Genomic DNA, 60,948 nt, shown 5'->3' with positions numbered 1-60,948 from the left:
AAAAATCCGGTGAAGAAGTCGTCAGCGATTCGCGCACGTTCACATTAGCACATCGTCCGAGGTTCGAGATGTTTCATGCTAAAGTACAAGGAAACGATGTGCGTGTCTTTCTTAAATTTAAAAAATAAAAGTAATTTAAAATCACAAAGACTGTGAAAAAAACTGTATATGATTTCACATGTCGGATATTTGAATTTATTCAAATGTTTCGAGGAAAGCCGAGCAGTTTGTTTCGCGAAAATATGAATAATATGAAAAATATTTTCCTTAAAAACGATCTTTTGTGCCGATTAAGATAATCAGTCAATAAAAAAATATTATATCAATATCACGAAAAACTTCAAACCTGTATATCTGTGACAAATTTACTCCGAATTAATTTTTGATCACTAAAAACTTCGAATTGGTACACCTGTGATAAATTACCCTAAACTGGTACTCTTGTGACAAATTTATCATCTATTAAATTATGTTAATGCCACGAAAAATCATAAATTGATAAACTTGTGACAAACGGAGGAGTAAAACCCTAAATTGATACACCAATAATTGCCACGTGTAATCTAATTTAGCAATTTGAAGTTAAAATTTAACGGAAACAAACTGAGGGTAAATTTGTCACGGATGCACTGGTTTGAGATTTTTTGTGGTCAAAAAATTAATTTAGGATAAATTTATCGCAAGTGCACCATTTCGAAGTTTTTCGTGATATTAACCCGAAATTATTTTTATTGTTGATAACAATTTACGTCTAAATATGTTCGTGGATGATGAAAATATTTATTGCTCATTCATTTTTATGAACGACACAAGCAATTGTTTCTAGAAAAATGTTTTCTAGATCGTTTGTATTTTGCGAAACAAACGGAGCCTAAAAGTAAAAGTCAACTCGGGCCCGATACGATGTACGAGATTTGCAGTAATATGGGTTAATGACTATCGGGAGACATTTATCTAATTATGGGCTTACCATTCTGTCCAAGCCCAATGGGCCTAAAACTGATTGTGGGCTTGCTCGAACAGAAAAAGAAAAAGCCACCGCGTACTCGCGTAGCTCCTTGATTGGAGCCGTGGTGGGCCATCTATGTGGGCCCAAGCAGCGCCAAACTTTTTCAACTTTCAAGCCCACGTGGGCCCACCATAATAAAGAGAGTTTGACTTTTATGGCCCTTGGTAAATGCCACGTGTCAGCTGACGGATCAATGCTTTTTGCTTGCGATTTTCTTTCCTTCCAAAAATATTAAAAAACAAAAGAATAAAGTATTATGAATTAAAACAAAAAATCCGGTGAAGAAGTCGTCAGCGATTCCCGCACGTTCACATTTGCACGTCGTCCGAGGTTTGAGATATTTCGTGCTAAAGTACAAGGAATCAATGTGCGTGTCTTTCCAAAATTTAAAAAATAAAAGTAATTTTAAATCACAAAGACTACGGAAAAAAAACTGTTTCACGATTGTACATATCATCGGTTCTTTGAATATATTAAAAGGTTTCGACGAATGCTAAGACGTTTGTCGTGCGAAAAATATATGATTTAAAAAATATTTTCTTTAAATAAGATAATCGGTCAATAAAAAATTATTAGATTAATATTACGAAATATCTCAAACTGGTATATTTGTGACAAATTTATCCCGAAATAATTTTTTGACGACAAAAAATCTCAAATTATTATGCTTGTGATAAATTTACCCAAAACTAAATCCCAAACTGGTACACTTGTGACAAATTTACCATCCGTTAAATTGGATTAATACCACGAAAATCACAAATTGATAAACCTGTGACTGACAAACAAAGGTAAAACCCAAAATCGGTACACCCATAATTGCCACGTGTCATCAAATTTAGCGATTTGACCGTAAAATTTAACAAAAACAAAAGGAAGATAAATTTCTCACAAACGTATGAGTTCAGAATTTTTGTGGTGAAAAAATTAACTTGACGTAAATTTATTGCAATCGTATCACGTGATATTAACCCAAAATTATTTTTACTGTTGCCAACAATTTACGTTTAAATACGTCTGTAGATGATGAAAACATTTATTGCTCATTCATTTCTGTGTGCGATACCAGTGATTGCTTTTAGAAAAATGTTTTCTTGATCATTCGTATTTCGCGAAATAAACAACCAAACGGAATCTTAAAGTAAGAGTTAGCCCGGACTTGATGCTATATGCGAGTTTTGCAGTAATATGGGCTAATGACTATCAGCAGACACTTATCTAATTATGGGCTTACCATTCTGTCCAAGCCCAATGGGCCTAAAACTAATTGTGGGCTTGCCTCGCTCAAGTTAGGCCCAACCTTTTTAGCCCAGGCCTCAAGAGTCAAGGCCAGCCCGGTGATCACCTCTGCCATAAGCAAATGCAAAATCATAGTTATTGAATCGACCCGACCCTTAGCGACACATGCCTATTGATACGAATCACTAATCTCCTGAATCGCAAGCGAATGAATCGACTTCCTAATGAATCTACGATTTGATAAGTATCTACCGATTGAAGCAATTCAGTTTGTTGTGCGTTACGATTCGATTCGATTCTGGATTCACGATTCACAAATTTAAGATCCCGACTCACAACTATTCACAAATTTAGGCGGGATTTCCAGATCCTAGTAAGAAGTAAAAGCTTCCTACACAATTCCATCTCCAGTAAGAGTCGAAATTCTTCCTCTGTCGTCTTTGTTTTCAGCTCATTCGAGCATTTGTAAATTGAAAATTAATGCTTGGTTACCCGAATTGACGTGGGTCCGGCCTGCCCGGGTCGCCTCCACCTATTCGAGTAGGCCTAAAAACACGCCTTTGTGCAACGGATCCAGACGTTGGGTTGGGGCGACAATCGAAGGCGTGTTATCCTGGGCCTTGCTATGTATCAACTTAATCAAGATATTGTTTTGTGAAATTGTCATCACAAGAAGCCAATTGCACTAGCAATTGAATGTGGAGCAAAGCAACAAATTATATCTCCACAAATTATAGGCAAAACCAGTAACTTCAGAGGATTTTCTTTCTCCAAGATCCACATGCATTTCAAAAGAACATACCATCTACGGTTAGACTGTCAAAATTTTCACCTGAAAGTCTTGTAGAATCAGCGATTCGGCGGTCGACAGCTCGCCCCGGCTCGAGACCTCCTTTGGTATATGCTCTGCAAAACCACCATACAGGCAAGCAGGAGTAGTAATTTGCAACAACTTACTAGGATGGCAAATTCAGTGCATCATCAATCCAAGCAAGCTCCTCCTTGTCTAGATTGATATCGATGTTCGCAAGATCATGCATCTTGTCCCCGCCAAACTCACTCTCCGGAAGATTCTCGTCGGTTCCCACAATTTCATCCTGAAGACCATCGTCAGACTCATCCCGGAGCAGCAAATTCTCGTCCGAGCCGCCCCAATCAAACTCCTCAGTGATTGACATTGATGGCACCGGTTCTAGTAACAACTCTGGGATGCACGAATCATCATATAACTGTGGCTCCGATCCCGCAGCGCCAAATACCCACACCTTGTCCCTGCCACGTTGTTCTGGGGCTAATTCTTCATGGCGCTTACCAGATGAAGAAGAACTAGGAGCATCGAGCACGGATGAAGGGGATGGAACCCAGAAAGAAGGATCAGTTGAGTCTTGGCAACTAGTGTTGTTCTTCTCCGGTATAGAGAGGGCGTCGAATTCAAGCTTCTTTCTTTGGTAAGCTTGCGCAGCCTCTTCCGCAGTATTAAAAGTCCTGAGCCACACTCGAACTTTCCTGATAGGGTCTCGAATCTCGGCCGCAAATTTTCCCCACGGCCTCCTCCTTACTCCTCTATATTCTGAAGGAAGTGGCACGTTTTTCTTTTCTCGGCATGCAGAAACAGCGGAACCAAACTTCTTGCTTATGCTAATATACTTCCGGCCACCGGTATTTGTGCAGGAGCATCTCTCACCAGATGATTTACGTGCACTGACAGGAATGACTATCTCCTTGACGACCTGCTTATTCTGCTTAAACATGCCCCCATCAACAATGCACATGCCCTCGTCATCGCTACTCGAAGAATCAGTCACGTCAGGGTCATTATACATCACACGGATTCTCCTCACATGTTCGAGATTTTTCTCATCACCCGGTCGCTTCTCCTTAACTTTCCTGCAACTCGTGATTGGGTGCCACAATCTCCTATCAATACCAGGCATCTTCACTTACCTGAAAGATCTAACGGGCTATGAACCAATTTTACCTCAGGGAATACAAAAGAGAAAAGCAGAAATATATAAAATCTCGAGTTCTTTCGACTATCCTAGTTTCAACTCCAAACCCAGTGACACCAAGTTCCCAGGATCAAAATCAAACTTCTGCCTGTTTGACAATGAGCCCCAGAACACTCTGATCCAAGGCAAGCCCTGCCCAAATTATTTAGTAGAGATAAGAATCATCAAGAAAACCTAAAACCCATCAAAAACCTCAGTACAGATCACAAGGCAAACACGAAGTTGGACCAACAGAAAAGAAAGGAGCAGACAGAATCATTAACTGATCATTCAGTGCAAACCAATTCATCTTCCAAGAAAACCTAAAACCCATCTAAAACCCCAGTGAAAATCAGAAGACGAAACGCCAAATTCAACGCAAAGACTGAAAGAAACAGAGAGCTCACGAACCGTTTCGACTTCGATCGGACGGAACAAGGTGGGATTACACGGTCCGACGCTCCGACCAAGCGACCGATGTTGCATGCACCAGGCGGAGCACAAGTGGGGCGCGTGCGTGACTGACCCGAGAAGCAGAGCAGAGAAACAGAGCTGCGTCAGAGCTCCAGTGACCAGATCAAAGCCAGACGACATAAATCCCACGTTTCTTGATCTTGGCTCGACTTCTTCCTCCGTTTGACTCGGCAAAACCTGGCACCTTGGGAGGCGAAAGCAGACCGGAAAATGATAAAAAACCCACGCCCAGAAACACAAGATTCAAAATTCCACAAGATTCATTTCAATAACACAACAGAGACGAGGGAGCGGATCGCACTTAAATCGAAAAACGACGAAAAGGGTCGTGCGAAAATGGGAAAAAAAACTTCATTACTTACTCGAAATGGATGCTCGGAGCTTCCCCAATTGCCCTCACTCGCAATTTGAAAAGACAAAATGATTCAAAAGATTCAAACTCCTCGAGCGTTCCTTCGTGGGGGCTCTGCTTCCCTCTGCCCTCTGCCCCTCCTCTGGAATTGAATTGGGTCTGCCTCAGCCTCACCCCAAGACTCTGTATTTTCTTGCCACTTCCCCAAGGCAAACACGAGATGGACTGGAAGATTAATTTAGAGCAAAGCGTTTCTCCTTTCGTCCGTTTGGTTGAAAATGGACGAAAGTTTCGATTTTTAATTGTTTTCTTCCCTTTTTGAAGGGGTCATTTAAGCCAAGCATGCACGAAAAGAGGACCAGCTGTCCACCCAGTCCCGTCTCTAACTCTAAGCTATGGTTAGTCCACGCCAGCGATATGAGTTATTTCGACCGGAGTAGGCTTCAGATCGGGATCCTTGAAACTATCTTCGCCGGAGTTTGTTCCTAATTTTTGAAATCGGAAATCAAATTGGTCGACTCAGGGTTAATTCGAGAACCGGCTTGTTGTTTTTTTTTTCCTGATTTCGTTTTCTATTAAATTGCTCTATCGTATGGAATATTTTTGCAAAAGCTCATAGTAAGGACACTGTGACGACCTGCTTAGGTCGAAATGCTTGATCTTAATGATTTTTGCAAAATTTTTCTATTAAGAGATTGGTTTTTAAGGCCCGTTAAAACTGATTCAAAGTTCAGAACTGAAAACAGAATCGATCAAGGCCGGTTACCAAACTTTTTTTACTCGGGCAACAAACCGGTTCCCATCTGAATTGGCTCAGAACTGACTAAGTAAGACCAGTTAGGAATTGAACCGGCCCAGTTGCTCCGCCTTAACTGAACCGGCCCTATGGCTTAGAACCGACTAAGTAAGACCGGTTAGGGATTGAACCGGCACGGTTTCTCCGCCTTAATTTTTGATCTCTTCCACTTGGACGTTGCATTTCCTCTTTTTTGGTCCTTGCAAATGGTAAATATTTATTTACAATTTGTCATGATAAAAGGGAATTCGTTGCCTCCCCTTGTTTATAGAAACGAATTACAGGGGTTTATTTTAACCCTCATCTGGGAATGAGGTTTCGGTTGGTGGGATCTTCCTTTTGCCTTTTGTTCTCTTATCACAAAGCTAAATAATTAATGCATGGTTAATACTCGAGTGGCCAACTCGAGTGATTGCTTACAAATTAAATAAGAAGGCTGGTTCGATGGAGCTAATGTCCATTTCGCAGAAGTCTACTTAGTGGAGGTCGAAAGCTTGTCGAAAGCAGAAATATCTACATGAACCATCATCAATGTCGTTACTTCTGGATAGAAATCATCAATGTCTATATCATAAAGTTGTTTACAAAAAGAAAGAAAGAGACCCGGTGCATGGGTGTGAACGAGATGAGATGCCGTTGGATATTTCAATAGTTTTGTAACGGCTTTGATGAAAGTTATGAAGGTCATAAAAGTCATTATTTTGTAACGATTTTGGTAACAGTTTCGATCGCCATAAATTATAACGGTTTTTCAAACGGTTAAGACCGCTGTTAATTTTTAATGGTTTTCAATTGGATACAAGAATTGATGTAGGAAAAAACAGCTTTTTCTTTCATTTAGTTGCAAATTATTATTTTATTTTTTTTGGTAATCGAGGTGTCCGGGCCAGCTTGCGCGCACCTCGACTATTTCTCGGGGGAGACTAGCACAGCAACTCACCGCCATGGCCGCCCCACTTAAATCACAAGTGCTCAGCTGGGGAATCGAACCTGGGATCAGTGCGTCTAACCACACAATCCCAAGTACGCCCTAACCAACTGAACTACCCATGGGTGGGTATTTAGTTGCAAATTGTTACTCCGAACATAAACAAAAAATATATACCAAAACAAGAAAATTCTTTTCTCTCTTTCCATTTTCTTTCCTTTCTCTGCTAAGCTTTACATACAAATTTATTGTACCTGTTCCCTCTATTATTCAATGAAGAGTAAAGAGGAAGGTTTGTTATATCCCGAGAGGAAGCCGCTAGAGCCTGTTGCACCAATTTTCAACACCGAGGGACGGAATTATCTTTAAGCACCGTGCTTGCACGCTTTAGGCTTGCACGCTTTAGAAAGTTGATCTTATTTTCATCTTTTCCAACAATCTTAAGAATAATTTTCTAGTGTGCATCACAACGTGAGGCCCGACGTGATTCGGTGATGTCGCAACTCAAGAAGCGATGCGGCGAGTCTGGACATGTGTTTGTGTGAGGTGGAGGTGAGCCTAAGCAACAGTGTGTGGGCGACAGATTCTAAGGGCTTGCTAAATGGAGTTCGAGGCGGCCACTTCGATTCTCCGGGCAGCACAGGAGTTATTGATCCTGCTCAGAAGATAGTTCAATGACATGTCTGATAGAAGAACGAGTGATGTTGTCTCTTGGAATTCGATAATGCTCAGCGAGGATTGTAGGAATCATCTCGTTCAGAGGATTCCGCCACAAACGAATAAGCTAAGTCCAACATTTCGTTCTTTTGATATTCAGTAACCTTACGTGTGAATATTTCAAGTTTACACATGTTGTACGTTGTTATTTGCGGAGGTGTTAGGCCGTTGAGATCAATATGAAGCACCATACATCGTCCCCATAATAGGTCTCTGCTTGTGGTCTTTCGCTGATTGAGTCGTGCCATTGCCACCAATCTTAACAATTTTTCCTTTGTCCTTGTTTTCCCCCCTTATGACGTTGATTGATTTTGGTGTTTTTTTTCCTTATATGACTTCAGAATTGTTTAATGTTATAACTGAGGTGATTTATTTTAGAGTTCTAGTTATTATAACTGAAGCATTGCAATTGTTATCTTCTGAAAGAGGTCATTTTGATGCAACTGGAATTTATTTTCCCATGCTTTCTAATAAGAGTTAAAAGAAAAAGAGATCTTTATGATTTTTTGTGCAATTGAAGAAAAATTATCTTTGGGCAAAATTACAGAAAAAGCTTGATGTCTTTGGATTATTGTGCAAGGTGACTTGAATGATATATTTTGTTTTCTCTTAGCAGTTTCTAATCATCAATTTTGGATGATGTCTACATCTAGTGATAACAAAAGCACCACGGATCACTTCTCCATTCATCTAAGTTTATGAACTCGTGGCACATTCCTTCTAATTGCTTTCCACATATTTAAGTGAAACAGATTCACATGATGAAGGAAGAGAAAGTGAGTTTTTTTTTTACATTGGTACGTACTGGTCTACACATCGCATGTTGTGGCTTCTGTTGTGTCATTTTGGCATTTTATAGGGAATTTCCTGCTGTATTAGAATGATATAGTAATGTTAACTGGATCTCAGATTCAGGTGATATAAAATCCACTCGTGAATAAGTGTTCACCCTTAGAGGAGGTGCTGTAACTTGGAAATCAACCAAACATAAATTGTGGGGGAAATGACAATCCTGCTAAACCAAATGTCATCTTGATTGAAGCAGATGACTCTGATGACGTAATTGTTGTGGTCATTCCCCAAGCTAATATTGTTGCCAATGTGAAAGACTGGGTGGTAGACTCAAGTGCTACCATTCATATATTTGCGAACGAAAATGCCTTTTCCTCCTGTACTCTAGTAGGGGAAGGAGGAGATTATTTATCCTGGTGATTCAAAGGGACATTTATTTTCAAACTCATATCTGGCAAGATTTTGTCTCTTGATAATGTACTACACGTCCTTAATATAAGGGCGAACTTGATTTCGAGTCGGAGTTTGTAGCTCTAGAATTGACTAGCAATAAGGCTCAGTGGCTATAAGTTCTTAACAAATATTCCTTTGAGAATCGGCTATGCATTGTGATTGACAAGCGGCAATAGCTATAAAAAAATTAAACTTTAATTAGTAAAAATAGATACATCCAATTGAGATGTGATGTGGCAAAACTACTTAAAATGGAATTATGTCTATTGTTTATGCAAAGTCATAAGTGAATTTGATCGATCCTCTGGCTATACATCGAGGGAAATGAGATGTAAACCAGTTGAGAAAATTAATAATGATGGTAACCTAACCTATGTGATTGGAGATCCCATAAATTAGATTCATATGGGTAATAACAATTCACTTGTTGACATAGTGATAACCTATTAAAAATTATTGTCCATCCTAAGGTGAGAATAGTGCAGGATTGTAATGAAAGAGGCTCTTAATGTTTTCCATAACTATTAGGAGTGAGCAACGGTCTAGGGTTGATTCTGGACCGACCTTGGACCGGCTCAACTCAGTCGGTCTAGGTCCGGTTCCCAGGGGGATTGGGTCGGTCCTTGGTCCTGGGATCCTTAGATCCTACATTGTACGGGTTGGTCCTCGGTCCTAGGAGTTTAGGGTTGGTCCAACCCAAACCAACCCTATATATATTTATTTGTTTTCCAAAGAATCTAAGGCCCCTCCCTCATCTTCTTCTGGCGTTAAAAATAGAAACCCTATTGACTATTGACCATCGCCTCTCTTCTTCCCTTGCTTCTTTATGGCTGTTCGCTAGATCTGTTTCTCCTCGCTCGCCTCACGAACCAGCTTGCCTCTCTTGGCCTGCCTCGGCGCCTCACGAACGGCGAACGCATGTTGCCTCACTTGGCCCTCCACGGCATCTCACGAACAAGATATGAAGTTGTTTGTTTTGTTTTCAGGTGTTCAGAAAATTGAAGCAATCTTTTGAGAATGGACAAGATATGACATTGTATAATCCTTGGTTTATGTTATGTATTTTGACCATTTTATTTTTTAATTTTACTTCACGTGTTCATATACTATTAAGTGGAGATTTTTGTTGTTGCCTTATCTTAGATTTTTATTTGATTTTTACTGGGGTCCATAGTTTGGTTACTCAATATTGCATTGTTGATGGATATGTATTTTCAAAGTGTATCGTTTGTCCTTTCAACGAATAAAAAAAATGAAACATAAAAAAAATCGGTCGGTCCTGGGTTGACCCTGGAACTGGACCGACCCCATAGGGTCGGTCCAGTTCTCGGTCCCAAGCTCAATAAGGTCGATCCTCTATCCCAAAAATTGGGGATCAACACTGTGTGAGTTGGTCCCAAGGTTAGGTGTTGGACCGGCCCAATCCAGACCATGCTCACTTTTAATAACTATTATTGGTGGTGTATTAAATTGCAATATATACTTTATAGAATCACATATATAAGTGTGGAGTGGGGTTGCTCCTATGAAAATTTTGGCAAAACCTCTAGAGCACTTAAAAATGAACAAGGCACGCACATGGCTTATTAGCGCAAAACCGCATTGAACAACAAAATTTGTGTGGGAAGGGGTGTCATGTGATTGGTGAAAATTATAATTTACAAAAGAAATTCTATTTGTGTGGGAGGGGGTGTAATGTGATTGGTGAAAATTATAATTTACAAAAATAATTCTTGGTTAATAGAATTTTCAAACTTCATCAATGATTTTGTGAATTATACTTTATTCTTTTGTGGTCCTGTTCCTAGTCCAAAAGGCACCAGTTTCGATGTATAACATTCAATTGAGTTTAACCCAGCATTTATCTTTCCTTTCTTTTTAAAACCTTTTGAAACATTTGGGAGGTTTGGATGTTTCAACAGTTTTGTAACTACTTTGATAAAAGTCTTTGTAACGGTTTTGATTGAATGGTTCATCAACGAAAAACAACGCAGCAGAATATAGAACCCTAGACAGGATCCATGTGTATATTGAAATCGAGACAGAAGTTCGATACATACCTTTTGCAAATCGAACGTAAATTGACAATTGATTGTGTCTGGATTAGCGCCCCAAGTGTTGCGTCTCTACCGGTATCCACACGCACGAACAGAAGTCTCCAACGATCCAAGTGCTAGCTAAAGATCTTGAAGTTCCTTTTTCTTGAACGCCTTTTGATTTTCGATACTCTGTCGAAAAAACCCTAGACAGAGAACGATTCTCTATCTATTTATACAGCCTCATTATTCAGCGGAATTAAAAGAAGTGGGCCGGGCGATTTGGGCCTGCCAAACCGTTCACCTTTAATTGTACGTTTAATCGTTATCTCATAACGTGCACGACCGCATAGATAATTTAAATAAGAGAATAAAGGCGCACAAAAAATATTAAGTTCGTTCGCTATTGTGTGCGATCTTGTAGGTTCACTAAACATTAGCAGTGTGCTCAAAACTCTTTTTGGCCCACAAGTCATAAGCGGTCTCTAGCAAGACATTATGACTACCTAAGTATAGTGAATGTCGATTTTCCGACACAACCTAATCCACAACTAATATTAGAGTATCAACCTTGATTGATTCCTAGGGCAGACCATTAACAATCTCCCACTTGCACTAGAACCAATCATATAAACTAAGTCCCTTTGTTACTTGATTTCCGAGTTAAGCATAAAGCAGGACAAGTGTCATCCTTATATAGCTCAAACTCATTTTCTCGATACCGCAGCTAGACTGTCAAGGCAAGTAGTTGACTCTTCAACTCACTTGAGCATGGCCATGTATTTCACAGTCTCAATTCTACAGGAGGCCAGGATATCATACCCCAGTTATATGAGAGGGACAAATCCCATCTTGTCTACTCACATCACTCAGCACGATTCATGACATGCCCAGCCATTACCTTTATAATCACCTGTTACGGCTGACGTTTGGCAATGTTAAAGCATGCCAATCCACGTCTAGGAAACCATGGCAGACTCAGGTCAAAGGACTATACTCTATAGTTGTGATGAGAGATACTGATGACATTATATAACAATCCTACAGTATTCTCATAGTGGGTCTGTCCAATACAATGTTCTCCAACATGTATTCCATGTGATCAACTTTATATCTCTATATTCATGACCCGTGAAACTTGGTCATCAGTTGACTCACATGCTAGTCTCAAACACCATTGGCGTCCCAATGCACAATGGCAATTGACTAGGGACATTTAGAATATTAATATCCACTCTATTAATAGAGTTTCACGATCAAATCACGTATTTGATTATCTATTAAGGATATTCAATATTCAGGGGATAAAGATTTCGCATTCAATTATATACTCAAATTAAATCGAAATCAAATATAATATATATTTTATTAATGAACAATGAAAATGTATATCACATATACTCCCACTCACATCAAGACCAATCACTAATGTGTCTAAGGCCTAAAGCGTTACAATGACGCTCATGCTTAGGTTGTGGAAGAGCCTTCGTCAACAGATCAGCTGTATTCAACTCCGTTGCAACTTTGCACATCTTGACATCACCTCTTTCAATGAATTCTCGAATGAGATGATACTTCCTGAGTATATGTTTGGTCTTCTGATGAGACCTAGGTTCTTTACCCAAAGCTATGGCCCCATTGCTGTCATAATAGAGGTCCACTGGAATTGAACTAGTGGGACTGATTCCCAGTTCTTCTATGAACTTTCGAATCCAAACAACTTCCTTTGATGCTTCTGAAGCAGCAATATACTCAGCTTCTGTCGTAGAATCTGCAAGAGTGTCCTGCTTGGAACTCTTCCAGCACACCGCTCCACCATTCACGCAAAAAACAAAACCTGACTGCGATCGAAGGTCGTCTTTGTTAGTTTGGAAACTAGCATCAGTGTAACCACTTACAGTGATATGTTCCTCACCTCCATAGACTAAGAATAAATCCTTAGTTCTTCTCAAGTACTTAAGGATATTTTTTGACAGCAATCCAGTGAGGTTCCCCTGGATCTGACTGGTATCTACTTGTCATGCTCAATGCATAAGAAACATCGGGACGAGTGCACAACATAGCATACATGATGGATCCCACAGCTGATGCATAAGGAATCCTACTCATGCGGTCTCGCTCATCTTGTGTTGAAGGACACTGAGTCTTGCTAAGACTTATACCATGTGTCATCGGGAGAAAACCTTTCTTGGAGTCTTGCATATTAAACCTATTGATGACTTTGTCAACATATGTACTTTGACTCAGTCCAATAAGTCTCTTAGATCTATCTCTATAGATCCTGATCCCCAAGATATAGTTTGCCTCTCCCATGTCCTTCATGGAGAAAATTTTTCCTAGCGATGTCTTAACTGACTAAAGCATAAGAATGTCGTTTCCAATGAGTAGTATGTCATCTACATACAACACTAGAAACACAATTGCACTCCCACTAGACTTCTTGTATACACAAGCTTCTTCTTTGTTTCTGATGAAGCCAAACTCTTTGACAGTTTCATCGAAACGAATATTCCAGCTCTGTGATGCCTGCTTCAATCCATAAATAGAACGTTGAAGCTTGCATATCTTCCCAGTATTATCTGGTGATGTAAAGCCTTCAGGTTGTGTCATATACACATCCTCCTCTAGTTTTCCGTTAAGGAAAGCTGTCTTTACATCCATTTGCCATATCTCATAGTCATAATATGCAGCAAACGCTAGGATAATCCGAATGGACTTAAGCATGGCCACTGGCGAAAAGGTCTCGTCATAGTCAATATCATGAGTTTGTTTGAAACCTTTAGCTACTAGCCGTGCTTTATAGATGTGAACATTTTCATCCATATCAGTTTTCTTCTTGAAAACCCACTTGCACCTTATAGGTTTGACACCTTCAGGTGGATCAATCAAAGTCTAAACTTTGTTTTGATACATCGAGTCCATTTCGGATTGGCCTGAAGCCATTTATTGGAGTCTGGGCCCATCATAGCTTCTGTATAGGTCGTAGGTTCGTCACTTTCTATTAACAATAGATGACGATGTTCTGTCACGTGAAAACCATATCTCATAGGCTCACGATGTGTTCTTTCAGACCTACGAACTATAGGTGCCACTGGAGTAGACTCTACAACTCTTTGTAGATCTAATTGAGGTTCCTCATGAACTGGAACACCCTCTTGTGGCACAATAACTTCTTCGAGGTTTACCTTACTCCCACTGGTTCCTTTAGTAAGAAACTCTTTCTCTAAAAAGACACCATTTCGAGCAACAAACACTTTGTTCTCTGATGTATTGTAAAAGTAATATCCTTTCGTTTCTTTAGGATATCCCACAAAGAAGCATTTATCAGATTTGGGTCCAAGCTTATCAGAAAGTAAACGTTTTACATAAGCTTCACAACCCCAAATCTTTAGAAAAGACATACTAGGAACTTTTCCTGTCCACATCTCATATGGTGTCTTCTCTACAGCTTTTGATGGACTTCTATTTAGTGTAAACGCAGCTGTCTCGAGTACATATCCCCAGAAAGATAATGAAAGATCTGAATGACTCATCATTGATTGAACCATGTCTAACAAAGTTCGATTTCTCCTCCCAGAGACACCATTCCACTGTGGTGTTCCAGGAGGAGAGAGCTGTGAAACAATTCCACACTCTTTGAGATGGTCATTGAACTCTTGGCTTAAATATTCTCCTCCTCGATCAGATCGAAGAGCCTTGATATTCTTGCCAAGTTGATTCTGTACTTTATTCTGAAATTCCTTGAACTTTTCAAAGGAGTCGGATTTATGTTTCATCAAGTAAACATATCCATATCTATTGAAATCATCAGTAAATGTAATGAAGTACTGATAACCTCCTCTGGCTATAGAACTTAGTGGTCCACACACATCAGTATGTATAAGGGCTAATAATTCTTTTGTCCTCTCACTTTGATTAGTAAAAGGAGCTTTTGTCATTTTTTCAACTAAACAAGATTCACATGTATCAAATGATTCAAAATCAAATGAATTTAATAGTCCATCGCTATGAAGCTTGTGAATTCGTTTTTCATTTATGTGGCCTAATCGACAATGCCATAGGTAGGTTGGATTCAAATCATTAGATTTAAACCTTTTTGTATTTATATTATAGATTGGCACATCAAAATTTAGAACATATATCCCATCCACAATATGGGCGCTACCATAAAACAATCCATTAATATAAAATGAACAACTATTGTTCTTTATATCAAAATAGAAACCTTCCTTGTCCAAACAAGAAACAGAAATAATATTCCTGCGTATAGCAGGTACATAGTAGCAATTATTCAGTTCTAAAATCATGCCAGAAGGTAAAGCTACATCATATGTTTCTACGGCTAATGCAACAACTCTTGCTCCATTTCCAACTCGTAGTTCCACTTCACCTTTTGCAAGTGTTCTACTTCGTTTTAGTCCCTGCACATCCATACAAATGTGAGTACCACAACCGGTATCCAATACCCATGAAGTAGAACTAGTAGTAACATTTACTTCTATAACATAAATACTTGAATCGGAAGTCTCACTTCCCTTTTTCTTCAGATCCTCAAAATATTTCTTGCAATTCCTCTTCCAATGTCCATTCTCACCACAATGGAAGCATACAGCATCAGCAGTCGGACCTGGTTTGGTCTTGGATTTGGGTTTGGGCTTAGTACCCTTGCCCTTACCCTTGACCTTACCTGGCTTCTTAAAGCCTTTCCCCTTTTGAACCATGAGAACATTAGGGGTAGGGTCCTTCTTGATATTCTGCTCAGCAGTTTTGAGCATCCTATGCAGTTCAGTCAAAGACTTATTTAGATTATACATGTTATAGTTCATAATAAACGTGTCATAATCTTGAGGCAATGACTGAAGAATAATGTCAGTAGCCAACTCTTGGCTAATGAGAGAGCCCAGCCGCTCCAGGTTTTCAATATAACCTATCATCTTTATGACATGTGGGCTAACTGAGCTCCCACTTGCTAGTTTGCACTCAATTAAGGTCTTTACCATTTGGTATCTTTCAGTGCGTGCCTGCTCCTGAAACAAAATTTTTAGGTTCATGATCATATCATAGGCATCCACGTTCTCAAACTGCTTCTGAAGGTCTGAGTTCATGGTAGCTAACATTAGACATGATGCATCAAATGCATCATCTTTATGCTTCTGATAAGCATTCCTTTCAGCATGGGGAGCGTTGGAAGGAGGTGCCTTCTGAGGGAGTGGTTTCTCGAGGACATAATCCTTTTTCTCCTGCTTGAGAACAATTCTCAAGCTTCTATACCAGTCCAAAAAGTTTGAACCATTCAATTTGTCCTTCTCAAGGACAGATCGCAGTGAAAAGTGTGATGCAGAGCTATTTGCCATTATCTACAACAAATATGCAAAGTGAATTGTTCATTAATATTATTTATAATAAACTCCCACTATACTTTTATAACATGTGTCCCAATAAGTATAGTGGACCAAGATCCATATTTTACCAAGACTCGAGTAAACTTTGGCTTACTGCTCAAGACTAAGTTATTTAGGTAGACAACTCTTTGTCAATTGTATCGAATACAACTCTTGGTTGTTGGGGTTGACATCTCATATCTTATCCCCAAACACTATGCCTCAATGCCCAAAACTATTTTGATAGCCTCGTTAAGTAAACCAATCTTGACTTATGGATAACCATTATCCATCCTATTTTACTCAAATAGTTAAAGACACCCTGCTTTGGCAGGCCCATCTATTGAGGATTCAAGTCTTAATAGGTGTATGATTGGAAAGGCATCATATTATTACTTAATTTTATTAGGGACTCTTAATGTTTATTTAGCGATGAATATATACATGTTATAAACATAAACGAAACATCACTTATAATAATAAAGGTACATTAATCATACGGGAACGACCAATTCCATGCAGGGGTCAAGGGGCAGCGCCCCTCGCGGGGTCAAGGGGCAGAGCCCCTTGCGGTGGTCTCGCTGACCGGTCAGCGAGCGGGGTTCGAAGGGGCAGCGCCCCCGAAACTTAGACAGAATTCTCAATTCAGTTTTCTGAGGAGAGCCCCCGAAAACTAGACAGAATTCTCAATTCTGTGTTCTTGGGAGACTATCTGTCGCTGCCGCCTCCCGCGCCCTCACCGTACGCATCTGGCCGAACGCCTCGAGTCCTCAACGCGCCGGATGACCAGGCGCGCTGCCGTCTCCGCCTCGGGCAACAGACCCAGACGCGCTGCCGTCTCCGCCTAGGGCAACAGGCCCAGATGCGTCGCCGTCTCCGCCCGCCATCTCCGCCTCGGGCAACAGCCCAGACGCGACGCTGTATCCGCCTCGGGCAACAGCCCAGGCGCGAGCAGAACAGGATCGACCCATCCCTGCTTCGTTCCTTCTCAATTGATCATATCAATTCGTATTTCAAATTCATCTAACCCTAATTTAGACTCTACAGGCATACATCATATGTATCAACAATTAGGGTTTCTGATTCAACTTTAATATATCACAAGTAGCTCTGATACCACTGAAGGGTTCATCAACGAAAAACAACGCAACGGAATATAGAACCCTAGACATGATCCGTGTGTATATTGAAATCGAGACAGAAGTTCGATACATACCTTTTGCAAATCGAACGTAAATTGACAATTGATTGTGTGTGGATTAGCGCCCCAAGTGTTGCGCCTCTACCGGTATCCACACACACGAACAAAAGTCTCCAACGATCCAAGTGCTAGCTAAAGATCTTGAAGTTCCTTTTTCTTGAACGCCTTTTGATTTTCGATACTCTGTCGAAAAAACCCTAGACAGAGAACAATTCTCTATCTATTTATACAGCCTCATTATCCAGCGGAATTAAAAGAAGTGGGCCGGACGATTTGGGCCCGCCAAACCGTCCACCTTTAATCGTACGTTTAATCGTTATCTCATAACGCGCACGACCGCATAGATAATTTAAATAAGAGAATAAAGGCGCACAGAAAATATTAAGTTCGTTCGCTATTGTGTACGACCCTGTAGGTTCACTAAATATTAGCAGTGTGCTCAAAACTCTTTTTGGCCCATAAGTCATAAGCGGTCTCTAGCATGACATTATGACTACCTAAGTATAGTGAATGTCGATTTTCCGACACAACCTAATCCACAACTAATATTAGAGTATCAACCTTGATTGATTCCTAGGGCAGACCACTAACCATCAATCTGTAACGATTTTCAATTTGATGCAAGAAATGATGAAGAAAAATCGGCTCTCTCTTTCATTTACCTACAAATTATTACTCTAAACATAATCCAACAATATATATACCCAAACAAGGAAGAAATTCTTTTCTCTCCTTCCATTTTCTTTCCTTTCTCTGCTAGGCTTTAAATACAAATTTTTTTGTTCATGTTCTCTATATTATTTAGTGCAGAGTAAAGAAGAAGGTCCGTTGTATCTTGGGAGGATAGCCGTTCAAGCCTGTTGCACCGAGCTTTCTACTTCAAGAGACGGAATTATCCTTAAGGACAGTATTTGCACGATTCAGACAATTGATCTTATTTTAATCTTTTCCAACAAATGGTAAGTGCCCAATCACAGTTTTGGTTCCGTGTGAGACAAAGTAATGCTTTTCATTGATTATGGTTTGCAGTTAATTTTGGACAGGAGGGACATTGGCAAACTCTAACGAACCTAAAATTCAAGACTATTAACGAGCATATGACTGCCGATAAATAAGATATTCTATCTTAACTTAATCGCCAATCAATAATTTGATTAACTCAGGTTCTATAAATTGGTATGACCGATTGAGATCTTAAGTCTTTATAAAAGGCACATGTTAAGACTCTCGGATCTCATTCCTACAGGAAGCACTTCTTAGGACTGAACACGAGGAAGTAATGGTTCCGACCACTAAGTTCGATTTGGTCGATTGAGTCATACACCTTTAATATAGATATAATGTGATTTCGCCGAAGGCGATATTTAGTTGTCTAGAAAATTGCGCTGTTTTAATTTTTCATGAAATGGAAGGTGATTTCAACCATGATCACATCGAATTTGTTGATTATTGAACGAAGAACTTGAATAGAGAGCTAATAGGGAAAAGGAAACCCAAACTTTATGAGAATTGAAGGGAAATTAGAATTGTAAAATTCAAAGTTTCCCCTTCATCCACAGATTTCATTTTTCAATTGATTCATATTCCTGATTTTACTCAATACCACGATCCCAATCCCCCGACCTTAGTGGACATTTCAATCCATTGCCTCGTATCCGAGGGAGAGGAGGGGGCGGGGATTCGAGCAAAGACAAAACTTTAGCACCAACTTTCGGTAATCCAAAGTAAATGCATGGAAGAAATTAAACTATTAGGTGTTAATATCGTCTCGATTTTCCAAATTGTAACAGCAATTTGAAGGACCTACTTTTGATCCCAATGCACGGAAAAAATTAAACTAATAGGTGTCCAATTTAGGCAGATTCTTGATCATTCGCAGAAGAATGTTCAGTTTGAGGTCGCAGATTTTATCTGCACATCGCTGCCGACTGTGCAATCTTGTTTGCCCCTCAGGCCCGTGTTTTAGGAATTAGCTAAAATTTCTTAGAGATTGATAATCGATTGGAGAATCGAATTTGTGACCTTAGATTTGCAAATCAAGTCCCGGACCGCTCGACCAACCATCATGGTGGTTATCATCCACGGTAGTTGATGTGGGATAAAAAGTAATACTATCCTTGTTGGTGCTCTCTTAAAACTAGCAGAAGTCCCTTTGACAGACAACGCATGTCAACCGGCGAATTTAGATACGAATATTAAAAAGGGAAGATCCCATGTGAGAATTTAAGATTTGTCTACGAGGAAACTTTTGATTCCAAAAAATGACCAACCTTTAGTTATGATCGATCGGTGACAAAGTTAGTCTATAATAGTAGAGTTTGGTGAATAAAAGAAGTCGTTGATGAAAACAAAGTCAATAACTTGAAAAGCATCGACAATTCACCAAGAATGTTATCGACATCAAACATTAATTATCGATGAGAACCTTCACATGTAACTGCCGAGAAGCAATATTGTCGTATATGTAACTTTTTTTAGATAAGTATTACTAGATAATATATAACTGCTAGGTGGTTACGTTTAGTGCCGTTATTTTAGGATTTTTGTAACTTCTTTAACCGCAGATAAGATTAGGAAGTTATTTGTTTTGAAGATTGAATTAGGAAGTTATCTTTTTAAATTCAACTACCGATTGCAACCGTCAATTGTAGGCTTTAAATAATCACACATCACACCGTACTCTTTCTAAACCCCCGATTAATGACAGTCTTTGCAAATTTATCTTTATCTTTACTTTTCCGCAATTTAAATGGCTGGCCACAATTGCTTCTAGTCTTCGTGTCTTTATATTCATTGTCATTTACTTTCCTGTCCAAAATCAACAAAGAACCCTTTACAACCTTTGTCGATTCATACATCAATCCATATATATATTCGAAAGGTATTTTATTGTCGATTCAATTCCGGTGAAACATCCTTTTGGATATATCAAATGGTATTTCGTCGTCGATTCAATTCTAGCCGGACAGAAACTTAGCATATATGGGAGTCAAAAAACTTACATACGAGCAAGAGAAACTAAACGGGCAGAAGACATGAGGGCAACTTCTTTGCAGATCATCTGGTGATTCAACTTGTTTGTAGAGTTCTTGTTAATCAAGTTAAGGACCTTCCTTTTGTTCTTTTGGCTAGTTCTTTTTCTATTTATGAGACTAATCCTAATTTACTAATACTACTATCCCGATCCCCCTTGTTGCCGGACCTCTCAACCCGTCTAGTCGAAGTGGAACTTAATAGGAAGATCTTGATATTTGACGGAGGGGACTTGAGCATAGACAACTTTAGCACCGACTTTAGGGAACCGAAAGCAAATGCACAGAAGAAATTAAACTCATAGGCTACACTTGGTAGACAGGATAAAAGTTGAGATAGGATAAAATTTTATCTTATCCTGTATTTGGTTCCTACCCAAGACAGGATCAAGTCAGATATAAGGGGATACAGCATGGATAAAAATATCCCATGAAGTGGATGGGATAAAGATGGATATTAATTTTTATATTCATGATGTAAAGTTTATTTTTTCGAATAACAAATTTCTTAAATTAATAAAATTAAAATAATAATAAAATATAAATAATATTTCAATTCTAATATAAAAAATAAAAAATAAACAATAAATTTTTTTTGGTAAGTAAAAAAAAAATAATTTTCATTTATATTTATTCCTATTTTTATTTAAATATTTGAATATCTTTCTACTGTATAATATATATTGTGTGTGTGTATACACACACACACACACACATAGTATCTATATTTATTGCATATTTGAGGTATAATATCTTTCTTACAATACATATATATATATATATATATATATATATATATATATATATATATATATATATATATTATATACATACCTACATATAGTATCTATATTTATTTTATATTTGAGGTATATTAGTATAGTTTATTATTTAATAATTTTTTTTTATTAAGGAATGGTAGAAGGGAATAAAAAAGAAAGAAAAAAAGAGATAGAAAAATAATAAAAAAATAAGTAATTAAAATGAAGTAGAAGAATCCAAATTTTAAATGAACCAATTCAATCTTGAAAAGTATCTTTCTAATTCTCAAAGAATGAGGAGTAATGAGAATTCTGAATAAAAAAACCTATGCTCTCCATCTGCTTCTCCTTTGTATGTTGTAACTTCATGACTCATCCTTGTTTCTTTTGTTCACATTAAAGGTTCACGAAAACGGCGAGAGAGTCGAAGCTTCTTCTCTACTGTAACTCTCTAGTTCACGTCAAAAGTCAACAAAAGCGGTAAGAGAGCCAAAACTTGCTATGTAATTCTGAGGTTCAAGTTAAAGTTTCACGAAAGGGACAAGAGAGTCGAAGACCTAAACTTTTCAAAATCGCCAGGGTGAATGATCACGTTTTTTCTCTCTTAATAGATATGGCGTTCGTTGGCTAATATGTCCCGTTGATGTTGGTGTAACCCATTTACATGTCATAGTCAAACTTGTGGCTCTGAAATGCTTCAATAAGCTCCTTTGCTGCTTAAAATTTAGATCTTACAATAGTCATAAGTTGAATGATGGAGGTTATCTCCATTTATGCATTTGCAATTTCTTTAATAGTGAATTCTTACAATCTCCGTTTGTAAATTTTCGGGTTCATAGACATCGATTTGTCGTTTATTCCAAACAATTGACAATATAAGATATGAAAATATCCGGTTTTATTACTGTGATTCACAAAACAGTGGATAGGATATAGCAAAATCCCTTCATATCCTTTTTTATCCAGTCTTATCTAAGTTAGAAATCCAGACGACCAAAGGTAACCATAGATGTTTATACCATCTTAAACTCTCCAAAATGTAGTAATTCAAAGGAGCTACTCTTATTCTATTTAATCTAGAATAATACTGGAGATACTAAGATTCGGATGCTGATTGACTCCAAGTTCGAGACTTTGTTCACGAAAGACTCATGACCGGTATACTAATTAGTTGGTAAGAGCAGTCTAATCTCTGTTGTGTTGTTATAACCTAATCTTACTCGTTCTTAAAGTGGCCTAGGATGAGTTCATTCAAGGAAGGATCCCTAAGTCGCGTGGCAATACCCGCAAATAAGAAAGTTGCACCTCACCAGGGAATATCCTTTCTGGGTGGGAACTCTTCGCTACTGGTCGAACGATTCTATCAAGATCAGCAAGAAAAGGCCCCTGACTATAGTACTAGAAGCTTACTCACCGGGGAATTGCTCTAAAAGCTTAGTCTAGATGTGTCATTCTCACTAAAGTGCTCATCCATGGAGAATGTTTGGTCTTTGGAAGTTTCCTGATTGGTTTGAGAACCTGATTGAAGAAGACCAGAATACTGTCCAGTTTGCTGCAGAAAGCCACACTGAGCACGTACAAGATTACCTTCATATTTCACATAAGAAAGAGAATTAAGTGATTAGAGTAATCAGACCAAGTGATTAGAGTACATACACAATGGTCTTCCCGCATGTACAAATCGACAAACTCACCTAGGTTTTCCTTATTGCAGCAACCCTAATAATTAGTGCATGTTTAAGCTCGACTCGAGCAGCAAGCAGAGCTAGAGGCTGCTGGACTATACAAACCTAAGCGCTTTTATTCCGTTAACGTGACACCATAGGCCATAATACAAAGCCTGAATAACGCTGCTCGCCAATTTTTTTGCCTAACCCTTGCAAAAAATCGAACTTGGCAGCTTACATTTCCTAGGTTACATATTTTCCCTTGTAATCTTACCCATTGCGCCGTCGATGTGCAGGAATTCGAAGGAATTCCCTACGACGTATGTTATTTATTCATTCCCAATTAGATGAAGGACATCCGCTTGACAAAGCGGCCTTTCATCCGAGGTCTCTTCTCGGCATTGAGCTTCCTCACTTGGTACCTTATTTTCTTGGAGAACATCCGGGTCCTTCTCTTCTCTCTATACCTTGACACTCTGGCTTCTCTCCCTCCATCATCGCCCCCAATGTGTGCCCCAAGCCCCATTGCTTCTGTGAACGGGCGATAATACTTCGAGGATTGGCTCGTGGTACCCTAAAATCAAAAGCAACACCGAGTGCATAAGCGTCGGAGTTAAGCCATTTCCAAAAAATCAGGAAGAGGGTACTATGAAAATCTGATGGTGATAAGAGTATGAATGAAGACTCGCATGCCTACACCACTATACTCAATGTGTTGATAATTATCTTATGCAAGCAAACAGTCATAAGATAAAATCAGAAAGTCCTGACGATCCAAGTCATCACCAATTCATTCATTAAACCAATATGCCAAAGAGATCTAACAGGAAGATTCATTGAATTTTCCTGCAGGTTCGAACAAGAAGAAGGTTGAACTTTCAGACACTTCTAATTCTTGTCGAGTTATTGGTTACCGTTTTCCCTTTCGTCACTCGAACTATACTAGCTATTACTAATGACATGCAATTGGCTGCTCAAACCTTACGTCTGACCTTATTATATATTTGTATATGACTCCCATCTGGAGGAATTATTACCAAGGAGATAGGATACAAGATCTGCTCTTCTTTCAATTCTGGAAAGATTGTATATATATATAGAGAGAGCAATACCATATTGGAGCTAGGCCATCCCTCATCGGGGTTGAAATCGGGTCGATCTCCGGTTGTCCATGGAGAGGCTTGACTGGCCCAAGCGTCCAGCACACCCTCATAATTTAGCCTCAACAACATCTTCCTCTTCTTCTTCATTGTCGCCTTTTCTTTGACATCACCACTTATCACCATCCTCATCTTCTTCTCGTCCTCTTCCTTTTCTTCAATCCCTAGTGACTGACCGTGATTGTCATTATAGCAATCAAAGTCCCAGTCCACATCATCGCCACCACCCGTCGCATCAAACCCTATCTCCATGTGGAAGTCCAGGGCTCCTCCTCCCACCAATCCCTCCACTTTTACCACTCCTTGATCTCTCCTTTCAAAGCAAACCCCAATCACTCCATCTTCTTCATGATGGCCTTCCTCTTTGCACTCCAACAACAGTCCCAGGTCTTTCACATCACTTGCGAAATCTTCCTCAGTCCCTCCTTCGTTGTCGTTGCTCAACAAGTTCTCCACGTCGGCTGCAAACTCTGCGAGGTCCATGTCCGAGGGCAGGTCGAACGACCCATCTTGGAGAACATCATCGCCCACGCGTACTAAATCCGCCATCTCATCCTCGATCACTTCGGATGCGAAAGGGTCAAAAACTGGCACCCGACAAAGAAACTGTTCTTCGTCTTCTTCATTATAATTCTCATTTGGTGACTCTCCTAAGTCGTTGCCGATCTCGGGAACTAGGTCATGATCAATGAAATTGTCGTCAAGAGCGAGGTTCAGTTTCGAAACTTTGCCGTCCTCACAATGGTTATTCCTCGCCTGCGACTGAAGCAGGATCTTCTTGCTGATGCGGGGCGTCCGGGCCTTGCGGGTGAACCCGCCGTGCCACGCCGGTGCTGCTGAATTGTCGACAAATTGGGGTGGGGTTGATGACGGCAATTTGGTGCCACGAATCCTGGAAGATGACGATGAGGCCGTCCCGAGGCGGACCCTCTCGTGCCGCTGCGCCAGCTGGTTCGCGGAGTGCACGGAGGAGTCGCAGCCCTGGCAGAGGAAGGCATCATCCGCTGCGCAGTACCATCGGGCTCGCCGCCGCAAGCAGCTGTCGCAGGCGCGAGCGGTCTTCGCCCCAAAGGCATTGGCGGCCTTCCTCTCTGTAATCATGACAGGTTCGCGACGGCGCGGAGGATTTCAAGAAACTGAAGAACGAGAGAGTCAGTGCGCTGAGGGGAGTGAGAGTGCGGGAGTGCAGAATGAGTTGGCAAAGAGAATGTCGAGTCGGTTTCAAGTATTTATGTGCAGGCCCCAACTGGTGCAATTATTGATTCTCTCCATTAATTCATTTGAATTTTCTTTCTGTATGCGGAAGAGCGATTCTGGCATGGATTGGCTCATGGCTCTTAAGGAAAGACCTTACCCTACCCTACAGCGAGGGTGCTTTTTGCTCATTGCCATGGGTCGCTCCGGTATTGCCGCATCTTGCCCATGAGCTTTTGACCGTATCTTTGCACAGTGTCTCTGTCCCTGTTATTTTCGTGCTGTTTGTGGGCATTCTCGGGGGCCCCCGCACATTGGTCTTATCTCAGTGGTGATTGGTTGGAGATTTCAAGTTCATCCGAATCCCCGCCTTCCTATTGGCTGGACGTCGCCGAGGAGGATTCCTCGCGGGTCCAGCGCCTTGGATCTTCTTTCGATTTCTCGTTCCCATGCAAAGTGACGGCCCCACTTCACGCTCTCTCTGTCCCTCTAGCGAGCCACGACCCTCTTGTTGTTTTGTCTTTACGTGTCAATTATTCCCGTTACATCTTTATTACCCTTGTTCGTAAGTCCAGAAGGTTGCTCTCAACCTCTCCCTCTCTCTCTGCTATGTCTCTGTCTGTCTCTCTCTCTATGCGAGATGCATTTAGGTCCATCGGATGCAAGGCTGAACGTGAAGGACCGTCGATCATGCCTCATGTTCACAGGCGAGAGAGTTCAGCTTTAGAGGTCGTTAATTTGGTTGGCTCGACGATGAATCTGCGCCACACGCACATGAGCATATATTAAGGAGAGAGAGAAATTCTGGGGATTCGATGTAGTTTCTTTTCAATTTTGGCTGGTCGAGGTCCAAAGTCGGGTACTCGCTCGTTACCGCAATCTTGAACCATGGCCGGTCACACCATGTTGAGGCTGAAAACTTTTCATTCTGATTAACAAGAGGAGAGACCACAAACCCTCCCCCCAAGTCTGTTACTTGATGTATCCTTAAGGTTTCTTGGTGTTGACATGTCTTGCTTTATGCAATTTCAATGAAACAGAATGATAGGAAAGTTTGAAAAATTCAATTTATTGGAGAGAAAGAACAGGTTATTAGCGTCGTGTCGAAGTTTTATTTATAACAGACTCCATGGGTTAAAGGCGAGTAATAAAATGATTGAGATCTTGCGCCTTAAGAAGCGTGAGGTCTTGAGTTTGATCCCTATATCTGATGCATCCAATTAGAGTCGTGTTACAAGGAAGTGGTTCCTTTTGAATTCATTAGTCTTGACATATGTGGCATGTCTTTGACCATACCCGTAATGAAAAACGAGTCTAGTGTGCGAAAATCAGCGGCCTAGAATACCGCCTGATCGGCTACGCAAAGAGTTCTTAATAGTGCTCTAGTTGATATTTATCTCCTGATTCTGTAATAATCGTTGGTTCTCACGCATCATTTAGTTAGATGTAGCTAAATTCCATATCCGAATTCTTTAACAGAAAAATGGATGCACACGCCAAGAGTTAGCATCAAAAGCTATGACTCCTATGCAACGACGGCCAAGATATAACACAGTTCATCTTTCAACATTTAGTTTTGTCAATAGTTGTGTCTCGAGTTGTCAAGGTTGATAGAAACCTTAACAATATTGCTGACAAACTTGACAGGGATGATCTCTCTGATATATGTACCCACATTTTTTAGATATATTATGGTTCTCTTATTGCCAAAAAGAAACACGATTTATTAATAACATAAGTGGAAAAACAAAAGCACTTAATCAATAATCAGTGACTTGATAGGAGTCATGCCACAGAAATGGCTAAAACGATATTAAATTCTGTGAGATTCCCAAAGTCGTTGACATCGACCACGAGACTAGATGCGAATATGCGATGCAGTTGTCATTCATTGATGGAAGATAGGAGCCCCCAATTACGATTGAGCTGGTCATCCTTTCATGCTTTTGCGGTGGTTTTTTTTCTTTGGATTAGGTTCTGTCGCTGCCGGGCAGCAACCTTAAGGCTGCCGTCCAGACACGTGTCGTCCTACGTGGCCGGCGGGCTAGGGAGTGGAGGGCTGAGGGAGGAGCTTGACCGTGTTGGTTGTGGCGCGGTGGCCACGATCACTTGGACGGTGTCGATGATGGTCCAGCAGTGCCATCGATTCTGGCGGCGGTGGAGGGGGGGGGGTCGGCGCAATCCGGCGGCAACAAAAGAGAAGGGAGAGAGAAAGATGGACTAGGTTTGGGTTAACATGATGAGATCGTGTGCGATGTGTTAGGAGCACATATTGGCGACTAAACACTGAATAAATGACTGATCCAATAATAGATGAATCCCATCATAGCTAATCTCTGAATTATAAGACGAACTCACCACTCAAAAGCGACCAGATCAGATGTTTTTGAGACGGAGATTATAACAGTATAACTCATAGGTGGCAACTTATTGTCTAAATTAAGCCTACCAACGATATGCGAGTCGAGTTTTTCCTACGCTTTGCAAAAAAGATGCCTCGGAGCAGATGCCGCGAGCATTCGGTAAAAATAAATAAATAAAAAGCCCATCTCGCCAGGCATCCGACATAGGGGTGAAGCGTCGACAACATGAGAACTGGGCGTATGGCGACTCAATCCAAGATTTTAGTTGAGGCTGTTAGGATTCCTGATTTATCCCGGTTCAAACAGAGAGTCAAGGCGAGGAAGAAAAATCTAGAAACAAGATTTATCCGGATTCACCCTTAAATTAGGGTTACATTCAGCACATGATTCAACTATAATTAGCACATTCCACTTACAAAACTTAATTACAAGAGAAATATATTATATATATAGACGGCACAATAGCTATTTATGGGCCCAAACTTAAATTACCAATAAAATGGGAGCCCAAACTATAAAAGCCCTTTGGCGACTAGGGGGTGCTGCCCTGTCGATCCCCGGACCCTGCTCGCTCACCGAGAAGCGGGACCCTTGTGCCTTCCTGCCGATGGAGAGTATGAATCACCCCAAAAGAGGCGACACGAGCAGGGCCATCGGTCCGCTGTCAACCCGGTGTAACCATGGGGCTCATGAGTGCCTGAAAAAGGTTTGACCCGGCCCATGGTCCCAAGGCTCAACACTGCCAACATTATACGTTCCACATGCATATTGGGCCTGAGCCAAGAAGAAGAGATTTCAAACGAGACTCATATTCAATGCAAGAACTTGGTCGCCGATGTTGCATCTAACAAACCAGCAGCTCAATACAAATGGTACCTTCTCGGACCAAAAAAAGAAAAAAAACAATGGTACCATCTAACGACCAATCCATGGTCCAACGCTGTTATGGACCATGGTCGAGTTCAAGGGTTTGTTTCTTCCTTTAACATGTTCATGCTGGCCAGTGCTCATGGAAGAATGTCCTGTTGGGGAGAGAGTATTTTATATATTTCGATTACACGGGCTGACGTTGTGCAACCCATCAATTACATTGCTCGCACGATATGCATGGCAACCAAACCTTCAGGGAAAAATAACCAAAAAATAACCTAAATCTATTGCACTTGTTTTACTTCGATCGTAAGTTTTTCAATTTGGCAAATATAATTCTAAACCGTTTGATAATTTGCCAATATAATTCATCCGACCAATTTTGGCCGGAAATTGATGATGTGGACATTGATTGTCCTACATGGCAACGCTGATGTTGACGTGAATTTTTTTTTGAATTTTTTTCTTTCTTTATTGTAAAGGGCCGGGGGCCACAGGCTGAGTCCTGGTGACCCCCTGTGGCCCCCGCCAGCCACTGGGCGAGGGCTTGCGAGCCGTCGCTGGCCGTTGGTGAGGGTTGCAACCCTTGCCCAACGGCCAGGGCGGTGAGTCCTTGCCCAGCTTTGAGCGAGGGCTACAACCATCGCCAAAGGTTAGCGAGAACTTCACGACCCTTGCCCAGTGGCTATCGAGGGTTGACGGGCCTCGTTCGATGGCTGGCGGCCCCCTGCTAGCACTTAACAATAAAAAAGAAAAGAAAAGAAAAAATTAATAAACAAAATTCAAAAATTCAAAAAATTTCCACGGTAATGTCGACCGTGCCACGTAGGATGGCTAATGTCCACGTCATCAATTTCTAGCCAAATTGGCCGGATGGACTATATTGGCAAATTGTCAAAATATTTATGACTATATTGACCAAATTAAAAAGCTTATGACCGAATTAATACAAGTGCAATAAGTTTAGGTTATTTTTTGGTATTTTTCCCCCAAACTTCAAGTTCAACTCTTGAAAACTCTCACCCACGATTATCTTATTTCCCCGCTTATTATTGCATGGGCCGACGCACAAAGTACCTTCTTTCCGTCCGTGATACTGAGTAAGCCAAAGGATTTTGCAGATCAATGTATAACTGGAGAGAGCTAAAACTACGTAAACCTTAATCTACTACTTTGCTTGACATTGACTTCTCTAGATTATCATTGAAAAGGGTGATTGATTAAGCAATCACTTTCATCTCTCCGATGAGTCTGAAGCCACATAAACTTCTCAATTTTTTCCTTCATCACTTTCTTGCTATGTATCTGCAGCATCTTTGCTAGCAAGTTCATTGACCCATTCCATGATTGTAGGTCGAGGACATATAATAAACTAAATGGGTTTTATTTATTTATTTATCGAAATTGGCATATAATGTAACTTACGTTTATATACATCGGCAAGATCTGTTTATTGAGGATTTTGTACATCTCTTTTGTGTTCGTCGTATCATGTGTCATGAACATGCGCAGAAGCACGTCAATCAAGGCTTTAATCTTTTCATTGAGAGGACAAGTTAGTGATTTTCTCCCCGTTGCATTATTGATAAGGGCCCGTTTGGCAACGTGCCAAACAGTGAAAATTTCTGTTCTTTTGTTCCCAGAAATAGTTTGGGAACAGAAATGCGTTTGGTAAACTTTTTGTTCCCGGGCACATTTTTGCAAAAATTTGTGCCGAGAAACAAGAAGTAAAAAAAAGTTGCTTCTTGTTTCTCGGCACAATTTTAAGAATCAGTTTTTTTTCTTCTTTTTCTTTTTTTTCTTTTCTTATTTTTGTGTTGTTCTTCCCTGGGCAATGCCGGCGGTCGGCGACCAGCCACAGCCCAGGGCCGGCGAGGGCGTCATGGCCCTCGCCGGCCGCCGGCGGAGGCGAGGGTTGCCCTCGCCGGCCTTGGGCTGTGGCTGGTCGCCGGCCGTTGGTTGCCGGCGACCGGCCATGGCCAAAGAAGAAAATGGGTAAAAAGAAAAAAAAATTTAAACAATTCAAAATATTATTAAAATATTATTTGGGAACAGAAATTTTGTATAGTTACCAAACGCATTTCTGTTCTTTTCTACTCTAGGAATAGAAATTTTGGTCAGTTTATCAAACGCCTTCAAATACTCAAAAATTGTTTCCGGGAACAGAATAAAAAAAAATCATTTTTGTTCAGAAATAGTTTCCGGACACAGAATGGTATTCATACGCACCCTAAGCGATAGGCTTTGCTATCTACGTCGAGTTCAAATATACAACAGATAGTTTTCTTCTGGCACTCATGAATTGTTTCTCGATCTACTTGATGTTGATGCTATCTTTATCCTTTCATATTCGGAAACATTTTGCCTTCGAGGTCATCTCATTGCTTTTTATATTGTGATGTTGACCACAATTCGTCGTCGTTTTCTAGCTTTGATCAAGTTATATTGTGCTGTTCATGTCAATTACGGATAGAGACTCTTCTAATCATGAGGGTTATTAAATTCACCTTAACGTTTTTTTTTTTTGTAATCGAGGTGTCCGGGTCAGCTTGCGCGCACTTTGATTATTCCTCGGGGGAGACTAGCACAACAACCCACCACCATGGCCCCCCACTTAAATCACAAGTGCTCAGCTGAGGAATCGAACTTGGGACCAGTGCGCCTAACCACACAATCTCAAGTACTTCATTTTGATGTCACTGTTTTGCAACAATAGTTATTAAAATGACGGTGAAAAGGATAAAGACTATTAATAAGAGCAAATAGTTTAATAAACTACGAATCAATCTATATATTTTCGCATGTTTTATCTTCCGATGACTATTTTAGAAAACACCTTTTCAGTAGTAAAAAAGGGATGGAAAGAGGCGACCAGCATCGATAATCCTCTTGGACGTTACCATGAGAGTTCAACACCGCGATGGAGTATGTAGTTTCGAGCTATAACTACTTCATTTTGAGAAAGCCCATCCCCACCGCCCCACCGTGGTACTAGTGGAAATAGAGCCGGAGTTATTTTACGCCTTGACCTAGTCTAGCTTACGCCGCATATGATAATCAACGCTCCCTGAGGCCGGGGAGCGACAGGGAGTATCGAGCCTGTGACTAGGGGAGCCCCAAAGCACTTGAAACTAATCCTTATACCACTAGGCCAATCATTGTGGTGGTGACTACTCGAATATCTTGGGTACTTCTCTAGATGACAAAAAGTGATTATATACGAGGGTTCAGTTTGTTTTGCGAAAAATGAATGATCTAGAAACATTTTCCTAAAAATGATCATTTATATCGCTTATCAAAATGAATAAACAAAAAATGTTTCCATTGTTCATGAAAATATTTAAACATAAATTATTATCGATAGTAAAAATACTTTTCATTGACTAATTATTTTAAACGGTACGAGCGATCAATTTTTGAAAAATGATTTTCAAATTATTTATTTTTTGCTAAACAAACGGAATCTAAATATTTATAGTCGAATCTCATATCGAATGTCAATACACCTCTTTCTTCGGCTCAACTTTGAGCCACACATGGCAGGGGCCTCTTCTTGTTTTGTATCATGTTAGACAGTTGGACCCTCAAAGGTGAAATAAGAAAAGAAAAGAAAAGGCAGCGAATTGACCTTTATATCCGTCGAGAGGTCGGCCCGCCGCTTTGGAGAGAGACTCAATGATGGCGATCAATTGAATACTCCATTCATTTCGTGGAAAAATCAACAATTTTCCGCCGTTTGTGTCCGTGGATTGAAATTCAAAATGGTGGTACGATGCTGTTGGAAGAAACCATCTCAAGATTACAAGGATTTGTCAATTATCTTATTATATCTCTACTTTGTTTGAAGCTTACTTAGGGGTTATAACTTGCAATCCATAAATCTTCGTATTACCATAAGACCCGTCAAATGGATAGGGTTGGATCGAAAATGGTTCGACCCAAATTGATTCAGTTAATCGGTTTTGACCAATTCCCATATAATTCAAATTTAGAGACTCATAACCGATCCGACTCATACCTAATCCATACTCAACCCGTATTATTAAAACACTTCTATATTTTACATAATCTAAGAATAACTTATACCTAAATTGATATTAGAGTGTGGAGTAAGTGAGCGAGCGCAAGATCGAATGAGAGCGAGAGAGAATGAAGAGAGAATCGTAGAGGTAGATTGGGTTGTAAACCCATTTTGACCCATTTAACAGACATTTGATACACATATTATATTTAAATCAATTTATTGAATATAATCAACTCCTATAATTAGGGGTGATCGATTCTCGGGCGGTCTGGCTCCTGGTTCTCCCGTTCTTGCGTGGGAACCGGACCGGTGAGATCGGTTCCCCGTTCTTTGGAAGCGAGAACCGAATCAAATAGGTGGCTTCCCCCACTGTTGCTGAGCACCTCTCATGCTTCCAAGCCAAGCCACTCCTTCCAGCGTCGCTCATGGTAATCCTACTCATTGCCTATCCAGATTTGGCCACGTCCGTGGCTCGTGAGGCGGCTTGTACACAGATCTGGCAAGCCTGGACGATGGAAGAGTGGCTCAGCTTGAATGAGTTGCTGGTCTAACTTTAGAGTTGTGCCTCCTAATCGGGCCTGCGAACTTCCAGATGGTGGGTCATCCATGGAGCGACGACGGAGCGGGCTCGGCTTGGACGACTGAACTAACGACTCCACTGGTCTAGATGTGGAGCCTACGAACTTCTAGATCTTGAGCTAGCGACGACGGCTCCTCCATGGCTGCAAGCGACGATGGAGAGGACACAAGGTGTATCTCGGCTTGGATGAGCGACGCTACGATGACCATGGACAAACAGATTTATTTGGGCAACAAAGCGAAGAAGCTAGCTCTCTGGACAAGGAGGCATAATGGGAGTAGCGCATAAGGTATTTTCAGATTTGTAAGAAATTAAAAAAATAATCTGTCCAGTCCGGATGGTCCAAGTGTGCGGTTCCACCCTTGGAACCGGGAAGCGGACAACCCGAACTAAAATTCATTGGTTCCAATTTTATGGAATTGGGAATTAGATCGTTGATCTTGAGAGCCGCTCAGAACTAGTCGGTTCGGTCCGATCCGGGCAGTTCCTTTTTCTCACCCATATGTATAACAATTTAGTTCATTATATATAGTTTAAAAAATTGATTTATGACTTATTTTGACTTATCTAATTACTATTTTGTATTTTCCAAATATGTAAAAAGATTTTGTAAAAAGCACAGTGCTCTCGGATTGCAATCCACGCAATGTCTCGTCAAGATGAGAATCGATATCTACGTCAAGATTACAACACGATCGTACCCAACACTCGTAAACTGAACGAGCCATGTGACCTTAAAAGAGTCGATGCAAACATCTGCAACGAGGGGGAAGACATGGATTTCTGCAAACCTCCAAAGCCACGACAGGTGTCTCCCCAAGTTTCCAAAAGGGTCATTCAAAATATTCGTGAATTGCAGAGAAATCGCAGGGAAGAGATGGGGACAAAAGAACGAGTCCTCGGGCCTGGGATCACGACCGTCCGTTCGTTTGTACCTTGTTTTGGAATGACCATCGGACGACTAGGGTTCGGAGTTCCGTGCATCTTTGTCGGTTTCTTATGGCTGTCCTCTTGACCGAAAACCTTGGACGAACGTTTTGATAGTGGGAACATTTGTACGGCTGAATCTGCTCCCAAAGATTTGGTGGACAGGAGCCTTCCTGTGCAATTAGAAGCAAACCCCATGTTTTGATCTACAGATGACAGTGATATAATAAACATCATTGAAGCTGTTCAATTCAATTAAATGGTTTATATCGTCGTGCATAACTGATTCAGTGATGTCGTGTTTGCCGTATTTCAAATGTCAGAAGTTTGAGCCATATTTTAACGGATCTTTGGCCTACTTGGGCCTTTGAGTCTTGGGGCACTGCGGTCTCGAGTGAAGAGAATTACCCATTATTGACACAATTGACACACTTGACACGATGAGTTTATATTAGGGATTATATGGATAATTATGGTTTCGATCGAAGATTCAACGTTGAGTATGAGACTCTTAAGACAACAAGAGTCATCATAGCCTGTCCTTTAGCACACTTTTCACCAATCGAAAGAGTATGTAGTATATTAACAGTAAAATCCAACAATGCACCGAATGTCAAAACTTTCAAGCAATGAATTGAGGAACTAATCACCAAAGCCCACTAATGCTAAAATCTCACACTAGGTAAGCTACATGACTTGTGAAACAGCACGACAAGCTTTCTTAATTGTAAATCAGATGCACGTCACGAGAAGAAGCATTAAAACGAGGTTATTTCAAAGATAAACTGATAAAAGAAGATTAATCATAAAGTATATCTCAACAGTAAACTCCATCAAAAAAGGTGACGGATCAGTAGCGTCTTGAACAGCTGTGGGAGCAAAAGCAATCACGGGGCGTGCATCAACAGTGCACAGGATGCCATTGATTGCATTGCTTTAAACAGAGGTACACCCCCAATGAGAATGAGGACAAAAACCACCAAATGCTCATCTGATTATCTTATGAACCCATTTGGAAGATTCCCATGAATGAATCGTGGTGTCTCTTCATGCTGCGATGCCTTTTTTTGACCTGTTATGTCATCTCACTTCAGCCCCTGCATAAGGTGGTGACGAGCTAGTATATAAAGGAAGCAGCAGAGGAAGGCGAAACAGCACACCTCTGTGGTATCATCTCTCATCCTCCTCTCCAGGAAATCTTATACTAAGTACTTTAATTTCATAAGCTTCTCTGGTGTGTGGAAGGCCATACATAGTGAGCTCCCTTCAGTCCAATACAGAGGGTCGAGAGGCGGACCGAGCTGCCATCTCATGCACCAGGCTATGCTCAATCGTTTCGACGCTAGTTGGAGGGATCGATTGGGTCGGGTAATCAGTCAATCAAAGGTTGAGCCTAGCTAGGTGCATGGTGTGGGAGCAACTCCTTCCGTTGTGCTCTGCTCATTGATTGGACTGAAGGGAGCTCCCATAGCATCTCTCCATGTGGTTTCAGCATTAATCATCTTGTTCTTGGCTTGCATATGCATTGATATTGCTCTTCCTATATGTTGCTTGTTCCACTAATCTCTCCTTTTTCCTCGGATTTATTAGTCAAGAAACAAGTCCAAAGAGAAGAGGAAGCATTTCGATGCAGGGGAACGAGACACGACGCGGTCGAATCCAGCCAAACCATGCACACAGTGATGTAGACGACGCTTGATCTTTATCATCCAAGCCTGCCTAAGTGAGAGTGATTTCAGCCTCTGCTATGAGACTGCAACACAATGTTTTCCCTTCTACTTGTACCCTTTTTTGATGAGATTATCATGGTTGGTTTGTTAAGCCAGCCGAGTCTTTGTTCTTTGGCTCAGTACCTATCGCGGGGCAGACGCAGCAGCGAGCGCGCGAGTCTCGCCTTCAGTGACCCATGAAAGTGAAAACGATGGCCTGCTTTGGAGCACAAACTCAACCAGTGTAGAGATGGTGAAGAGGCGCATAACACAAGCAAGCTCATTGCACACTGACATTTCATGACTGAAAGTGATGAACTGAAGAAGCAGGACTAATAAGAAAGATCTCCCAGTGGGTTTCTGAGATCACAAAGCCTTGTAACAATGGTTCAATGCACTTGATTGGATGTAAATCGACTCCCGAGTCACCTCATCAGCAAGTTCAGTAAAGCTAGGGTTTCTTGTTTTGGATCATATGTTGGAATCGAAATCTCCAAGTAAATCCAAGATTGACGGCCAAAACAACTAAGTTCGAATCCTAGGATTTAATGAGACCTGAAGCAACTCGAGATTTTTATATTGAGTATGACCAATCCTGTGGGAAAGCTTGGGAACTGTAGGATGATAGGATCAACATCAAGTCTATTTGATCATCGTTATATATATACTATGCTTTCTCAAAGGAATATTACCTTGATATCGTATGACCAAAAAAATAACAAAAAGTTTTTTAAAGGGTTCACTTTGCCTAAAGATCTCTCATTCATTTTATAAAAAATAAGGGATTGAAATCCGTTGGAAACAATAGAATTCGACTCCTAAATAAGAATATGGGTAGCAAATTCGTCGGAAACAATAGAATTTGACTCCTAAATAAGAATGTCGGTAACGCGTAATTTCGCATTCGTATTGCATCTAGATACTAGAAATATTTATTTATTTTTTGTTTAGGATTGGCATGTCCTCATCGAATGAAACATAGGTACGGTCGTAAATTGCATTCGAATTGGGCCAAGGTGCGAAACGAGCTTGAATTTAGAGGTAATGGACTTCAAATTCATTTTAATCTTTTAAGACCAAGACCACATGAGCCCGGCCTCTATGTGAAACTGGGCCACTCCCATTCGTATTCTTGCATGGCAGAATGGTGTGGTTTTGAATTAGGGAAGAAGCTAATACAAAGATAAGAATAGGAAACATGGGAAAAATGAACCCTGAATTTTGGTTCAATATGCAATGTGATCCCTAAACTTTTAATTTACTCAATGTAGTCCATGAACTTTTGTTACATATTCAATTTAGTCTTTAAACTATATGAATATTGTTAATGGTGTCCCTGATCTTGAATTAATGAAAGGACTACATTAAACATATCCAAAAAGTCTATGAACTAGATTGAACAGATAAAAGTTCAAGGATCATATTGAACTTTAAACTAAAGTTCAGGGACCACATTGAACTAATTAAAATTTCAGGGACCACACTGCACACGGGGCCAAAGTTAATGGACCGTTTGTGTCATTATCCAATAAGAATATTCAGCCGGTACAAGATAGGAAATGTGAACTTGACCAAAATAGATTGGAAATAAAATAAAAAAAGGTGAGGAAATATAAAAAGAAAAATTAATTCCGTCTTTTGAAGATACAATTCAACCATATATTCACATATTCTCAAAAGGGAAATATATAATCTAATGGGAGAATTATCGGTAGAAAGCAAGCAAGTTGGTGTGGCCGAATAAGGAGCTTAGCAAAGAAAGAAAGAGCAAACTGAGGCATCCGGCGTTCCTCGTGTTCTCACTAGGTGAAAAAAATCTGAAATTCTTTGTCTCTAACCTTTCGATTAGTTCAATTACGTGGGTCTACTAGTGTTCTACTTTGATTTTGTCTGAGTATTTATTCCCGAGTGCAATCATAACCCGAATTAACAAAAAAAATGTGGAGCGACTGGACTCGGATATGGCTCATTTCGAACCAATTCCTTTTGCGTTCGATTTTGGTTTGAGTTTTATTTCGATGAGGATCCGGCACCCGAAAGTGCCGGTCTGATTTCCGATTATTAAAAGTGGAACTGGTGTCCGGGCGGTCCGGTTCCTGATTCTAAGGGGGGAATTGGACTCAACCGGACCGCCCATACCGATTGTTTTTTATTTATTTATTTATTTTAAATGTCTCACGCACGCTTCCTCTCCTCTTTCGATCTTTCCCTTTCGCCTCATGACGCTCACGCCTACTGTCTTTCCCTCTCCTCTCTCCTCGGCAAATCCTAATTGAAACCCTCGGATTGAAAAATTAAATTTATGTTACGCATGTACTTCGATTTGATCTTAAAGTTTCGCCTTTTCGAAAACTAAATTCTGAAATAGCTATTTTTACTTGGATATCACTTTGAAAGATATTTAGAAATCTTAAAGCCAGCTTCTCAAAACCTTCTCACACTCATCAATTTGACAAAAAGGGGAAACAAGAACCAAAGAATTAATCATTATATTGCAATCGAATCTTTATCTTCCTAGATTGCATTTGCAATAAACCCATAACGGACCGCTTAATAAAAAATTATAAGGATATTAAAAAGTTATAAAATAATTCCAATTTTAATATAGTAACCGTAGAATTATCCCATTCATTTCAAATTTTCCACGTGAATATTTTCATGGCAACGAGCACGTTCGAACCTTGCAGCGACCGACGAAGGTCGCCCGGAAGAAGGCGGGCCGTCGCCATCGTTTTGGTCCGGACACGTGGCGAACACCCACGACGACTTCGATGAAGAGAGAGGGAAAGTGTGCAGAAAAAACTCCGACTTTCATGGGCTCTCTCCGCCTTCTTTCCCCTGAAGCGCAGAGGCTTTGAGCGATGGCGCAGAGTGCACGGAAGACCAATCAAACACACCGCCTCACTCGAAAAACCGTATTAAAAAAAGGAAATTGATGTCTAAGAATAAAGTGGGAATTTCCAAATCTGTCTCTTCTTGGCTCTCATGCAACTTGATCGACGTGCTCCCAGCTTCACGTCAGGTTTTGGTTCCTTCCTGCGTTGTGCTGTTCGCATTCTTTATTTTCTTTTTGTCCCGGGTCGTCGAGTTCGCAATGTCAAGGTCGTGTCTTTCGCTCTTGTTGCCCGTTTAGCAATCTGCATTGTTGTGGTTGTTGCATGTTGATCATGGTGGTCCTGATGGGCTCCTGTGAGGGGGATCATAAAGAGTTAGATTAAACAGTATCTGGGTGATTATAGTTTTTCCCTTTTGGATCAATTCGGATGGGAAAAGAAGAAAAATCTGCTTTATGGAGGCGCATTACCAATTTCACCATCAATGTCCTTCTCCTCTGCTTTTAGGTCTTTCTTTCTGGTAGCGTTTTTTGTTAGCCGCGGCGATGAGACCTTTGGATGTTTTATCTTCTTTCCAGTTTCACTGCTGGTATAATTTGCAAAAAACCTGTTTTTTGTAATTGTTCTTGCAGTTTCTTGAACGGCCGGATTTGAAGTCTTTCGGAATCGGGCTTCATAGCGCAAGCTCAATATAGTGGAATATTGTCTCTTGGAGGTTGAGCATCCACTGGGGACATTCAAGCATCTGTCACCTGCAGGTCAGGCTTCTTTCACATGGTTTTTCATATGATAGGTTTCCAGTTTTTATGGATTGCACTCTTCGGTCGCGTCAAATTGGGCCTCCTAAGGTTCAAAATTAGCTAATGAGGAACTAAATAAGGAAGAACGGTATCGTTTTATGAGTTTGCCTTTTGCGGATGGAGGAAAAAGATCGGACTAGAGTGGACAGTTAAATAGACTGGATATTCACGTAGGGATCCTGAAGTCTATGCAAGAAGCATATTCTTGCTAAGGTTTTTGTTTCATGAATCGTGTGTAATTGATTTTTAGCATATCAACATCATATGGAATAGCAAACAAAATCAGCGGTCCTGTGGCTACTGTTCTTTCAGTTAAGAGGTCATGGGACGCTTGATAATGACTGTTATTCGCCCAGTTCGTTGTTGCTTCTTTGTCAAGTTACCTTTGTCATGCTGTTTCATGGCGCCTTCCTGTTCTTGGAGCTACTTAACCATAATTACTTAAGACAGATAGTGGAGCCATTTTCTCTGATTTGCTTGCTTCATGATGCCCCTAGTCTAAAAAGTGTTGCCTGCATTAGCTACATTGCATGGCTTGCTGATCTGTTTGTTGTTCACCATATGACACTAACATGGATGATTCATCTGTATCAATTACCAAACTATTCTGCTTCTGTTCCTTTTTTTCAACTTCACCCGAGCCATCATTTTTCCTTGTAAAGCCTTACAAAGATAGGGAAAGATGATTTATGGAATGTCTGTAAGGATGCAGTGAGAGGTGAAAGGGTGAGAACAGAGGCTAGTTTTTTTTGGCTGGTGATCTTAGAGCTTCCTGTCTCAAATGGTGATTAGAGTGTGCTTAGATCTTTCGGATGGAAATCAAGCTCTTCTTTGGGAATGCTTTTGCGAGTTCCTTTGAGTACATAATGCAATTCGTGCCAAATCAGCCCTACCTTCTTTTTCACCCTGTAGAACCGCACTCTAGCAAATTTCATGTTCCAGAGAACCTTTCATTGCATATGATCATATTAGGCAATGGTTGACATCAACTTTTCTCTTATATTAGGCACCAAGAGCTTTGCAGTTAGCTTGATTTTTCTCCTAAAGTTGACTTCTTCTCTATGTTGGCAACAGGAATTAGCAGTCAGACACTGAATTTGATGATTTAGTAATGGAACCTTTAGCAGCAAAGTCCATGAAAGAGAATGGGAAACCCGACAGATCCTATCAGACTGTGAACAATGACAATGTTCCCACCGAGAATAACAACAGTGAGGTCGAAGGTAATAAAATCTAATTTCCCTATCCATGTCTACTGTCATCTCTTTTTCTCACTAGCCTGTAATGTTATCTCCCTCCAGCAAAACAAAGAGTGCTCCTCATTGAATGGTTGAGCAGCATGTGTCCTGATTTAACCTTACCTCTACAAGCATCGGACGAGGAGTTGAGATCAAGCTTGCTTGACGGGTCCACCCTGTGTCAGATCTTGAAAAGGTTGAGACCTAGTCACATCAACGAGGTAAATGAGATGTCTTGTTTTTTTTTTAAAGATACTACAGTTGGAGGATGAGGTTTTTTTTTTAAACATGCTTAGATTTATAGGGAGGTTATTTCGATCACTCTTCAGCCCTTCATAGAGATCAGATCAAAAGGTTCCTTGCCGCAATGGATGAGATGGGGATTCCCAGGTTTGAGATCGCAGACCTAGAGGAGGTATCACCTTTTGTATGCATTTTCATACATTATGCACGTATAAGAACTTTCCGACTGTCTATCTTTTGAACTGCATAAGTCTACAAAGGGCAAAATAAAAAGGAGAAATATCTAGCTTGTCAATTCATAAAAGAGGGGACTGATCCTTTTAATACCGATACGAATGACCTTGTTATGCATGTAGTTTCTAGGGTCACACAAAGATTGATATATGCCATTTGAAGAAATTCTCTGCCAAATGCCTACTAGTCAAATCTTTGGCAACCCTTCATTTGATGCTTTCACAAACTTCTTCAGTTATTTCTTTTTCCACTATAATGTTCTCATTTTGAATTTTCTAATAATGAAGGGATCTATGAAGCCCGTAATAGAGTGCCTTTTGTCGATGAAAGCTCAGCTCATGCCAAATGGTAATGCAGGTACTTTCCACAATATTTGTTCAGCTTAATCTGTATCTTGAAAATGGTTGATGTTCTCCTAGCTAATTTGACAAGATGATCTTCTCACGTTTTATGACAAGAGAGGTGCAAAGTTTTGACAGAATCAAAATTCCAACGTGCTTTGCGAAGTCCTGTCATGTCAGGTCTCTCTCTCTTCTCTCTCTCTCTCTCTCTCTCTCTCTCTCTCTCTCTCTCTCTCTCTCTCTCTCTCTCAGTCTTACAGGAAGTTCTATCTTTCATTTGCACACCTTTCGTTGAAGCATGGAATATTTTATTTTACTTTCATTACAGAGCCATCAGCTACGCTAATGCATCATGTTGGGCTTAAGTTCCATGAGGTATTTCAACTGAGGCAAGGTCGATATGCGGACCTTCCGGCAGCAAAGATCTCGGAGATGATGAAGTCAAATAGTTTGGACGTAAGCTTTTGTGTTTTGATTTATGAAGATATTTCATGAGCTTATCTTAAATTGCTCTGAAAATTATTAACCTAATTTGCCATTAATCCTTCCTGCAGAATGCCCCCACCCAATCACTTTTAAGTGTGGTTAATGGAATTCTCGATGAAAGCATCGAAAGGAAAAACGGCGAAATACCTCATGTATGCTGAACAATTTGCAATCAAAGTGGACATGTTCATACACGAAGGTTTATATTTACAATGAACTGTTACTTACAATTTTTAGTGCTTTTCTTACTCAGCGCGTCGCATGCCTCTTGAGAAAAGTTGTGCAGGAGATAGAGCGGCGTATATCAACTCAGGCAGAACATTTAAGAACTGTAAGATGCATCTATTCTTAGCATTCTATTGATTATATTAGATGATTGCTTAATAAATGTGCCGTGCATTCAGCAAAATAATCTCTTCAAGGCTCGTGAGGAGAAGTATCAATCTAGGATTAAGGTACTTGAAGCCCTGGCAACTGGACCTTGTGAGGAGACAGAGGTCAGTGAAATGATCAACTTGGTGCAAATAGGTCATATTCAGTTTTATAGTTACGTCAGATATGGAATTCATAGTGTACTTTTGATTATGCACAGATTTCTATGGATCGGCTTCAGCGACTTCAGGTGAAGTGCCAGTTTTTTATTATGTGTGCATATTTTCTGTCAGAATAATGAATCCATGAGAACGTCTTGAGGACACTTGTGATGTGGTTCAGTGGTGCTCTCATCATGCAGACCGAGAAGATCAAAATGGAAGAGAAGATCGAAGAGAAGAGGAAGCTTGAAGAGGAGGACTTAGCTAGATTGACTAAAGAGAAGGAAAGTCATAACTTGGTAATTTCGGCACTGAAGCAAGAGCTGGAAGTGGCAAAGAAGACATATGAGCTCCGTCACTTGCAAATGGAAACAGAATCCAAGGCAGCTGAAATGGCACTCGAAGAGAGGACAAGAAAACTTGAGCAGGACTTGGCAGGATACAGAAATAAGGTTCAGGAGCTGGAAGCGGCAAAGAAGACATACCAGCTTCGTCACTTGCAAATTGAGACAGAAGCTAACGCGGCTAAAATGATGCTTGAAGAGAGGATAAGGAAACTCGAGCAGGACTTGGCAGGCTCAAAAAATAAGGTGAAACAACTTGAGGCGTACTCAGAATCCAAAAACCAGAAGTGGAACAAGAAAGAGCACAGCTTCCATAGATTTATGGATTTTCAATTTGGGGCTCTATGTGTAAGCTGCATCTTCTCTGTCTCTGGAATTGATTTCATGCTGTTGTGCATACACACGTGCCTCTAAATGACTAAAGCTTCCAGGAACTAAGGGATTCTTTCAAGTCCATCAAGCATGAACTTCTGGTCACCCAAAGAAGCTATTCAGAGGAATTCAACAGCGTTGGTTGGTTTACCAGAATTTTTCTTTCCGTCAATGCAAAGTTTTTAAATTTATGGAACGATTTCAAAAGTCCGCTCAATTTTTCGACAGGACAACAGGTTGAAGCATTAGCTAACGCAGCAGAGAACTACCACCAAGTTCTTGCAGAAAATAGGAGGCTATTTAATGAGGTTCAAGATCTAAAAGGTGCGTGAACTTCGACTCGCACTTCCAATACGTGTGGCATTTGTGAGGGTCGCAGCTTTTGATTTTTGTAGCTTGTGTATTGCACAGGTAATATCAGAGTGTATTGTAGGATTAGGCCCCCACTTCCTGGACAGAGTGGAAAACAGTCGATTGTTGAACGTACTGGTGATGATGGACAGTTGGTTGTTGCTAATCCCTCCAAACAGGGCAAAGATGGCCATCGCATGTTCAAGTTCAATAAGGCGTATGGTCCGGCTGCTTCTCAAGGTTTCTCTCTATACGTTTCTAATCACATGCATTTAAATAGTCTCTGGGTATATACGTGTCGCAATTAGTCATGTATGACTCGTAGATTTTTGTTTCTCTTAAGCTTATTTTATCTAAGTTTCTGATTTTGTGATTATTTTAATTAAGAATGTCTTGCTTCTTGCTTGATTGTTGGCAGAGATGGTATATTCCGACATCCAACCCTACATTCGTTCTGTTCTTGATGGATATAATGTGTGCATATTTGCTTACGGCCAGACTGGTTCGGGAAAAACTTACACGATGGTACAAGTCCTCTCTGCATTTGTATTTAGCTTGATAAATGGTTTGTTATCCTTACAAACTTAGTCATTGTTATGCGATGGCCATGCCAGAGCGGTCCTAGTGCAGCAACTAAGGAGAGCTGGGGTGTTAACTATCGAGCTCTCAATGACCTTTTCATTATCACTGAGAGCAGAAGAAGAGCCATCGTGTATGAAATCTTGGTTCAAATGGTTGAGATCTACAATGAACAAGTGCGCGATCTACTATCCAGCAGCGGCTCTCAGAAGAAATATCCTTTTGCAGCATTATAATTACTTACAGTTAAATCAAATATGATAAGATTCATTCGTTTTCACCGCGGAAGTTCCAAACTTAAATAGGAAGAATTGATTCCATGCTCTGCTACTTGGTTTTCATTAACATGCTTACACTAGGGATTTCATCAATCCCTCAAGCAAATGGTCTAGCTGTTCCAGATGCTAGCATGCATCCTGTCACAGCGAGCTCAGATGTTATGGAACTAATGGACATAGGGCTTAAGAATAGAGCCGTCGGCGCCACCGCATTGAATGAAAGAAGTAGCCGCTCGCACAGGTTCTTGATCTGATATTCTGTTTGTCTCTTGATGTTCTAAACCCTAATGCATCTCTGTGGTTCTGAGCTGTAATTTTCTCTGAAATTTCGTGGTGACAGTATTGTGACTGTGCATGTTCGTGGAACGGATGTGAAGACTGGAAGTATGTCACATGGTAATCTTCACTTGGTAGATCTAGCGGGAAGCGAAAGAGTCGACCGCTCAGAAGTAACTGGTGACAGACTAAAAGAGGCACAGCATATAAACAAGTCGCTCTCCGCCCTCGGAGACGTCATTTTCGCTCTTTCGCAGAAGAGCCCTCACGTGCCTTACCGTAATAGCAAGCTCACTCAAGTCCTACAGAGTTCTTTGGGTAATCCTCCTAAAAGTGCCTTGAAGCTGCTTATCTTTTCTCTATAAGATTGCAGAATAGTCCAAGTACTTGAGAGTGGAAAATTGACAGGAACCTCGAACGTGTGATTTCCAATTCTCGATGTAGGTGGTCAAGCAAAAACACTGATGTTCGTGCAGCTCAATCCCGATGTGGTATCGTATTCAGAAAGTATGAGTACCTTAAAATTTGCCGAGAGAGTCTCTGGGGTTGAGCTCGGGGCAGCGAGGAGCAGTAAAGACGGCAGGGATGTTCGGGAGCTGATGCAGCAGGTAATATCTCTCTCGCATTGCAATTCCTTGGCAATAATCCATGGACACAAGCAATGTAAATTTTGTAGTCTTGTACTTAATTATGTGCTTCATATGAAGGTGGCATCTCTAAGAGACACCATCGCCAAGAAAGACGAGGAGATTGAGCGGTTGCAGTTGCTTAAGGATCTCAAAAACGTGTATCCCGCAGTAGATAAGCGTGGCATGGCCTCACCATACGATCCTTCCTCTCCAAGCCAAATTCCCTCCAAAGGTGTAGGACTTAATGATCCTGAGAATGCTTCGGTGTCCAGCGATAAACATTATGAATCCGATTCGACTGTTCCTGGGGATGAGAGGTACGGGGACGAAGACTATGAGGAGAGAACAAGTGATGTTTCTGATTACTCTGCTGAAAATAGTTTGTCGTCTGACGCGACTGAACGGCCCGATAGCTTAGAGAAGTAACTCTCTCTCTCTCTCGCTCTCCTCCCTTGCTCTCCTCTAACACAAGGAAAAAAAACCAGAAGATGTAATGTCAGAATAATCTTAACTTTGTCATCATCAGAAAATTTGCTTCCTGTAGTTTCATGTAGAAGCATTCGAGATTCAGTTCGAATCGATGTGTCATTCCACTAACCTGCTCTCTTTTTATCAGGCCGAAGTCTGGACTTAAAGGTCCTCCGCCCTTGCGAAAGTTGGCCTCTCGGGAATCATTGAAGGCTTCAACAAGTAAAACTCCCATCTCTTAGACATGTTGTGCTCTCTTTGAAACCGAACATTGATTGAACGTGTCTCAGGTGCCAGGAAAACCGTGACCACTCCTACCGGATCCTCTACTTTACTCAAACCGCCCCGACGGTGGCAGTGAAACAAGAAGTCGGGTTCGAATGCTGCCACTGTTTTCCAGACCCGCTCTACCGGTCTGTGAATATAACCCAGTCACTTTACTCGGCCACAGCTCTTCTGTTAATGCATTCATATTTCCTTTTCTGCTCATTCCAGTTCGAGCTCAGATAGATAACATCATGTAAATAGGCGTTAGACATTCTACCTTTCTTTTTCTTTTTCTCTTTTCTCTTTTTGCTTATCTGAGAGATTGTAAAATCAATTTTGTTGCTCACTCGTCGATGCAGCTACCAGATACCAATTGTAAATTAGGCACCATCTCAATCGTTCATGTCATCGATGTAGATTTTGACATAAATTTGGTTAATTTTTTTGTTAATTTTCTTTTTTACTTTTCATATAAGAATATTTAAGAGTGAAAAGATACGTTTTTTTGATAATTGACTTCCACATTAGGTATAACTTTTTTTTGAGCACTCATTAGATATATCTTAAAGTGGTGAAAAATACACATGAATTCATTGTGTCACAATCATTTATGAAGTCTTGATGCTGCGATATGTATCGTCTTACCCAATTAAGAAAACTATTGATTGGAAGGCTCATAGCGAAATGAATTTCAATAATGGGTCCATTTGAGCTTATGTGCAAACTAGCCCAACAAGCGTGGACGATATTGAGAGGCAAAGAAAATATTGAAAGCTATGGTAAAATTGGTAGGACATCCACTGAAATTTCAAGTATACAAAATATAGTCAAATTACATAGCTACCATCTTTGACATAAAGTAAGACTGCTCCAGCACTTGGTAAATGAATCTCCTTTTTATTAGTCAGTGAATCCTAGCTAGTGGGACACCTCATGATGACCCAACTCCAGGATTTTCTTTTTCTTTTTGCACTTTTTTCCATGACTCATGAAATGTCAGCCTATCTATAGCCATCTTTATTGTTGATTTATAGCCTTTTATTTTCCATTTCCCCAAATCAAGTGGGGTCTTCCTGCAATCCACACAGCTTTGATTTGTCTCCTTTTTTTTTAAGCTTCCCATGTGATGGCCCCCCAACACTTTCTATTCAATTCCCCACTCCAAATCTTGCAGCTTTGCTTGTACATCTCCTCTTTGCTTTCTAGTTCACCCTCCAAAAGATAAAATTCCCATGTGGATAATACCCTAATTTGAAAAGCTAAAGCCACCCTTGTCTCTATCTTCATGTTCCTTGCTTTGCCTTTGGTCTTTCATTTTCGATATTCATAAGATACCATCACCAAATCAGCTTTAATCACACTTCCCTTCAAAGCTTCCACATCTCCAGAATTCCTTGTCACCCACGTGTAATCACTTTGATTTTGCAGGTCCCACACCAATTGCGATCTACTCTTTATATCTTTTTCGTTTCTTTTCCTTACTTTGCAAGTATTTACAAAAGGGTGTCTAGGGATATTCATTTTCATGCACACTCATGCATCCTCACCACCCAGTCATCAAAGCAAAATATGTGTTAGAAAAATTAATGGTGGGGTCAATGTGCTGGGAAGAAAAGTGGTGAGGAATCTCTTTGCAGCTTCCCTTGCCAAACCCTAACTTTGCTCATCTTCTCTTCACACCAATGAAGCTGCTCTTCACCCAGGTCACTCGTCCTCAAAACCCTAGACACCACCTTCAGGTCTATCAGGCCCATCAGTATCTCCATCTCCTCATCCACGTTGAGCTTCCTCTTCCTTATGCATTTCCGCGTCCGGCGAAGATCTTTGAGCTTCATCTTCTTCTGCTCAATTCATTACATAACGTCAAGAAGCAAAAAGAGATGGATGACCCTTGATCATGAATAAACTATATATGAATAGGAAAGAGATAAGATAACATTATTAATATGTGTTAATGCCAAATCACCAATGAAAGACCTAGAGTAGAGACTTACTTTGTTATTGACTTTCTTCATGAGGGTAAGAAGTGCAGGATCAACGGAGCTTCTTTTGTGCCTCTTGAAGAAGGCTGCTATTACCTGGCAGGGTCTTGCCTGATCGGCCTTGAGAAAATTCATGAACGTTTGGATACAGTCTTCCATTATCATGAGGAATGCCGCCGACGAAATCCTTGACTGGAAACCCTCCTCCTTAATTTGATCATCTTCAGAATCTTTCATAAGATAAGCCAAGAACAAACAAAAAGAGATGCTTCATTTTTCTTGAAAACATAGCAACACATATATTATGGTGTTTCATGCTTCACTGAATATGCGAGGACTTCACTATACAAAAATGAAAAACAATGAAGTAGAGAGTGTTTGTTCTGTTTTGAACTATTACCTCGGTATTCTGGCACTTGAAGAAGTTTTGGTGCCAAAAGCCTCATCCGAGCATAGACTTCGGGTCGCCGGCCTTGCTCGTAAGGCTCGTTCTCTATGTACCGTTGCAAGAGAACTTGGAATTGCTGAAATTGTTGCGCAATATGAGCAGGACATCCAAAATCAAAGTCCCGGCAAGCGGCCCGCTTGCTCTGGAAGTTCTTGTAGTTCCAATTTAGAGCTTCCCATGTCAAGCAAATCTGAGCCACATACGCTGCCTCCAGTTCTCGATATGGGTTGTGACGGACATCCGGCGGCTTCTTGTTCATGGTTGCAATTTTATGGACAATCCTCTCTGATATCGATCTAGGACACGCTTTGATTGATCTCAATGACTCTGAAAAAAATTAATTTGACTAAGCTTTTCTAAGAGGTGATCATCTTATTGTACAAGGTAGATTGTTTAAGTACTAAATAATTTGAGATTACCAGTTTCATGTAGCTTTTGCGCAGTGATTCTGTCTAGGAACATCATCTCTTCATCGTATTTCTGAAAGACGGTGTAGGATTCCCATTTCGGACAACTTCGCCGCGACGAGGAAGAGAACGGGTCTTCAGTCCCCGAATCTCTGCAGTTTATGGAGCTCCTCCATTCAGAGGAGCTCTTCGAAGTAGACCCGATGGTGCATGAGTCGCCGAAGATCTCCTCATCCTTGTCCTTGTCCATTATGAGTTGAGACTTCTTGTTCTCCAATATCAACTGTGGTTGCCCAAAAGCGCTCAGGCTCCCATTATTTCCTGAGAAATGATCAGTCCTCTCTTCCTTCTTCCAATGTTCTTGGTCGTAGCAATCTTGTGCACAACATCAGTAAAGTTAAATAATCAGAACCAGCACAAGATCATTATTACACAAATATCGAGATAGACATGATTCTAACATTGTACCTTTGTGTTTTCCAACATCATGTGCCATGTCATTCTTGCACCGGTCCGCGTCTGTTCGTGACATCAGTCCAACGTCGTCAGTTGGACCTGAATCCTGAATAGAATCGGAGGTCGGAAGCTCCTCTTCAACACCATCTTCCTCCACTTCACTTTCCCAATCATGATGGCCAAGGGATGAGTCCTGAGCAGAGACCAGCTCATTGGTGGTGTTGCAATCTTCAGTCTCTTCACGAACTAAATGCTCCTCGGGATCAATCTCTTCTTCTCCTCCTCCACCTCCTCCTCCTCCTCCTCCTCCTCCTTCTTCCATGAGAAGAGTCTGATGTCTTTTTGGGCTATTGACGCTATTATGGTAGAATAGCAGAGCCTCTCCACCATGAATAATGTCAGCCACCAAGTCATTTTCCCTGGTGCCCACTTGGTAATACCTGCTCTGCTCATAGGGTTCTTGAATCTCTTCTTCTTCTTCTTCTTCATCTTCTTCTTCTTCTTCAACATCCTCCTCGGAGAAGCAATCCTCATGCTCCGCTTGATTCCTGCAAAACATAGAATCAAGCACAGAGCATTAGCAAACGTCATAAAGTTTTAACACAATCAAGAAAAATTCGACATCGAGGTAGATTTTTATGCGGTACCGTTGAAACAAGGATATGTTTGCAAACAAGTGGTAAAGCTTGGAGAGCAAAGTTGAAGAGACGAGGTAGAAGAGGAAGAGGAGCTGGAAGGAGCTGGAGATGTTATAGAAGAGCGCCTGAAGAGCTTCTTCTTTGGAACATGGCATTTTCTTTCTTGATGATCTCTTAATCTCTCCAATGAGTGTGAGTCTCCTCCAGCATAAAAAGACACAAAGCACTCCTAGATGAGAAATAAAGAAAAGGAAAAGCACTAACTTTGGTTTGGTTTGGTTTGCTTTGCTCATGGTCCATGAAATTCTTTTTTGTGTGCCTAATTTACCCCTCTTTCTTTTCCCATGTCATGTGGCAGTGATTAGAATTGTACGGCAAGGGCGATTTCGTCACCGAAACGGTCTATTACACCCAAATAGTTTCGTTTTTGAAGTACCCATGTGGATTTCGACTCACGCCTTATCTGATTTGTAACGTTAGTGGGTAGTTCATGAACCCATAATTTTTCTACCAAGATAAAAAGAGATAATTTCTTGTTACCCAAAGTGTAAGTACCGCATATATCATGTCCTAATGCTTTATAGATGTTTGGAAGCTTTAGATAAGCCTTAATTCCCTAAAAATCGATCCCTCCATTTTAGGTCTAATTACAATTTTGCTCCGAACTTTTTTTTTTGTCTAAAAAAAATCACAAACTTTCACGTTGGTCCCAAATCTACCTCCGGTCCAAAATTTGTCACTATTTTTTAAAAAAAATTATCAACATTGGGGCTAGTTAGAGATTCATTATCAGAATCTGTGTTTTCATCAACACTCTTACATTTTTATGGAACAACAACGGTCTTCTAATGTAGATAATTTTGAAGAAACTAGTGATGCTTTTTTAACATGGGGTAGATTTGAAATTATAGTGTAAGTTGAATATTTTTTTAGACAAAAAATATGACATAATTGATATTTAACTTAAAGTTTGAGGTTCCCAAGGAAATTGACCTGCCAGATAAATCATGGAATTGTTCTAGAGAAGCATCTAATAATTCTGCATGGTTAGGTGCATGTTTAGATTAGACCCAAGAAAAAATTGCAGATTTTTCTTTACCATATAGAAGTGGAGAACATAAATAAATACATGTTTGGCTCCAAAATGGAAGTGAAAAAGATGTGTTGATGTTTTGATTGGTGTAGTGAGATACGACCCAAGTAGACTTACTGGTCAACTTTGATGAACTAAGAAGAAATTTCCACGTAATGCTCTTTGCATTAAAGTGACAAAAACTCTTCACTTATAATAACAAAAACAAGAGCGACAAAAACCCTTTGTTTTTCTTTTTCTTTTCCTTCTTTTGAGAAATGCATGTAAAAACAAAAGTTCAAAAGCAGAGACCAAAACCTAGCTTCACGCATCCAAAGTGTTGCTTCAACTTTTGCAAAAGAATTATCACTAGAAATATTTAAATAATCCGAAAAAGGTTTAAAAATTTGAATTAAATATAGAATCTAGAAAGAGTTAAGAGAATGTATTGGGCCTGTTCTCTAGAGTCGGCTTGGTCGAGAGGCTTCGGAGTATTCTTTGCCTCCCAAATGCATAAAGAGGCCTTTTGGAAAAGTTGGATATGTTGCTGTTCAAACGATCTGATTTAGATTTCTCTCTTTCAATTCAGCCCTCTCTTCTCCCTCTTAATTAACTTGTTAATTAAGGTTTCTTAGCAGCCGCTTTCTAGTCGATTAGTGTAGACGCGCCCTTTTTCACTTTGTCCATGACGAACTTAGGGACGAGTAATCAAATGTCGCATTAAAAAAGCAGTGCCCCTTTTTTCTTCTTTGCGGAAATACGACACACGGCTTGAAAAAAGCTCGAATTATGCATTGAATAGCGCAATCGACTGGAAAAAAGAGGCTAGGTTATCTGATGATGGGTATGGACGAGATCATATGATCTAGAGGCTAATCAAGTTGTCAATGTTGGCTTGTCACTGTCTTTCTTGCATGTATCATATGGAAAGTCCTCGTCAATAAAAAGAAGAAAAAAAGAGAACATGGGAAGTTTTCTTTTGCAATGTTGCTAATTAATAAGCATATTTTGATTTCTTTTCTTGCCAAAAGTAAAGTATACACTACACAGAACGATATATGTACTCGTTCATGTGTTGAAACTAGAAGAATTGGGTTAATCCATTATAGTTTCTCCAAATGAAAATTCGTATTTGATTATTATATTGAGCTGGGGTAGAAGCTCTGTATACTTTCCCCGGTTCCTTTGCTACCGCGGGCTTTACGTAATTGATCAGATCATATAGATATCCCTTCAACACAACATAGGTAATCAAAAGGATCTCGGAGACCCACCAAAGCACGAAAGCTAGGGTCTTTTAGAAAATGGATTCGTATTTGAAGAGTACATAACTGCATGGATAAACTCACACTAACTTGTCAATTTGGAATCCAATTCAGGAATTTCCTTGGGAGGTAACTTATTGAGTTTTGAGCAACTCCATCTCTTAAATAATTACTTGATGAGGATCTCGTTTTCCACTGACACTCTTAAATGTGTACCTTAACAGTAAAGTCTCATGAAGATGTCGATTAGAGTCTTTAACATTTGGTAACGAGAGGATAACAAGAAATAATCAGTAGGTGTGTGTAAGAAAGGAATAAGTACAGTGATATTCACATAAACATGTTTTTTCCTACCACATAATCTGTTAGGCTGCGTTTGATCGTCTGGATTTCTAGTCAGGAGAGGATTGAATAGGATATGATATGAAATCCAAGGGATGTGCTATAACCTATCTACTGTTTGGTGAATCGTAGTAATAAAGCCGGATATTTTTACATATTACCATGTCTATTATTTATTATGAATGTCATATCAGTGTAAATGAGCCTAAAAATTACACAATCTGACACGATAAAAATTTCTCACCACACTCTTACCTACTTTATTTTTATTTGCTCATTTTTTAAAATTATTTTTCCCTCTTTTTTATAATTCTTTTCTTTGTTTTTTCTTTTTTCCCATTCCATCATTCTCTAATAAAATTTTATTAAATGGTAAACTATACTAATATAACTAAAATATGTAGTAAATATAAATACTAAAGATACAAATTTTTTTTAATAAATAAATAAAAATAAGAATAAATAAAAACGAAATTGTTGTTATTTTTTTGTTATTTTGAATTTTTATATTAAAATTCAAATATTATTGATATTCGTATATTATTTTAATTTTATTAGTTTAACAAGTTTATTATTCAAGAAAAATAACTTTTATGTGAATATTAGAAATCCTATCCACCTTTACCTCACCTCTCCCATGGATAATTTTATCAGGGCCATATTCTTTCTATATCCGACTTTATCCTGCCTTGGGCAGGCACCAAACATGGGATGGGATAAAATTTATCCTATCCTGAATTTTATCTCGACTACCAAATATAGCCTTAACAGACATTGGTGGTCAAGACTTATACCATTGATTTCGACAAATCCTAGGATCATGCTATGTTGTAAGCTGCACAAAGAGGAGGAAGACACCATCGTGGGACAAGATAACGCACATGATGTTTTCGAATCTTCCCTTTGGAACGCATTGGTGGTCACGATCGTGGATACATGAAAGATTGGGATATCAAGATAATAACCTAAGTTGACCCTATTGGGTCGAAATATATTGCAAGATGGAGATACTTCAGGCCCGGCCTAACATTGAGAGTTGCCTAAAAAAAGAAAAGGATATTGAATATTTTAATAGGGGAAATCTAGGAGCAAGAGGGTGCTCGAGTTCAGGATAAAATTTAATTTTAAATTTCTTTATGATTATTTTATGAAGGGTGATTTTGGAATGGAAAGAGGAGAGTCAACCAACAAGACTTTTGACTTAACCTAGATATTTTGATTAAAGTAATTCTAATGAGCAGCTAATTCATCCTCGTGCGATTATTCATCCTGGTGCGATTAGAACTTTGCACAAAATCACAAACTAGCTAGCATGAATGTAGTATGGAATATGAATATCACCTAGCATTATTCATGAACACTCGAGTAAATCCTTGTGGATATATGTCCGAACACGAAAGAGTGTCTCTCTCTTGTCAATAGATGCAAACCCCTTTCTTTCCATAGGGTAAATATAAGATTATGATCATTTTTTGTGACTAGTTTTTATGCATCATCGATCCATTGGAATCAATATTGACTGAGTCGTCACCAACCTAAGGTAATAATTGGTTTCTGATATTCGAATATCATCTAATGACCGTGATGATATCTATTCGGTGGACCCCGTATGTGAGAGTGAGAGAGAGAGAGAGAGAGAGAGAGAGAGAGAGAGAGAGAGAGAGAGAGAGAGAGAGAGAGAGAGAGAGAGAGGATATTTCTAGAAGGCCTTGGTTTGGAACTGGTAAACGTGAGGCTCGGTACATAAAAAAATCCATGGTAGGCTTGAAACTTTGAGGAGGGTTTTGAAGACGAAAAGGAGTGATGTACTCACGAACACATCGCATGGACAAAAAATGGAGATCCAACGAAGAAGCTTCGGTTCTTGGCAGAGTCTTCTGGTTTGGTAACCACATTAACCACTCATTCAGAACTTCATTTGCCCTTTGTCCAACCCCACTCTCTTTCTCTTATTTATTTTATTCTGGTCATGTCTTTGAGAAGCCGGGACAAAATAGAAACATCTCGGACCATTCGACATCTATATTTATATATCTAAATCGTTAGATTGTGCCCTATGCTAGTGGCTATCTGTTCATCTCCCATAATTTCCAATCATATGTCATGGTGCATTCGAGTTAAGATTTGTCTATATGTGTCGGCAAATGCTTGTCTAGACCCAACTTAGAGTAATTAACGGGTATGTTTGCATCTAGTTCATGGACCATGGTCGATATATGCGTATCCCGTATATGCCACAGCGTAACTCTTATGGTGTGAAAATTCATTAGAAAAAGATTACAACTCTTTATGAAGCAAGATCGTTTCCATGATTTAGCAAACAACGCTCGGCTTTTTTCTTGTTATCAACACGATTCCACCCAGAAAATTCAAAAACATAATGCCCCTCTTTCATGAGATTTAAGTTGGCATCCATGTTTTTCTTCACTCTTGATCAACTCATCAATATAAATTGGTATACAAATGCCTTTCTTCATCTTTTGGAGATGATCAAGGCAAGTTTGCGGGTTAATGCTTCATTGTGTCTTGTTTTATTCTCGTCTACAGCCGCCTAGACCTTTACATGGTTTCAGACAACATAGCAAGAGGATCACCATCTTCTTTAATTAATGTACATTATCTGCATGCGCAAGTGCACATACTAAAGATACAGCATCACTGAAAACAATAACTCACAAACACAACTAAGTACAAAAAACAATACAGCAGACAATTACATGAAATGATTGCTTAAATTCATCCAACTAGATTATGAGTGAATCGCGTATAAAGAAATAGCAAGACTCGCATTAAAACAAAAATTTCTCTGTACTCCCACGTTTTATTTATAATTCAATGAACCCCGTCATTTGCAAATGGTATTAGAGTATATACACACACAAATATATATGTATGTATATTTTAAGAGAGAGAGAGAGAGAGAGAGAGAGAGAGAGAGAGAGAGAGAGAGAGAGAGAGAGAGAGAGAGAGAGAGAGAGAGAGAGAGAGAGAGAGAGAGAGAGAGAGAGAGAGAGAGAGAGAGAGAGAGAGAGAGAGAGATTGGTTATGACGAATACAAATAACAAGTGTACATAGAATAAGACGGGGAATAGTAGGAAAGACATGTTCCCATTGGACATGCTTGAGGTATTCTTGGGGATGGGTGGGTAGAAATGGTTGGAGGTGGTTGGACATCTAAGATCACGCCCTAAAGAACAATAGCTATCAAGCTATCAATATCTTATCATATACATCAAATATTAAGGCCCAGATCTTTGGTGTAACTGAGACTCAACCCCGTGCACAAATGATTAATCCCTCGTTCACCGCCAAGAAAAACAAGAAAGGAAAAAGCTGACCATAAAATATTATACTCGCCAAAATTCAACTCTACTTGTTTGAATTTTGCTACTAACATCCACGACACGTGTTCTGTGGCTTATGACCTTCTCTCGTGCATTATCCAAAGAGCCCTTCTTCCTTCCTCTTGAGCTAATGAGCTCTCTTCCATACAGAGCATATCGGCTGGTCAAACCCAACGGGGCATTATCGTGAAATCCAGGGATCTGAGCACTTTCGTCACCTGCATGGACCATCATTGTCAACATGTTAGCTGTAATTGGCGCAATAGAATAAGACTAATGCAAAGATATGGGGGAGTCTCTGTGAAAGCTTCTTCTTGAAGGAGGATCGCGGTTTTGGGAACATATAGCGTGAGGATGAGGCTTTGTTATTTATAGGTATGAACCGTACTTGAGTCCTGGATTGCGCGCTTCGGGGCTTCGCGGAGGAAGAGGAAGACAAAAAAGTGTTGGGGCACATCATCTGTCTGAATCTGAAGCAACAGAAAGAAAAAAAATGGAGGAAAGCCTTCCTCCTGGATTCAGATTCCACCCGACTGATGAAGAGCTCATCACTTGTTATCTCACTCGCAAGGTCTCCGACACCGGGTTCGCGTCAAAAGCCATCGCCGACGTAGATCTCAACAAGTGCGAACCTTGGGATCTTCCAGGTAGATATACATGTGTATATATATCCCTGATATACTCCTCTTTATGCTTGTTTGTTGATGACTTTCTGATTTTGTTGTCCATGCATGACCTGTCGTTGCATGCTCTCTCCTTCTCGATTTGTTTCCATGTTTTCATTTCCTCAAATCTCGAGCTGATGATCTTGTCTCAATTAAGCCAATATAACTACTGTCTTATACCATAATTAGGTTACCCAGGTTCCTTTTGGGTACTTGTTCTTTGCCTTTTCTTTTCCTTTTTTTTTTTTTTACCTTTTTATAGAGAGATGGGGCTTCATTAAAGGAAGAAGAGTAGAGTTTATATAAGAAATCATCAAGATTTTGGAGATTTTACTGCTTTTTTTTTCAATACATAAGAAGGTAAGTTTTTATTTTTTGACATATTGGGACCTACAAATTCGACAGTTTTTTAATGACTGAAAAGTTTAGGGTTTTGATTCTTCTCGTGCAAGGGCTGTTGATTACCTCGTTTGCAATACGTGAGGAAGATTAAACGAATTTCTCAACAAACAATTTCATATTACCATCCTATTCAAAATAAAATATGTCCTTATCTTATAAGTTGAGAATAGATAATGCCATCATCTGCAATGTTGGTCTTTAATTGATGGTTGTCTTCCACATTTACTAACATTAAACTCTTTTTCAAGACTTCTCATCTTGAAGCAATGTAATAACTTTTTTCTGACAGGCATGAAGACTATAGTCAATTTTGGAGTTTGTTTTGGGGCTTCATATTTGTTTTGGGTTAAAGCGCGATTTAGATATACATGGGCTCTGTTTGTTTCGAGAAAAATAAATGATTTGAAAAATATTTTTCTAAAAACGATTACTTGTATCGCCTGAAATAATTTATAAATAAAAAATATTTTCGTTACCAATAACAATATATGTCTAAATATTTTTGTGGAAGACAAAAATGTTTTTCGTTCATTCATTTTATGTAAGCAATATAAGTGATCATTTTTAGGAAAATATTTTCCAAATCATTAATTTTCCATGAAACAAACGCACCATTTAGAGACATTAGGACAACAAGCGATATTATTTGTGTTTTGTGAGTGTTCAAAAACAAGATTAAGACGTGACTTGTCAACAAGTGCTTAAGAGACCCTCGTTAAGACCACTAAAGACAGAAAAGGCACTTATTAATACACCTTGATAATTGAACAAAAATATATTTCAACAAGTGCTTAAGAGACCCTCGTTAAGACCACTAAAGATAGAAAAGGCACTTATTAATACACCTTGATAATTGAACAAAAATATATTTCAAAAGAGTAGCATGCTTTAAATACAATTTTTTTTATATTTTTTAAGATCATTTAATAATCTTTAAGATGACGAATAGAAAGAATTGGTCAGAACTGGAGTTAAAAGTCTTCACCTAGCTTTTTGAGGCTATTGATATCTTCTTTGCAAATGATTTGTCATGTATTTGCAATCACAGGGCGAGATCTAAAAAAAAAAATTGATGAAATTTCCTCATCTAAGAATTTGCTATGGCCAGTTCCTTAGGGAAGAATTTAGAATCCTTATTTCATCAAGCAACATAACTAAAAGAAGTCATCGTGGGTTGTAGGCAAGGCATCAATGGGGGAGAAAGAATGGTATTTCTTCAGCTTGAGGGATCGAAAATACCCGACTGGACTCCGGACGAACCGAGCGACGGAAGCGGGGTATTGGAAGACCACGGGGAAGGACAAGGAGATATTCCGGGGAGGCATCTTGGTAGGGATGAAGAAAACCCTAGTCTTCTACAAGGGAAGAGCTCCGAGGGGTGAGAAGAGCAACTGGGTCATGCACGAGTATAGGCTAGAGAATAAGCATCCTTTTAAATCCACCAAGGTACATTTTACTCTCTTTTATATATTTACGATCATAAAATCTCGAAACTTCCTTTTGAACACTCTCGAAATGACTCGAAACTTATTGCATTACCCTGAGATCTATAAAATCTGAAAGATGGAACTCACGCGAACCACACTTATCAGTGAAGGGTGACTAGATATCGTATGTATCTCGTCTTGGCCTGTAGACTTATCTTAATGCTCTTTACTGTGCATTATAGCTCCTCATGAGTATACAGAGTATATTTTTCATTATGAGTTGCATTTCTTAATTTAACCTTTCTAAAACTATTAAAAGTTTGTGTGAAGTGCTTCAAAATCTATATGAAGAACTCAAGAGTCACACGCTAACAAAGGAATGAAGCGTAATAAATGTGTATCCATAGGCATACATTGAGTAAAGCTTTTCATGCAAGATTAGTTAACCTTAAAATCTGTCACATATAAACTATCACGTTTAAACTTTATGGTAGTCTGTAAAAAAAAACACTTTATGGTAGTCTGAAATAGTTTCAGAAAATTAATTCTTGATAACAATGGTAACCCTAAACAACTTCTTTGTAAACAGGAAGAATGGGTGGTATGTAGGGTGTTCCAGAAGACAGCCGTGAAGAAGCCACAGCCGGCGCTGTCCTCCGAGCAATCTCCAGACTCTCCTGGCGACACAAACTCGGCACTTCACGACCAGTACGGAGATATCGAGTTATCAAATAGTCTAACCGGCATGCCTAATAACACATCAAGTGGGTTCGCCAACATTAATTTAGCTCAAAACTATAGTAATCATAGTGATAGTACTGCCTATAACATGCAAAGCAATCCCCAAATGAACATGATGACCAACTGGCCTTCGTCGGCGAGAGAAGCGATCGCCGGCCTACCGTCCCTCCCGTGGCCCCCAACCTTGCTGAGCTCGAATTTAGCTGTGAATGCGTTCCTTCTCAAGGCACTTCAGGTGAGGAACAATGGCAACTACAGCCACCAGCCAAGAGATCAAGCAGCAACATTGTTAGGCACTTATGACTATTCTAACCATCTTCAGCCCCAGCAACAAGCACAAGGAGCATCTCATCATCATCATAATCTGTTCGGAATGAGCGATTTAACATCTTCGACGAGTTTCAATGCATCTTCGAGCTCGAAGGATTTGGAGTCATCAGTGCCGGATCATCAACAACAGCAGGAGCAACCCTTCAGTTGGACTCCATTGAGTGAAGGCATTTGAAACTTGTGAAAATAGCTAACTTCTTTTCAAAATTGAGTTACAGTCGTATCGAATGGTCCCAACTGTGTAATAGCTGAAAAAGCTTCGACCACCTTTTATTTGTCCAACGTTGATCATCGCTATCTAGGTTAATATGTATGTATAGCTCATGTTACGTAGTCTTTAAATTTCCGTGCTTCATCTTTTATGTCCAATGTAAACTCTCTCTCTCACAATATAAAATATGCATAGAGGAGATTTGGCTCGTCATGTTCTATCTGATATCGTGCAATATATATATATATATATATATATATATATATATATATATATATATATTTATTTATTTATCTCACATATAATATTTATGTAGTTCAATAAGTGTTAAGAGCACGAAGGATAACCATTTTGCTGGCATTGGACAAGTTTTTAAACAGAGATATACGTTTGATAACAAGACAAAATTTCTCCATTTTACGCTCTTTTCCATTCATCAACGGGTGGCGTTGGCCGGTGGCGGCGGCTGGCGGGGGGTGGGGGTGGCCGGCAGCGGGCAGTAGTTGCGTGCAGCGGAAGGCGAGGGCGAGCAATGAGAAGAGTTTTTATTTTTCTTCCAGAAAATTTTTACTTCTCATTTCTATTCCAAACCTATTTCTGGACTAAAAATTTGTTCCAGAAATAGAAAAATGAAATTATATTACCAAATGGATTTCTGTTCCAAACCTATCCTTGGGAACAGAAAATGGAAAAACAGAGAAACATAATTGTAATCATGTGTGCCTTGTCAAAAGCATGTTGGGAATAGTTAATTAGTCATGCGAATTTAAATTGGTAATCTCAAATGGTTGATGAGCTAGTAAACGCAGGATGATGCTAATCATGGCATATACAAATTGGTAACTCAATTGAAAAAGAAAAAAAAAGGACAATTGAATTTTGATAAGTAACTCAAATAAGGGTTAGTAACCAAAAGCTATATGACACGTGATTTAATATGATAAAATTTAGTAAATTACTATAACTTAGATTGGTAAAACCATAAAGTTAGTAAATACGAAACGTTGGTTAGTTATGCAAATAAAAATTGGTAAGTTAGCACAAAAATTGCTAATCTCCAAATTATTAGGAAATGTGGCTAGCGACCTGCCGAGGAAGAAGCAAAAGGAAAGAAAAGAAAAGAAAAGAAATAAACAGAATTAAAAATTTTGAATTTTTTGGTAATTTTCCCTAAAAAATAAATTACCAAACAACGGTAAATATATTCCAGTTAATTTTCAAGTTTTAGCCGAATACCGAAAAATATTGTCATTTTCTTGAAAAATAGTTTCCTGAAAAACATTTTCCAATAA

The 60,948-nt window shown here is 39.8% G+C and overlaps 4 protein-coding genes, 1 long non-coding RNA gene and 1 pseudogene across 5 annotated transcripts; 3 read left to right on the top strand and 3 right to left on the bottom strand.

Moving 5' to 3' along the window:
* Positions 1-2,979: 2,979 nt before the first annotated feature.
* On the bottom strand, positions 2,980-5,372 carry LOC115676774 (ethylene-responsive transcription factor ERF118-like; annotated as a pseudogene).
* A 17,381-nt stretch (positions 5,373-22,753) lies between these two features.
* LOC115665690 (zinc finger protein CONSTANS-LIKE 16-like) lies at positions 22,754-25,095 on the bottom strand. Its single transcript, XM_030587537.2, has 2 exons — positions 23,939-25,095; positions 22,754-23,400 (listed from the first exon to the last, which is right to left on the bottom strand). Exons 1-2 carry the CDS (start codon positions 25,085-25,087, stop codon positions 23,170-23,172), a joined length of 1,380 nt encoding a protein of 459 aa, XP_030443397.1. The 5' UTR covers positions 25,088-25,095; the 3' UTR covers positions 22,754-23,169.
* Positions 25,096-35,093: 9,998 nt separating this feature from the next.
* On the top strand, positions 35,094-36,127 carry LOC130140308 (uncharacterized). The gene is made up of 2 exons (XR_008818318.1): positions 35,094-35,667; positions 35,795-36,127. It is a non-coding gene; the product is annotated as an uncharacterized LOC130140308 (long non-coding RNA).
* Positions 36,128-38,439: 2,312 nt separating this feature from the next.
* LOC115676775 (kinesin-like protein KIN-14C) lies at positions 38,440-46,330 on the top strand. The gene is made up of 23 exons (XM_056319014.1): positions 38,440-39,245; positions 40,362-40,510; positions 40,589-40,746; positions 40,830-40,940; positions 41,290-41,359; positions 41,461-41,523; positions 41,672-41,799; positions 41,898-41,981; positions 42,083-42,160; positions 42,234-42,326; positions 42,422-42,451; positions 42,563-43,054; positions 43,138-43,219; positions 43,307-43,402; positions 43,490-43,669; positions 43,848-43,954; positions 44,044-44,223; positions 44,361-44,527; positions 44,627-44,880; positions 45,007-45,170; positions 45,270-45,613; positions 45,808-45,881; positions 45,950-46,330. The coding sequence occupies exons 2-23, from the start codon at positions 40,399-40,401 to the stop codon at positions 46,018-46,020; spliced, it is 3,138 nt and encodes a 1,045-aa protein (XP_056174989.1). The 5' UTR covers positions 38,440-39,245; positions 40,362-40,398; the 3' UTR covers positions 46,021-46,330.
* Positions 46,331-46,691: 361 nt separating this feature from the next.
* LOC115676745 (uncharacterized) lies at positions 46,692-50,071 on the bottom strand. Its single transcript, XM_030599733.2, has 6 exons — positions 49,867-50,071; positions 49,232-49,767; positions 48,776-49,138; positions 48,309-48,683; positions 47,921-48,138; positions 46,692-47,767 (listed from the first exon to the last, which is right to left on the bottom strand). The coding sequence occupies exons 1-6, from the start codon at positions 50,010-50,012 to the stop codon at positions 47,522-47,524; spliced, it is 1,884 nt and encodes a 627-aa protein (XP_030455593.1). The 5' UTR covers positions 50,013-50,071; the 3' UTR covers positions 46,692-47,521.
* A 6,109-nt stretch (positions 50,072-56,180) lies between these two features.
* On the top strand, positions 56,181-59,865 carry LOC115676740 (NAC domain-containing protein 92). Its single transcript, XM_030599728.2, has 3 exons — positions 56,181-56,527; positions 58,128-58,393; positions 58,964-59,865. The coding sequence occupies exons 1-3, from the start codon at positions 56,374-56,376 to the stop codon at positions 59,618-59,620; spliced, it is 1,077 nt and encodes a 358-aa protein (XP_030455588.1). The 5' UTR covers positions 56,181-56,373; the 3' UTR covers positions 59,621-59,865.
* The last annotated feature ends 1,083 nt before the right edge of the window (positions 59,866-60,948 follow it).

This window comes from Syzygium oleosum, unplaced genomic scaffold (assembly GCF_021117445.2).
Source record: "Syzygium oleosum isolate NSW1041296 unplaced genomic scaffold, Sole_v2.1 Sole_v2.17, whole genome shotgun sequence".
NCBI lineage: Eukaryota > Viridiplantae > Streptophyta > Magnoliopsida > Myrtales > Myrtaceae > Syzygium > Syzygium oleosum.
This window is presented reverse-complemented; position numbering and strand designations above follow the sequence as displayed.

What these genes read in the sequence shown, in the direction of transcription:
- LOC115676745 (XM_030599733.2), bottom strand. Translation starts at nt 50,012, where the DNA reads ATGCCATGTTCCAAAGAAGAAGCTCTTCAGGCGCTCTTCTATAACATC. An exon ending in TGATGTTGGAAAACACAAAG is followed by an intron (nt 49,139 to 49,231) that starts GTACAATGTTAG and finishes GTTGTGCACAAG; the next exon opens with ATTGCTACGACCAAGAACAT. An exon ending in TGAAGAAAGTCAATAACAAA is followed by an intron (nt 47,768 to 47,920) that starts GTAAGTCTCTAC and finishes TGAATTGAGCAG; the next exon opens with AAGAAGATGAAGCTCAAAGA.
- LOC115665690 (XM_030587537.2), bottom strand. Translation starts at nt 25,087, where the DNA reads ATGATTACAGAGAGGAAGGCCGCCAATGCCTTTGGGGCGAAGACCGCT. An exon ending in GATGGCCTAGCTCCAATATG is followed by an intron (nt 23,401 to 23,938) that starts GTATTGCTCTCT and finishes TTTTGATTTTAG; the next exon opens with GGTACCACGAGCCAATCCTC.
- LOC115676775 (XM_056319014.1), top strand. Translation starts at nt 40,399, where the DNA reads ATGGAACCTTTAGCAGCAAAGTCCATGAAAGAGAATGGGAAACCCGAC. An exon ending in GACCTAGTCACATCAACGAG is followed by an intron (nt 40,747 to 40,829) that starts GTAAATGAGATG and finishes TTAGATTTATAG; the next exon opens with GGAGGTTATTTCGATCACTC. An exon ending in AGAGGAATTCAACAGCGTTG is followed by an intron (nt 43,220 to 43,306) that starts GTTGGTTTACCA and finishes ATTTTTCGACAG; the next exon opens with GACAACAGGTTGAAGCATTA.
- LOC115676740 (XM_030599728.2), top strand. Translation starts at nt 56,374, where the DNA reads ATGGAGGAAAGCCTTCCTCCTGGATTCAGATTCCACCCGACTGATGAA. An exon ending in CGAACCTTGGGATCTTCCAG is followed by an intron (nt 56,528 to 58,127) that starts GTAGATATACAT and finishes CGTGGGTTGTAG; the next exon opens with GCAAGGCATCAATGGGGGAG. An exon ending in ATCCTTTTAAATCCACCAAG is followed by an intron (nt 58,394 to 58,963) that starts GTACATTTTACT and finishes CTTTGTAAACAG; the next exon opens with GAAGAATGGGTGGTATGTAG.